Genomic DNA, 56,294 nt, shown 5'->3' with positions numbered 1-56,294 from the left:
TGTACTGTGTGCAGTAAATTGAAGCAAACCACATAAGCACGGTGACCATACAGTCAATTCATTGTCAAAACCGAGACACTTTCCAGTAGAAGGAGGACTGTGTTTCGTAAGGACACCAGGACAGCAGGCGTGCACCTCGGCTGTCTGGGCAAAGTGGGATGATTGTCCCTCTGTGTACAAGGCATTGCCAAGGCCTACCACCAGCCTGTCATCAAATTTAAGTTGGAATGAAGGTTATTTCTTCTCTTCCGGCTACTTTTCTTCCTCGTGACAGAAGAGAAGAAAATGCCTTTGGTGTTTCCTAGGGTATGAAGATGACCGCCATTGGACACTGCTCATGTCCTCAACCTCAACTTCTGCATTCAGCTAACAGGGACTTTGGTGCCAGGAATCAACAGCGTGAAAAAGTACGGTATCTGTATTTGGTTTCTACGTTCCTCATATCCGTTCTTGACTTCAGTCTGATTTCTCTCACGCCTGGCTGATTGCATCCGGGCCTGGACCTGTAACCCCAGGTTACTTCGGACAGATGCTGAGTGGTGTCTTCCCGGTGCCTTAGAACTCGCATTCCCTTGAAGCAGATACCTAGAAGCAAAGTTTCCTCTCTTGCTTCATTCCTCTTTCATCCCCACCTGTGAAGTGCCTCCCCCACATAATCACTTAGAGGAGTGGATGTATTGGGAACAATGACAGGAGCTGGGTGTGGTGGGAGCAATCACACTAGCTGCATGGAGTGGTGCAAAGACCACAAGTTGGATCAGAGGACATGAGCTCCGAGCACCTAGCACAGAGCCTGATGTGCAGTAGATGCTCAGTAAATGCGAGCCAACTTCCGATCAGACCATCACAGTGAACACTGGCAGTACAGGGAAGGCCTCTCTGCCACCCTTGGGTCAGTGTTGCTCCGTGCCCAGGTGCCCCTGACTCTCACCGACAACAGCAGATGCTTATACCATTGGGAACAAGTGATAGCTCTTCCAGATGGAAAGGCTTTCAGCTACACATCCTTCCAAACTTAAACATAATTCTTTTGAGTCCCTGGAGCCCAAATAGGAAAGAAAGGGTTGTACTCCCCCAGACACGAAGGAGTAAGGTGCTCCCCTAGCCCTGGACTTGGGAGTTGAAGGGTCCTGGGTTTGAACTCCCACCCTCCCCAGCACTTGATACCTTAAAGTCACTGAACACCTGGAGCTTTACTGTAAACTAGGGATAATGAGAACTACCTACTACCTGAGGAGTTGCTGCAGCAACAAAGTAATACGGATGTTAAGTCCCATGCACATTACTGGTCTTCTCTATGTGGAAATTCTTATTAAGTAGGATTATCTAAAAAAAAAAACAAACAGTAACAGGTGAGTGGGGGAGATAGTTCTATGACTGGGAGCCCCCAGAAGGAAGACTCTACAATCATAAATCTTGAAAAACTAACAAGAAGAAGGAACTCACTAACACTATACTTGTGACCTATCTCAACTATAATTTATACAAGAAATTCCCTTATAGCAGGGCAAGAAAGTACATGTCAAATCAATGACTGGGCTTGATTATTCGATGTTGGTTGCTTAAAATGCCGGTTGAGAAACATTCTGATGCCAAGTCTGAACTCAGTAGGAAAGTGTACTGTGACCGGTCATTTCCGACGCCTGCTCTGGGCACAGAAGTGGGGAGCCCAGAGTCCCCTCTCTCTGTTTCTCACCAACCATGGATAAGACTGCCCTTAATGCAAACAAGAATCTGGAAGTCTACAGCAGCCACCAGGCTTGGGGTGTCTTAGGGGAATGGACGGAAGGCACCCATACTCCAAAGGCTGAAACAAAAAGAAAGGCGTGGGAGCTCGTGGGAAATCCTTGATAGCATGTTAGGCAAATATCAGTGATTTCCTAGTTCTTCTCAGAAGGCCCTGGAAGAGTCAAGAGAAAAATTGGGGTACCAAGAAGTTCACAGAACCAAGTTAAAGAGCAGGAGGAAAGGGAAAACATAAAAGAGTCCAAGGTAAAATTAGAGCAAATGCCCAACCTTGTCCTTGGGGACATTAGTTTGAGAAGCACAAGTTTATAGCCCTTGAGCCAAAATGACCAAGAACAAAAAAGCTTGAATGTCCTTACAGTTACTGTCCCTTCCATACCCAGTGGCCTTTCTCTAACTGCTGAATGACATTTCAATACACCTATTCTGAGAACTCTAGTCTTGAGAAGAATTGAGTAAGACAAAGAGCAGGCTGGCTCTTACTTAAGGATAGAGTACAAAAGATGACCTTTATAAGGGTCAAGGAGACTATAAACAGAAAATCCCTGTTCCTAGAGCTCCTCCCCCATTCCTCCAACTCAACAAGAAAGAGAAGCCTCTGAAGCAGAAAAAATAGTCTCAACGCAGACCTGGGTTAGTAAAAATAATCTTGAAGAACTCAAAGAGTTAGGGAAAATCTAAAGGTCAACAAATTTTATCTTAAGAAAAAGTGTTGAAATAGGCTTTTCTTCTTCTCCTGCTGAGTCTGTCGTGAAGCAGATTTCTCTGAGTGTGAGGACAGTCACCTGGGGGCTGCCATGTTGCTTGCACCCTCCAGGTCCGTCATTAGCGGGAGTGTGGGGCAGCTCTGTCCCTAGCCCACCCGGGACAGGCTATTCCTTTTTCTCCTCTCCCTACAGTTTCCGCTGACACAGCAGAAGGGAAAGCATCTGTGAGTTTTCCAAACTTCTGGGGAAACACAACTGGCCCAACTTGAAAACATATAGGTTCAATACTCAATTTTTTCCTGTATTATTTGGGGGGAAATGTCTATTTCAAAACTCTTTTTTTTTCTGATTATAAAATGAATACACCCATTTTGGAAAGTTCAGAGGGGCATTCTTAGGGTTTCCTTGCCAGTTTTTCACCAGGAGCAGAACTGGCAGGGCTTGGGATGGGGAAGGAAAGGGCGAGTGAGCACAAGGGTGGGCGGGCCCTGGGGCGATGGAAAGGGGATGTCTGCGTGCGAGGTGTCACCCTAGTGCACGGTGACTGTTGACGTGGTAACACTAATTGTTGGACTGGGGATCATCTGACGAAGAGTAGGCTTCTCTGTTGTGCAGGTAGCCAGGTCTTTCACCAACTGTAACCACTATTTCTCACCGTTTGAGAAACATTGTCTTTCCAAGTCTAGTTTCCTCCTTGGTACAGTGGGGAGACCTCTGTTCGTACAGATACATTGTGTAAAGTTCCCTGGAAACTAGAGATGAAACAATTATGCCAAAGCCTCCGTACTCTACAGACTGTGTGCCATTAGCCCTTAGACGGGACTCTACCCGTCTGCCTCACTGCTGCACCAAGGTAGACAGTGGTCATCTGACTTAGTGTGATGGGGACACAGAAGGAGACGTGCAGGGCGCATCCGCGAAGGTCACCTCTCTTTCCTGATCACTGAGCTGTTCCCTGGGATTCTCTGTGCAGCCCTGGGAGGATGTGGTCAAGGGCAAGAATTGTCAGTGTTGCAGGCACCTCGGGAACACAGTGGGTATACTGACCAGGAGACGAGGCGGTGTTTTACAGGAAGACGACCTTGGCAGTTCGTGGCTACTAGGATAGAGACTCCTCTTCAGTTACCCCAGTTACTGCCTTTCGTAAATGTCTGAGTTGAGGTTGATCCTATGTGCGAGCAAAGGAATCAACCAGAAGGTGTTCAGGGCTCCGGGAACTGACAGAGGGGTAGGTGACCTTCAGTGCGGAGACAGGGAAGCCTGGTTGTTTCTCTTCACTCCCCGGCCATGTGGGTTTGAATCCATTTCTCCCAGTTTTTCTTCCTCTGGGTTTTTCTACCTTAGTACTATTGACATTTCGGGCTGGAAGATTCTCTGTTGGGGTGGGAGGGTGAGCTTTTCTGTCTACTACAGGATGTTAGGTAAGATCCTTGGCCTTTACCCACTAGATGCCAGTAGCAACCCCACTCCCAGCTGTGACAACTCGAAATTTCTTCACACATTGCTAAATATCTCCTGAGGGGCAAAATCACCCTCTGCTGTGCCCTGTTGAGAATGACTGAGTCACCCTGAAGGAGGAAGGACTAACCAGAAGGCTTGAACAGGGTTTCCGGTAGGTGGAGAGATGGTTTCAGGCACGGCCTTCCTTCGGAGATCAAACTCACTCGCCATCAAAGCCCAGCTAAAACATGACTCACCTTTCCTTAAATGGGTTGTCTTGGGCTCCAGTCAAGTCCCTTCACCCTGGATCTGACCCCAAATCTCTGTGTGATGCTTTCTTGTCTTCCTTCGTTCTAGGAAAGCTTTCTGCATCTGGTCTTTATCTCCCGGTCAACTCCATTCTCAGCCATTGTGTTCATTTTTTTCCTTAAAAGGTTTTATTTATTTCTTTTTAGAGAGAGAGGAAGGGAGGGAGAGGAGAGGGAGAGAAACATCAGTGTGAGAAAGAAATGTCTATCAGTTGCCTCTCCCATGCGGCCCAACCTGGGACTGAACCCACAGCCCAGGCATGTGCCCTGACTGGGAACTGAAATTGGTGGCCTTTTGCTTTGCGAAACAATGCCCAACCCACTGAGCCACATCGGTCAGGTCTGTGTTAGTTTCTTTTTTCTGCTGCAACTGATGACCGACAACTCAGTGGTTTAAAAGAACACAAATGTGTTCACATAAAATTCTGGAGGTCAGCATCTTGACATGGGTCTTGCCAGCCTCAAGTCAAGGTGTGTGCAAAGCGGTGTTCTTTCTGGAGGGTCCAGGGGTGAATCCCTTCCCCCGTCCTTTCTGGACTCTAGAGGCAGCCCGCGTTCCTATGCACACGGCTCCCTGCCTCGCTCTTCACGGCAGGCAGCAACGCATCTCTCTGGTTGCTATTTCTCATTCCATCTCCGTCCCTCTCCCTGACCACAGCTGGGAAAGGCTCTCCACTCTTAAGAACAAATGTGATTAGATTGGGCTCACCTGGCATAATCCATGGAGTCTCCACATCTTAAAGTCCTTTGCTTAATCACATCTGCAAAGTCCCTTTTGCCACATCGGTTTTGTCACAGTCCTAGTGGTCAGGCTTTGGGGGACGGGGCCCACTGTTCTGCCTACCCCACTATGAACACTGCCTGCTCCCTGTCAGCACCAGCAGACTCTGAGCCTCTGTTTCTGGCGGGGGAGGGCAGGTTAGGAGCTCAGTGTTTCTGGAAGGCAGCATCATTAGGTCGCTATCAGCCTCAGCACCACACCCGCAGTGCAGCACCACACCCGCAGTGCAGCACCCGTGGTCATGCCGCCCAGCGTCACGCACTTAGTCCGCCTTCCTTCAGTTGCCTGTAGATGAGCTTTGCCACTTCCACCGCCCCCGATCCCTTTCCTCTGGTGCCCAGAAATACGAAACGGTGGGCCTGACTCCCTAGGAGGAGGGTCTGAAGCTGGGCCGACCCACCTTATGCCTCCTTGCTCCACCACCCGGAAGGGAACGGCCTGATGGCTCGGACCAGCTGGTGTCTCCTCCTGCAGACCAGCGGCACGTGTGCCAGCCCACCTGCTGCCTGCACACCTGTGTCTCCCCCACGCTCCATCCGTTCTCCCCTCACTGCAGGACACCTGGGGCCATAGACTGGCTCACGAAAAATGTGAAAAACGATGAGCAAACACACCCATTAACTCACAGGATCCTCACAATGACCCTGTGAAATAGTTGCCACAGCCCTTTCTTACGGGCGAGAAAACTGAGGCCCAGAGGTGTTCAGAAACGTGCCCAGGGAGTGGATGGCGATGGGATTCGCACTCAGGTGAGCTGGCTCTGAGCCTGTGCCTGGTCCGCTAGGCTCCTGTGCCCCTCCCAACAGGAGACTATTACACTCTCTGGGGAAATACAGTGCTTTCTCCTGCCTAGATGCATTAGCACTTTTCGGGAGCACAAAGGAGGGCTTTGTCCAAAGCAGGGGAATGCACCCGAATGAGTGAGACGTTCAGACTGGGCCCAATGCAAAACGTTTGTTCTGGTTCTGCTCTTTACTGGCCGGGTGGTTCCAGGCAACTAATGAACCATCTCTGGGCCTCAATTTCCTCATCTACAGAAGGGGGTGGCAGTAACAAAGCCATAGGCACAGGTTGCGGTGAGGATCAGAGGACAGAGGGACGTGAAATAATCTGATAGAAGGCACTATGACTGTTTGAGTGCGGGCTTTCAGGCTTGTTGCGAATGAACTTGGGAGAGAGACTCTGCTGGCCCTCACACGGCACCATTAGGTGGCACCTATTCCTTCAGTCGAAGTCTTTTCATTCATTGCCACTGACTAGATGAGGACTGTGTCACCTCTCGCTCAAACCTATACAGCAGACTCCTTCCAGGCACCCTGCCTCTGTCCCTGCCCCTGACCTATCTAGTTGCCCCCAGATTAGACTTATTGAGTCACAATCTTCCTGTGATTTCCAAGTCACAACCTTCGACGGCCCCACTTTTCATGGTTGGATCTGCAGGGGGCCACAGACGAGCCAAGCACGCAGACATGTCCAGCTGGGCCCTCTGTGGTTCATCTGAAAGGGAACTGGACACTTAGCTCCAGCTGATTGTCTGCATGTGGCTGGATCTTCCCATGTATAAAGAGAAGCTGGGAATCTGGCTTGTATGTGAAATGTCCATATTTTTTAAAGTTGACTCAAATTAAAAAGAAACTCACCGTACAGGTGTGCACACTAGCCATCTGCAGGATGAATGGAACCAGCCAGTGTTTGGCCTTTGGTGTGCAAACTAAATCAACATCAGGGCTTTGCACGCTAGGCTCAGAGTGACTCGACAATGACCTCCCTTTCCAGTCTTCTCTCCCGCTGGGCCAGCCGAGGGCAGCCCTGGCTCCCAGCGCACCCGAGGCGCCGCCCTGTCTCCGCGCCCTGGCTCTGCGGGCTCTGGAATGCCGCCCTTTCTCCCAGCTCCTCCAGCTCCACTTGGAAAGTGACTTTTTTCCTCCTGGAAGCCTTCCCTGATCTACCCCAGCCAATGAATAATTAAATAATGGCATACGATCTACATCCTCTGGGCCTCCAGTGCACTCTGGAAGGTTTTTACAGGAAATTAAAAAAACCCACCTGTAATTTCACCTCTGCTGTGTTTTCTGCCATATGCTGGCGTACACACACATCAGAAGGCTTCAGAGAAAAGTTGTGATAGTAAATTATAAGCAACTTGTGTGCAGAGACCCTGACACAGAGCCTCCCCGCCCCCACCACTAAAGCCCCAGGATCCGCTTTGTAGGTGCTGGATAAATGAATGTTAAGGCTTCTCGAAGGCTTCGGCTTTATGTGACTAAGATGAGTTCACCCTGGCTAGGCTGAACTCAAACCCAGGAGGCGGTGGCTGATTGGCTCACCTGGCCTGCACTGAATCCTTACGTTTGCTACAAACAGAGCAAAACCCCTGTTCTCGCAGCAGCCCCTCCATACGGCTCCACTCCTACCATCACATGGCCAGTGCCCTTGGTCACTGAGTGAACAACGAACCCACACCCCCTGGCCCTGGGGTGGAGTGGAGCCGGGTGCCGGCACTGCTGATGGGGGAGGAGACGCCAGCATCCTCTGGGTGACGGGAAAACTGCCCCGAGGGGGCAGCTCCTGGGTTTGGTGAATTCAAGTTAGTATTTATCTTACTACCATCTTAAAATGTGAGATCCCAGAGGAGCCTCAGAGACATTAAAATCCAAGGAGGAAACTGAGGCCCAAGGCCAGGCAGGGTGTGCCCTAGGCAGGGTCCAGGACATGCACCTGCACTTCGACTTTTTTCCACTGAGCTATGGATCGTCCACTTCTGTTTGAAGTGCTCCAGTAAAAAGGGGAGATAGGACGGGGACACATTTTTTCATAAACTCCATTCATCTTTTTTTAAAGATATCTATCTATTTATTTATTTATTTATAGACAGAGGGGAAGGGAGGAAGAAAGAGAGGGAGAGAAACATCCACGTGTGGCTGCCTCTCGCGTGTCCCGCAATGGGGACCCAGCCCACAGCCCAGGCGTGTGCCCTCGCTGGGAATTAAACCAGCGACCTTCTGATTGGCAGACCAGTGCTCTATCCACTGAGCCACACCAGCCAAGGCTCGTAAACCCCATCCTTGTAGCTGTGCAAAAACGGGCTTCTGATTGATCTTGCACGTGGCATGGGAGTGTGACGTCTGCTGCTCCTCCAGCCGCCCGCCCCCAGCTCGGTGCAGCTTCCTCAGGAAGGCAGGCGAGCGGCGTGCATCCACACATTTCAAACCCCTAGCCAAGTATTTGTCACGGGAGCCCTCACCAGTGTGGCTCAGTTGGGTGGGCCTGGTCCGGCAAAGAGAAAATTTGTAGGTTCAATTCCTGGTCAGGGCACATGCCTGAGTGGCAGGTTCAGTCCCCAGCTGGGGCTCGTGCAAGACAAAACCCATTGATGTTTCTCTCTCGCATCGACGTTCCTCACCCTCTCTTTCTCTCTCCCTTTCTCCCTCTCTAAAAATAAATAAATAAATAAAATCATTTGAAAATACTCGCCACAGGACAGGACAAAATGAGAAAACTTTCACAGGTAATTCGCTGTCACGCTTTACAATCTGGCACGGCTTGCCATCAGTCCCTGGGAACATGCAAGTGAGGAAGAGCCACCATTTCAGTCCACAAGTTCTTTTTTTACAGTTGCAATTTTCCAAAACAAGAGACTACACTGTTTCCTTCTCATGCCCACCCCGGGACCTCTGCTGCCACGTAAGTCGGTCTAGGGACAGCTCTGCGGCTGCTAAGGTCATCATCTCCATTTTACGGACGAAGAAGCTGAAGGCTCAGGGCAACGCAGAACCACTCATCTATCAATCTGCAGTCAAGTCAGTGCGCTGGGCCCCGTTCCGGGCTCTGGAGATACAGCAGTGAGCAGGACAGGCACGGTCCTTGCCCTCGAGTTCCCTCTAGCCTGGCAAGAAAGAGACCATTGGTAGTTATAGGAAGCTGGAGGGGAACAGAAGATGGCACCCCAAAATACGACCCTTTGGCATAAGGATGGGTTTCGGCTGAATGCAACTGAGAAGCAGTAGACTGCAGAAAAAGCTCTCTTGCTTCCCCCTGTTTGCCTAAAAGTTGGGCACATATTTCCCTTTGTGAGGTGTCCCCTGACCTCTCTCGTACCAGGAAGGGGAGGACTCCAGACTCGCCTGTCCAGAGCTGGCACTGAGAGGGGTCTGTTCTAACGAACGTTCCTACTACAACCCTATCACTCGTGAGTTCCCCGTATGTCTGCCTTCTCGCACTTACCACCCCCAAAAGCTCAGAACCCTTTTCCTGCACCTTGTCACGTCTGTGTAAGTTGATTCTCTTTTGCATAAGCCCGTGGGTCTGACCATCTCTTTGGGGGGGTTTCATTTCCTTTCTGTGAGGTCCTTCATAGGCATATGGAATAAACCTTTTTATCCTGCCGATCTGTCTTTGGCAGCTGAATTTCCAGGGTGCCAGTCATAGAACCCGAGGGCATAAAGAAATTTCCCTCTCCTACAAGGACTCCTGACACTTAGTCCTGAGCCCTACCTGTCCACGGGGCCGATGCCACACGCTCGGGTGGGTGGTGAATGAGATCCCCCGTCAGTTGCTCAGTCCTCCATCCTTGCCTGCTCCCTTTACCCAAACCTGACCTCAGCACCACTCTGGCTGCTTCCCTAAAACAGGCTTTATTTTGAGAGGGGAGGCTGGAGGCCTCCTCGATCTCGATGGCCAGCATTTGGAGGTTTCTCGGCAGCAGCTTTCAGGGTCAGTAGCCCAAAATGAGCTGCGTGGCTCCTGTGATGATGTTTCCAACCAAAGGAAACCAGACCCCAAAGGGAGACACAGCTTCAAAGAGGCTTTTGCTTACAGGACAATTACTTAGTCATGCAAACAATGCCCAGCTTGATGGCTTCTGGTAAATGCCAAGCATTTCTTAAGGACGTTATCGTTTGAAGTCAGCCTTGTGACTGCTGCACGCTTGGCATCCAAGCCCAGAATTCTTCACCTCCACCCAGAATGTCATGTCTCTGTCCTGTGGTTAAGCTCTGGCGCCTTTTGTTATCACAGAACCAATAAAACGCAGCAGGAGAAACCACAGTTCTCTGATGGAACGAGAGATGGAGACAGAAAGAACTGAAATGCAAAGACACGCGTGCGTCCGTGTGTGTGCGAACTTTGGAGTCACCACGGGAGACCGAGCCCTGCTGGGCCCTGACGGTGGAAGCTCCGTAAATGTCACAGGATGTCATGAGGACCTAGTCACAGCCCCTAAGTCCCTAGGTACTGAGCGACAGGTATAATAACCCAGGTGCTCCATGCGGTTGCTTGCTTTAGCAATTTGTCCTGAAGTCTGTCCCACCTGCTGTGGGGCCGTCCCTCCCCCTTCTGCTTCTGGAGCTGGGGAGCCCTGGAGGTGGGGCCACTCTGTGAGAGTGGACTTGAACACTTCCCCGGCTGGGGTACAGGCATGCTCAGATATGGCCGAGAGACTCGAGGAGGGTGGGGAGGGTTGGAGCAAGTGAGGCTATGGGGAGGGACAGTGAAGATCCTTGTGGACAAATCACCGTGACTGCTGAGGAGCATGGTGGAAAACCCAGGCTCAGCACCAAGACCCGGGTCCCGGGACCTGTTGGCGGAGGGCAGCACACCCCGCCCACACCACTCACCACCCTTGCGGCCAGCCCAGAGTGCATCCCTGCCGGGTGACGCCCTGGGAGGAGCCGCGTGCGAGAGGTGGGTGGGGAGCCGGCAGGCTGCCCTGTTGCGATACACCTGGTAAAGTTAGCTCTCTCGGAGCTGAGCGCTGGAGCAGACGGCGAGGGTGGCTGGCAGTCACCCGGTGCTCCCTCTGCACACTAAACATGTCGGAGGTCAAGGCAGGTTACATCACTGTGCTGCGTGGGCACTCACAGGCCAGGGGAGGGTGGCAGAGATGTGGACAGAGGCCCTGGCGGCATCACAACAGACTGGCAGAAGCAGGCCAATGTGAGCGAGCGGAACAGCAGCCAGGGAGGGGTGCGAATAGCGGTCCTCTGTGAGCCGCCCCCTCGCACTCCCCCCAGAGGGTCACAGAAATCAGAACAGGGCCACAAAGCAGGTGGAGCGACTTCAGGACAAACTGCCAAAGTGACTGACTGTCCCTGACACCTAAACAGGGATGTTAAGACATCCCTGGGCTATGCCTGTCACATAGTGCTTGGGGACTCTTGGGGATTTGTGGGGAAAGGAATGCCACCCAAGACCGCGCTTCTGGTGGGACCATGCGGGCTGCTGCGAGCTGAGAGCAGTCAGATCCTTCATACCTAGGTGGCAGGTTTTTGGGGGTTAGAAAAAGAGAAAAAGAGAAACATTACTACATCAAGTAGATGTATAAGTAGAGAGAGGCATCCTAATTTCAGAAATATTAGAAAATGGTAAAAACACATACATACTTTTTCATAGAATTGAGGTGATTGTCATGTAAACGTGGTGACATTTATATTCATCGGCCAGAGAAGGGTGCTTGTTTAGGTTACAGGAGGGTATCAGATAAATGGAGACACTGCCACACCTGTTTTAGGACGCTGGTTACAATTCGTTTTGTTCTGAGTCTCACGGTGGACTCTCTCAGGGGCCTTCGGCAAAGCCCCTTGGCTCCCAAGACTGAACATTCCCATTCAGAAATATAGTGAATTTATAGTGAATTTTAGCTTGTTATTTAAAAGAATCATATGGCGTATTATTTTCAGAATTTAAAAAGTTCTTTTTAAAAAATAGTTATTTATTTTTTGAGAGAGGGGAAGGGAAGGAGAAAGAGAGGGAGAGAAACATCCATTGGCTGCCTCTGGAACATGCCTGGACCAGGGACCCAATGTGCAACCCACGAATGTGCCCTGACCAGAATCAAACTGGTGACCTTTCGGTTCATAGGCTGACACTGAACTATGCTGGCCAGAGCTAAAAAAAAATCTTCAAGGAATAAATGTTCATCCCCTAATTTATATTTAAATACTTGAAACATTTTTGGTGAGGATTAGGTTGGCTTACTGTTTTTATTTCGAATGGGTTATACAGGGACTGAAGGGTGTTTCCATCTTTCCTTTTGTGATGTTTCCTGAGAGATGGGGAGTGATTATTTCCCTTCTTGAGCCTTTCCCTCCAAGACTTTCATGGCAACTGTTGGGAGTGACCCCCTCCTCTACCCCTGAGCAATTTCTCCTGCTTCCTGAGGTTTGGCGCATCGTTGAGCTGTGAGACAGACAGAAAATGCTATTGTGTTTGACAGCGCAGGCTCAGGAGCAGAACTCCCTGAGTTCAAATCCTGGCTCTGCCCAGTAATAAGCTAAATGTCCCAGGACAGTTAACCTTTCTCTGAGCCACAGTGTCGTCGCTAGTAAAATGAGAGTGATGATAATAGCATTGACTTCATAGTCTTGTGTCTTCAATGGGTAAACAAACAAATGGCTCCCAACATAGAATCCAGTGCATAGTAGGTGCTCAATAAATGTGAACTACTAGCTACAAAACCAGCAGGACCGCCCTGATGTAATACAATTAGAGGAGTATCCAGACAGCACATACCGGTCCTAGAATATCTCTCCATCATCCTGGCAAAGTAGATTTCCAACCATTCAAGTCACCCCTGGGCCAGATCGTTGTCTCACAGGGGTCCCTGCTAGAGGGCAGGCTTTAAATCTTTGAGGGTAACTTATTCAGACCCTGGGGCTGAAAACCAGACAGAGGGGGGAGTTCTTGCACAAGCGATGCCTCGAGAGAAGGTTCCTGAGTAAGAGAGAGAAGACACGCCCAGTTTGGGTCCAGGGGACTGGACACATGCACGCACACGGCAGTACTGAGTAACGGCTTTGTTGCTGCTGCACTTGCCTTCCTTTTGAGGTGTAATTGACATGTAACATTGTGTAAATCAATCCTAAAGGTAACACACCTTACAATGTCTTGATTTCATACATGTAAATACCACAATGTGATTACCACTGTAACATTAGCTAACATGTTTATCATGTCCCATGATTACCATTTTCTTTTTTTTTTTAGAAATTATAGTTTATTTTTATTTTTACTTTATTGATTATGCCATTACCGTTGTTCTATTCCCCCTTCATTCCCCTCCACCCTGCACCTCCCCACCCCCACCATTTCCCCCCTTTAGTTTATGACCATGTGTCTCAAGTTCTTTAGATTCTATATTTCCCATACTATTCTTGCCCTCCCCCCTATCTATTTTCTACCTACCATCTATGCTACTTATTTTCTTTACCTTCTCCCCTCTTCTCCTTCTCCCACTCCCCTGTTGCTAACCCTCCATGTGATCTTCATTTCTATGGTTCTGCTCCTGATCTAGCTGTCCTTTTAGTTTGTTTTTGTTTTAGGTATGGTTGTTCATAACTGTGAGTTTGCTGTCCTTTCACTGTTCATCTTTTTTATCTTCTTTTTCTTAGATAAGTCCCTTTAACATTTCATATAATAAGGGCTTGGTGATGATGAACTCCTTAAATTTGATCTTATCCGAGAAGCACTTTATCTGTCCTTCCATAGATCAATCTTGGTTGTAGGTCTTTGGATTTCATGACTTGGAATACTTCTTTCCAGCCCCTTCTTGCCTGTAAGGTCTCTTTTGAGAAATCTGCTGACAGTCTGATGGGAACTCCTTTGTAGGTGACTGTCCCCTTAGCTCTTGCTGCTTCTAGGATTCTCTCCTTCATTTTAATCTTGGCTAATGTAATGATGATGTGCCTCAGTGTACCATTTTCTTTTGTGTGGTGAGGACATTTAAGATCTAGTCTCTTAGCAACTCTCAGGTATAGAGTGCGATATTGGGAAGTACAATACGATGCTGTGTGTGCATTACAGACTCAGAACTCAGTCACCCTCCCAGTGCGAATCACACATGCGGTGACCAACATCTCCCCAGCTCCTCCCCCCGCCCCACGAGGGCGCCTGCTCATAGACAACAGTAAGGTTCTCACTCTTAACCAACCCTAACTCAGTACCGCCTCCTGGGTACCCTTGTGAGTTAATAACGTCTCAGAACTCAATTTTCTTTTTTGTAAAATGAAGACAACACCACTTTCTGTATCATTGTTTTGAGCATGAAATAAAGTGACATACAGAAAGCATTTGGGACAATGTCTGGCATGTTCTGTGTTCTCAATAAAAAATACCAGGAAATTTACCATATTTTGCCATGTATAATGGCCATCCATGGTTTTGTGCACATTAGACCCAGTATTAGTATACCCATGTATAATGCACACCCTTATTTTTCCCTCAAAAATTTGGGCAAAAAAGTACACATTATACGTGGCAACATAGGGCAACCTTCTCTCCCAACCTTCGTGAACAACTTCCAGCATCTCAGAATGGAGTTCCAACAGCTTGTGAACTGTGGACTTCACTTCCTCAAAGGGATGCTCTCCATCTCCCTTAGAACCAGAGCAAAACCCAAGGAGTGGAAACAGGACGGCCCGTGAAAGGTCTGCCACGGACACAGAACGAGCCTCAGCTGACAGGGCACTGACTCCAAGTTACTTCTTCTCTCAGAAAAGAGGGCAGCGTCCTGTCCCCGTCCGTGCACAAGCAAACCGTGTGCTGGCGTGAAGTCACACGGAAGGTGCGAGAAGGAACAAGAACTCCCAGTCCTTCACATCTCACCTTGCGTCAGCCAGAACACTGCGTTTCCAGATTATTGTCTGATTATCATATTTTACTTTATACTAAAGGAAACACAAGTTCTCATGACAGACAAAAACTATCCCTGAGGTTTAGCAGAGGTTGCTTAGAGTTCCAAAATAGTATTTTTCCCGGCAGGGTAAAAGGGAGCTAGAAAAGGAAACATGTGGGCCACGTTTGTTCTCCTCTCGTCCGGGAAGAACTGTTCTGGAGGTGGCCTTTATGTAAATATTTGCATGAAAGAACAAATCACGAAATCACCCGGGATCAGAGACCTTCCGGTCAGAAGCTGGACAAGTATTCGTTGTTTTGAATGTAAGGACGAAAGTTTGGCAATTGGCTCCGGTTTTAAAGTTCATGTTCTCCTTTTCCCTTGGTCACCATGGGCGATCATTTCCCTCCACTCCATCTCCCAACACTCCCCTCACCCCACTGGTGAATGGCCGCCCTCTCTCACTCGTCCTCTGAGCCCGGAGGGACCCGTGGGCTGCCAGGACTCACGGCCACCTGCCAACCCTGGCCTGATGTCCAGGCCCAGCTTCACTTTAACTTTTAACTGCGCCTTCACAACTGTTACATTCCGTGCTTGAGCTTTATAGGTCTTTTGGAATTTGTGTGGTTAATTTTCTTTTTTAAAAAAAGATTTTATTTCTTTTTAGACAGAGGAGAAGGGAAGGAGAAAGGGAAGGAGAGAAACACATGTGAAAGAAACATTGATCGGCTGCCTTCCACACACCCCCACTGGGGACCTGGCCCACAACTTGGGCATGTGCCCTGACCAAGAATCGAACCTGCGACTTTCCAGTTTGCAGGCTGGCGCTCAATCCACTGAGCTGCGGTTACCACAGGAAGAGCTAGAGCTGCGGTTATCACAGCTGGAAACCAATGAACACTGAACACATGATTGAGTCCATGGAAGTAGGTCACTGCAGGGCCACAGAGGGGGCAAGGGTTATTTCTCTTTATGTGCGGGCCCACATTTCCAGCATCAAGAGCAGATACATCCCAAGCAGGCAGTCTTTGCTTTGGGGTGCCTTCAGAGCTTGGCCCCCGAAAAGCAAGCATGAGAAGGGTTTTATTCTGGGGAACAAGTACCCTAGCAGAAGCTTTAGTTCTCCTAGAATGGATGATTTCATGTCTTCCGAGACAATTCTTGGGTTTTGTTTTTTTATTCCCTAGGTTCTGTGTTTGGATGAATGCCTGCCGAGAGGGCCTTACTGGTAGAGAGGATCCGTGGGACCTCTGAGTGTTGGTACTATCTACAGTGCCCCTCCCCTCATTCCTACCCTTCAGCTCACTGACGTGACACCTCCCACCCCCAGTCTCGCTTCCGCCATCTCACCTCTGAGCCTCCTCGGTGGGAGTCAGTATGCATCCCACCCGCTTCCCGCTGCCCAGAAATTTGCCACTATCCCTGATGTACTCATGATCTCCCGAATGTTCTCTTGGCTCATGAGTTAATTATATTTTTGTACTTTATTACTGACATTTAATAAGATCTCAGGAAGAGGTGGCAAAAGCATAAATATGTTCTGCCACCTTGAACTAAAAGATTTATGATGTTCCGACTTTGGACATTTTATTCTTACAACCTGTTCACTGAAGTCAGAATAATCGTCTCCACTGTTGGTTTTGATTAGCGTTTGGTATTTCTTTACATTTGGGGCATGCTATTGGTTACACACACTGAGCTTTGCTAGGAGCCTTGCACTGAGTCAAGTGCTAAACTGGATATGTCTGGGTTTCACACAGGGATCATGTCATAAAACATACACTCCAGTGCTCTAGTAACTAGGAATATCCGTGTTCCCACTTTTTGTTGTCTTTTATGCTTTTCTATCTGTATCTTATCTTGACCTTCATAGACCTGGATCCCTTCAGTCAGGTGTGATGTCTGGTAACATTCCCTGCACCCAGGCGTGGTTCCTGGGACCAGCCGAGGCTCGGGGAATGCGGCCGAGCCGGTTCACGTGTACCAGTAGGTGCCCGTGAAAACTGGTTGTGTACAACACCCCGCAAAGAGAAATCCCAAAAAGAGAACCAGAAAAAGGGGAAGAGGCGATTATTATGTTTAATGAAGAAGTTGAATATTTTATTAGACTATTACTTATTTTCCTACGAAACCATTGCTTCACTGTATAAAAATAGCATCAGCAAACACAGAGTATTACAAAATGAAGGTAGTACTGTTTGTCACCTGACATTGTTCAACAAATAAAGACATCTCCACCACCAGTTATTTCCAATGGAAAGACTATTAAGTATTTTGACCCAAATCCAGAGATGAATGTAAGCAAGTTATATAAGGCTAATGACAATATTATCCTTAAATTATATAATCTTATAACTAGCTGATACCACAGATAATTTCAAGAATTCTGAATATTATAACTGTAGCCTAGCCTAAAAATTATAGGGTATTGGGGAAAAGATGTATTTTGTGTTCATCTGCCGTCAGTAGAAAGTTAACTATTTTCTCCCAGTACCATTGTTCTAAGTAGTTTCTTTTTCCATCGGTACTGCTAAAAGTTGCTATTTTAAATCTTCTCTCCACCACTAATTTAAAAGAACTATGCTAGATTGTTTCATACTACTTTATTTAGGGGGGTTCCATTTCCGCTCCTCGGTAGATTCGATGTATTTCTCACGCGCTCCTTCACTTCTTAGAGCGTCCAGCTCCTGCAGGGTCACTCAGTATCATCTTGGTCACCAACCAGCGTCACAACGAGATTTGCTGACAAGTCCTGGTTTTTCTGCAAGAGCTCCATGAATCAGTTATCTCTCCGACAGAGGAGGATGGGGTTCACTAGCAGCTTTCAGACTTTCCAAAGCACCAAATTTGTCTTGTTTGTTCAGGTGGGTCCTAACTTCAGGCAGACTGCAGTAGACAACATGTCCCGAAGCTTCCAGCACAGAATCGCCGATTCCTGCTGTTCCGGTGCCTCTTTATGCTGCTTTGTCAGTTTCCCACCAAGAGCCGATGGAGGCTGGTGTACAGGGACCAGAAGGTGCCACCTCAAGGCCCCAGTGCCATAGCCATGTTCACAGTGACGATTATTTTCAAAAAAATAAACAAACGAGAGCATCTCTCAGAACTGAAAGATCTGATGATCCGTAAAAAACATCAAGAAGTGTCCTGTATAATGAATAAAAAATAAAAAGACCCACACCAACACTCATTGTCATCATATTTCAATTAACCAGAGTAATGAAAATATCCTAAAAACACCTAAAAAGAAAGAGTAGGCCATAGTTATGGGACTAAAAAGCAAAATGACGTTCAGACTTCTCAACAGTAATGCTGGAGGCTAGAAGACAATAGAGCAGTATTTTGAGAAAAATAGGAGTTACTATAAAGAAAAAGAGTTTCACTGCTTGGACAGTGTTTGAGAATAGACTGTTGTTGGTTATATAGGGAATTAAGCAATGCAATGAGACAATTATCAACTCCAGGAGAAACTAACTGTTGTCTAAAAAAAGGAAATATAATTATAGTATACCAAATAGCCCAGCTATAAGCAATTCATAAAAGCAGTAATTCTCGGTACAAATTTAACCAAAGACTATGATAAAACTTTCTAAAATAATCTAATATTCACATTCAAAACTAAAATGAAGCTTAACCCTGATTACCTCACACCATATACAAAAATTAATTCGAAAGGGAACACTCACCAAAATGTAAGAACTGAAAATATAAAAACTTCTAGAAGAAAATATAAGGGAAAATCTTTGTAGCCACGGAATAAAGAGGATACAAAAACTGGGAAACAGTCTTTACAAAACATACATCTGAGTTTAGGCTTTCATCCAGAAGTCGTATGTACACTTGCCCAGTTACCCTGCCCCCCACCATCTGCCTCTGGACCCCATAAATCTGATCCCAGATTCTAGAATTTGGGTTTCCTCTTTCAGATTCCTCATGTAAGTGAATCTTTCTTTGTCTGATTTATGTCATTCAGCACAATGCCTTCACGGTCCATCCATGCTGTCACCAATGGTAGGATTTCCTTCTTTTTTATGGCTAAATAGTGTTCCATTGTTTATCTACACACACGATGACTTCTTCATCCACTCACCCGTCGTGGGCACGTTTCCATGTCTGGGCTATTGTAAATAATGGTGCGGCAGTCGTGGGGGTGCTGGCAATCCCTGTGGCACAGTGATGCTGTTTGCTTCAGACATAAACCCAGCAGTGGGACTGCCGGGTCATAGGGTAGTGCTTCTGTGAATTTTTTTGAGAGACCTCCATACTGTTCTCCATGATGAATGCACCAAATCACATTTCTACTAACGATAGAAGGGTCAGGAGAAATAGATCTACTTCGTTAGTAGAAGGGTTCAGAGACAGATCATCTTAAGGGACAGAGATTCAGAAGCATTTCATTGTTGTAGTGCTCCAAACCCACATACCTCATTTCTTCATCAAAATTCCACTTGCTGTTCTTGCCCGGCAGCGAGTACTGGTGGTGCGGGTAAGAGGTGTAGGTAAAGAGAAAGGGGTCTTCCTGCGGTGGGTGGCCCGTGCTGGAAGGGTAGTAGCTGTTAAGATCAACATGCACCTTCTCTTCATAAAGATCAGCCCCTGGATTTTGCCATGATGGATGAGAGCTCGTTTTGGCTGCAGGGGGTTCCACTGGCATCTGCTGGGAAAGGGGTTCTAAAGAGCTCTGGGAAGGGGAGAAGTCGTAAGACCAGCTGGTCTGAGGAAAAGGGTAACTGGGGCAACTGCTGTCGTTGAAAGGATTTCTCCCCAAAGCAGCGTTTTTATTCCACATCTGCAGATCACTGTAGTCAGGGAGGACTCCAGAGACAGAAGGCTGAAGCGGGTCTCCACCGCTGTAGATCCGGCTGCTGGGCACTTTGCACTTCTCATAGAGCTCAGTGGGGCACATGGGAGCAGCGGGGTCTGCCAGGTCAGTGGTTGCCCCCAAACTGTAACTCTTAAACAAGCCGTCATTCGGTGACTTCTGCAGGGGGGTGTTAGCCATTAAATGTCCACTGTCACTAGCAGGCAACTGGACGCCTTCCTGGAAAGACCAAGCTAAAGGTAAATTCCCCCAACTCTGTGTTTCTGCTGGAACAGACTGGAAAGGAAAGTGAAGAGTTCATGTTGGTAAGTTAGGCCAGTTGACACACCCACCCCAGGCGCCCGCGAGTTCCTCCGTACTCACGGGTGCGTCTCCAGAGTCCCCTCGCTCCGTGCAGAAGCCTGGACACAGAGAGCAGCGCCCACCAGACCACCCAGGGCCTGGCCAGTGAAGGCCACTCAATTGCATTCTAACCTCACTAACCCGGGGGGAGCTGAATCGCCCTCGGTTCCGACATGAGTGCATGTAAACGTTTCCCCCTCGGAGGACAACCTGACATCCTAAAGGCCTCTGTGAGAAACTCAGAAGTGCTGTTTAAGGAAAGCAAACCTACAGCTTCGAAGCCTTATCTCAGACTCAGTACAACTCCCAGGGGATCTCTCTCTCACATTTCCCTCCTTGACCTTTCTATTTTTTAGTGCTATGTGGAGGCCAAGACACCAGGGTTGTTATTTTTATTTTCTCAAGGCTTTTCTATAAACTCCTTTTGCTGAATCATAAATAGGACTTCTATAAATATATTTCTACAAGTGGAGGAAGTATATTGTTTCCCAGTTAGTTATGGAGACAGAATCTAGTGGAGAATTAAGTAATCCTCTTGTTTAGGTAAAACTATTGACTAGTAAGCGGATGAGGGGTGGGGAGAGGCCATGACCAGGGAAGAGCCAGTGAGAAGTGCCCTTCAGCTCGTCCGGTGGCTGGGAGAAGGGATGGGGGGGCAGTTATTTGAACTTGGGGCTTACATTTTCTGACGAGATACAAGTTATATATTTTTTAAAATGCAAAGTACATTTAGAGCCTCCGGGGGGGGGACTGGCTCCATTTCTGCCCCCCCGGAAAGAAAGGTGGAGCACTGAACGGTAGAAGAACACAGGACTTACTGTCACGATCTGGCAGATAAACTAGAGAGTACAATGGAACCCGCACGAGGCATGGACTTCATATCACGCCCTCTCAACCCCCACCCTGAACTGATGACCTGTTTGCAGAAACTGCCTTGTTATTTCATCTTGGTAAAGAGTGCTAAGGAAATACAGGTGACCCCTGAAGAGTGTGGGTTTGAACTGTGCTGGCCCACTTACTTGTGGATTTTTTTTCAATAAATACCTGCTCTGTTTTTGATCTGAAGTCGGAAGTCCATGGCTGCAGAGGGCCACCTGCCTGCAAGGGTCTACTCCAGTTTATACAGGGGATCGGAGCACCTGTGCATTTCAGGACCCACGAGGGGTCCTAGATCCAGTCCCCTATGGGGACAACCAAGGGACAACTTAAGTTTTGGGAGAGTCAAAAGCTACCTGCACATTTTCAACTGCTGGAGGGGTGGGGTCAGCGGCCCTAACCCCTGCATTGTTGGAGGGTCAGCTGTGATTTGTTTTAGGGGGGAAAAAAGAAGATTGGGGGGGTGGAGCATGAGGCTAACATTTGTGGAGATCATTTTAGTTCATTTTGTTTTTATCAGAACCAAAATATAGAGTGCCAAATACAGGTTAAGTGCTAATTCTAGTGTCTTTTTCATTGTAGCAGGGAAGAAGCTCTTAAAATTACACAGAACAGCCCTGGCTGGTGTAGCTCAGTGGATTGAGCGCGGGCCTTCGAACCAGACAATTGCAGTTGGATTCCTAGTCAGGGCACATGCCTGGGTTGCAGGCCAGTACCCAGCAGGGGATGCATGAAAGGCAACCATACATTGATGTTTCTCTCCCTCTCTCCTTCCCTTTCCCTCTAAAGATAAATAAATAAAATCTTTTAAAAAAAATAAAATTACACAGAAGGTATAACTGAGAGCATGCTACAAAGATGGTAGACATTAAGAGGAAAACCTTGGGTTCCGTTTCTGTGGCAGACGCCTGCTTAGAGGTGGGCCTGACGGGAAATGACTCCTGGCTCTCGTTTGTAGGTAGCGAGTGGTGAGTTGCAGGATGTTTTGAACACACGTGGGGAAAGGCTACCTTTGCCTCTGGGTCCCTGTTCAGCTTCAGGGTGGAGGAAGATGGAGTGTGCACTTTCTTCATTGTTCTTCTTGCCTCGGCTTCCAATTTGGTTTCAGGTTTTGGATGATCATGTTCTCCCTTTGACTTAAAAGAGACAGGGCATTAAAATAAATAACCGGGTGGTGCTTTTGGTGTGTAAAATTTTACCCTCAGGGTGGCTAAGCCTTTTAAGTGCCTCCCACGACCACCCTGAGCTTTCTGGCCTGCTCTTGTTTATGCTGCTCATGTCTCACCCGTGTGGCAAAGCCATATTCATAGGGACACCAAGCGATGCCTACTGCACACGATTTCATTTAACCTGCAGCACAGCCCTGAATGCACACACCGTCGTTCTCGTCCCCGGTTTACAGAGTGGGATATTGAGGCACGGAGAGAGTATGGCACCGGGGTCACTCCCCCTGGTACGTGGGTGAGCTGGGATTCCAAATGTGCTGGAGCCGGCCACGCTGAGAGCCACTCGTTCGAGATGTGGGGAATCCTGTGAGCAGGTTGTTAAAACAGCCCACAGCTTGAAATCAGGCACGACGGGAAGAGTGTTAGCACTGGAACTGGTGAGCCCTACAAACCAGGACATTTTCTCTCTGGAGGGTGGGGTGATCAGCAGCAACCGGTTCAAACCCAGGCAGTTTATCTTATCCGCTGGGACAGGCTGCTCTTCACCACTGTGCGCAGCACCCCCCACGTCTACTTCTAAGTCCCCAGATGTCACAAAAAAACTGAGGCTCAGGGGAGCAAAGTGTTTCTGTTCACAGAGCCCTGCAGAAGTCAGAGCTGGAATTTACTCTGGGGTTTGTTGGAGGCTGCCACGTGAGGCAGGGCTGCAAACCCGCTGTGTGATCAGATCACTAACCCTCAGGGGCCCGAGCCAGAGGCAGTCAGCCACCCTGGAGGGCTCTGCACTCGGCACCTCTGTCGGGGCGTGGGGTGAGCACACTTGCTCGCCCAGAGTGCGCCTCGTGGCTGGGGCCGGGTCTCCTTCACTGGGGCATCGCCGGTGTGAGACTCCTCCTTGTACTCTGTAAACTTTTCTTGAATTAAAGAGAAATGCATGTTATCCCTCTAACTCAAATCCAACCTGGAAAAATATGAAGCGTCCATCGTGCCTCCAGAAGTTGGTGACTGGGAAGCCCCCGTGGCCTCGGCAAGCAAGTAGCTTCAGAGGGCTGTCGCAGTTGGGGCAGCGTTTCCCTACAAAAGAGCAGAGGATGGTGACCTCTCCCGGCTGAGCCACGCCAGCTGACTCCTGAGTGTGCGCAGCCCGGGCGGTGGCAGCCTGGGCTCCTGGATGGAGAGCACACCTGGGCATAGGCTGATGCACTGCCAACCACTGGGCGTTACCCCTGGCCCTTGGAAGCCCGGCCACCATAACGGCCCAGGTCAGTCTCATGTGAGGACAGAGGAAACGGCCTACAGAATGGGGTATTTCACAGGTCAGGGGGGAGTGCCTCTGAGCAGAAAATCCTTCCCTAGTTATTTATTGGTACTTGAAATTCTTTGCAGAGAAGAAGAAAAAGTTCTTTTATTTCATGATTAGAAGTCAGGGGCAAGGGCCCAAGCCACGTGGGACAGAGAACACAGCTACCGGATCTCCACTGAAGTGTAAATGACTGATGTTAGGTCCTGCCCTGAGAGAAAATCCCGGGGACAGGTTACAAGGACAGAGCATGATGTAACTGGAGATCTGAAGTGTGCACGTCATGGGGAAAGTTGAATGGACTTCACAGTCTGACATGATAAAAAACCAAAATGAGCACACATTTCAGCGTGCAATGATGGCATCCACCTCCACGTCATGGAATGAGCCTGACCCTAAGTTTGGTCCCAGTGCTCCCACTGAAAACACTGCCCGAGGTCACTCAGGGACCTGTTCCCCGAGAGGTCAGGGGGCGAGCGTAAAAATCAACTTTCTCCTAAACTTTACAAGGGTGCACCAATGAATTAGTGTTAGTCCTGTAAGTGAGGCATCTTCCTTTTAACAGAGGCCTTGAGTCAGGTCCCCTAACCCAAGGGAGCACTTTTAATGTGGGTGGTCTGGCCACGGCAGACCTGTGGGGCAGTTCCCCCACGGGGGTTGAGGGGAGTGGTTGGTTCTCCTTAATGTGTTCTACACAGGAACACCTTGGTCTCCACCACACTCCAGTGTGAAGGTTGGGCCCTTGGGATGTGCTGGGAAGTAGCGGCCCATCGGGGCGGGAGCCTTGGAATGAAGCCAGCTTCGTCTCCAAGGCCAGCGAGCCCTACTCACTCTGCTGCTTCTGCCGGGCTTTGTCACAGATGGCAGGTCTCAGGTAGATCTTGCGGCCCTCCCTGGTGGAGCAGTCCCGGCTGCACACCACCACGCCCAGGCAGGACTTCTTGAGGATGCGTGAGTTGTGGTTGTTGGTGTTGCGCATGGCCCAGCTGCTCAGGTGCCTCTGCGCGTTCCTGTCCTCTGCGCTGTAGATGAACTTCTCGTAGGAATCCGGCCATTCTTGGAACCAGTCAGTCTTTTTCACATCCTTAGGGAATCACAAAGAGTATTATTATATTTGAAGCTACAAGACACAACTCTCCATCACTGCGGAGCCAACAGACACGGTTTTTTTCGGCGCTCAGGAGCTAGGTGAGAGGCCTTCACAAAGACCGACGTGGGTCCAGTTCGGGTGGGGAGACCTGAGAACTCAGCACAGCAGCAGGACACGACTGCTGTGCCTACTGAACCTCTGCTCCCCAGACCACAGTGAGCTGGGGTTCAGCCCCCTAAGTCCCACAAGATGGCTGCTTCTCTAACCTTTGGTGATGAGTTGGGACCATTCTCACCAAGAATTTTTGAGGGTGAAGTAAGATTACTGTCCCCTGACACAGTGTGGAAATCCTTTGGGCAGGACAGTGAGATGCTGTCTCCTATCACAGTGTGGTTTCCTTATTAAGAACAATAGGGTTTATGCAAAGTCACCAGCAGTGGGAAGGCTGGAAAGTCCTGGTGCAAGAGGACTGGGAGAACTCCTTCCTGCCCTGGGGAGATTCTCTTCCCTCTTCTCTACTCCCATAGCCATGTCCCTCAAACAGGGAGGAGAGGAAGGAAGAGTTGACTGTGACCGGAAGTGCCTCTTCTTGTCCAGGACTGGCCCTAGTCCCTGTGCGTGAACGTCCAGCTACACTAAGGCACGCAGTCACTTAGAGCCCAAGTTATTTGGCTTTCTCTGCGTGCATGGGACAGGGATAACAAGACCCAAGTATCTCAAGAGTAGTTCTGACCATGCAATATTAGTCACTGATATGTGGCTCACACTCCATACGCCCCGTTTTGGTTCAGAGATGCTCCATTTGACAGATCCCACCTGGTTCTTAGAGAATTAGGGAGCAATCTCAGGCATCAGACTGGGGCTGTGTCATCCACACAGCTTCCAGAGACCTGTCATGGCATAAGAACATTGTTCATTAAGAAGATTCCAGAAGATCAGACTAGAAGATTCTAGGCAGCCCAGAAGGAGCGATCAGGGTACTACTGGTGTTGACTGAGATAAAAATTCAAGTGTAGAACATGCCAAAGAACTTTGTAACCTGAGACTCTGGGCAAGTTATTTTTGTCTCTTAAGCCTCAGTTTGTTCTTCTCTGAAACAGGAACATTGATAAAACACACTTCCCACAGTACTGCAAAGAGCAGGTCTGTAAGCCTCATAGGATGGCTGCGGTTTGAATGAAATGTCAAGGGAGCTAAGGCAGGTCTGAGGGAACAGGAGAGGTTTTACGTACATGAGAGGTCAGTGGTTAAGAAAGTGGGTCTGCAAACTGGGGCCCATGGGCCAAATCAAACCAACTGTCTGTTTGTGTAAGTAAAGTGCTATTGGAACATAACCATGTCCCTTCATTGATTGTTGTCCACGAATACTTTACACCACCACGGCAGAGCTGAGCAGTGATGGCACAGACTGGGTTGCCCACAAAGCCTAAGTATTTACTATGTGGCCCTTTACAGAGCGTTTGCCAATGCCTGGCTAACAGCAAGGCCGGCGGGGGCAGATGCCCCAGTGTGAGTCTTAACACAGTTCCTGCCGTTAACAGGAGCACCTACCCCACAGCGGGGTTATGAGGACAGAATCTGTTAACATACACAAAATGTTTAACACAGTGTTTGGCATGTAGCAAGTTCCACATTGACGTCAGCTGTTATTCTACTAGACGGACCTAGGGCCACACACAGCAAGCCAATGTGTTGCAGGAGCCACCAGCTTTCAGGAGAAGAAAGGCCCGCATAGCGGTCACTTCATGCTTTAAACCTCGCCAAGCCAAATGCAAGACAGGAGTCCAAGCACCTACCAAACAAAGCGTGATTGGTGCAATGCCAGTTGCACCCACCTTCACAGGGCACGGACAACAGCTGGCCCTTCGCTCAAGTGCCTGCAGTGCGATGGGAAGTGCTGCTGGCCCAGAAGAGAGGGGTGAAAGGACAGAGTCACAGAGCGTGGCCCCTGGAGGAGCAGTCCCCTCCCGGCAGCTACATTAGAGTTCCAGGAAAGAGGCACAGTCAGGCCCAGATGCTGAACAGACTTTGTGCTTCTTCCAAACCTTCCTCTCTCCTCCATGTCTCGGGAATTCTGAGCCGGATAAAATCCAACGCCCCAGCGTGAGATGAATAGCTCAGGCAGCCCCATCTCCTGCTTTCTCCACCCACCTTCTCTCCTCTGCCTTCTGATCCAAGCTCCAAACAAGGCTCTCTTTTTATCTTCACAGAAATGCCATAGAAAGCATAACGCTCTATCCTCCGAAATAGTAAAAATGCAGGTTGAAATGTGTATCTTTGTCTAACGGTTTGGGCTATACAATCTACCGGTGGGTTTTAATTACTCAGACGCAAAGCACAGTTGTCAGGGTGGCAGAGGCAGGCCAAGGTAGACTTGGATCAGCTGAGGTTTTCATGTTTGGGAGGCGAGAGCAACAACGCCTTTCGCTTGGTCAAGGGCATCAACCCCAGGAGCCAGGAGGAGGGGAAGGTGTTAACGAAAGCAACTCAGAGGCTGCTGGTAAAGTAGCCGCCCTACTCCTGGAGGGGAAAAAAGAGCTCCACTGTCTGTGTGTCTGTCTGTCTGTCTCTCTTTTCCATTTTCTCTCAGTTTAATGTATATTCTGACCTTTCTGCAGGCTTCCTTTTGGGCCCATGGATTATTTAGAGATACATTGTTCAGTAGATACTAAACACACTCTGTGTTTTTAGTTATTTTAACATTCTTGAGGTTTGTGTTAGGGGTCACAATATGTTTTATGCTCTACAGTCTTTTAGACGTTTTTTTTCAGCAGCCCCTGCACTTGCACCCCAGGTTTCCAGCACCATCACTAATGCAACAATTCTGACGAAGTATGGACTTGAGAAAATTACTAGGAGTAAAATATTCCAGCTATTCTCTTGGCTATTTATGCCCAGTCTTTTGACCTGGGTGCTCTGTGGAATCCTTGACCTGTGACATTGAAATTAAGGAAAACCCAGGTCACAATAACTCAAAGGCACCTAGGTGAAGGACCACGACTTCTGAGAGCCTTTTAAATTTCAGGCACAGGAGTGGGTAAAACGTAAATGAAAGAACAATCATTTCTTAATTGTGTTTAGCAAATCCCCACAAAATATTTTCTTTCCTTTTCTGTTTTCTCCAGGTCTTTTGTTTATTTTAATTTCTAACTTTTCATGAGTAACTCTTTGTTTTTCCTCTTGGTTAAGAAGCTTATAATTTAAGGGGAATATTCTTAAGTTTTCCAACATGTGAATCCAACCAATTTATATTTTATGACCTCATTGGTAATATCACTGGGAGCTTAATTAATGTTTCTATGACTTCTGTGTGTAATTTTTTACTGAAACTTAATCTGCTAATGCACTCAAAAGCTTTGAAATTCTATGCAATCAGAGATCAACCTTCATCCTCCCATCATTCTAATTTACTCAGCTACTTAAAGTTTTAATGGGGTGCCTTGAGAATTAAATATATTCTATTATATAAAACAAACAAATTAAAGTAAAAATTCTGAAATAAGGCATCAAAAAATCTACATTAGCATGTTTTAGATTAAAATTGGTTTTCATTTTGAATATAGCCTAGTTTCATATAAAGCAATTTCCCACCAGGTTTTCTTTAATTATAATAGCTTAGTCATTCCTCATAAATAAATGTCTCCAAATAAAACAAGGATAGCAAACAGATACATCTTAAAGCAAATCAGAGGCAAAAAGAATTGGATGTTACTTATGGAACACAGAAAAACAATTCAACCAACATTTGGGTTTCCATACAACTTTTCAAGAACTTACCTCTTCTGAGAGAACTGAAAACCAAACTCCAAGTGTTATTGAAAAGAGAAATTCAATTCAACAAAAATGATTTTGAATTAAATCAATAATTCCTGCTGCGGCTAAACCTGCCATTTCCTTCCTTTGTTAAGGGGTCAAGACAAGGACGAAAAGTTCCTAACTTGCTCAGTTCAGATCACAGGAAAGTGAGCCAGTTACCCAGCTTTCACACTCTCTGTCACCCACTTCTCTCTTCTGATCTCCCTTCCACTTCCCACCCCACCCCACTAAGCAAGGGCCCTGCCGACTGGTGCTCAGAAGAGAGCTCTGAGTCTCCTGGGGCAGTAAGGGTCCCGTCCGCATCACACCAGAGGCACAGGGCAGCAGCAGATTTCTGCCCCGAGTCAGAGGGGACCCAATGACCACGGAAGCCCATACAGGTGGCTCTGCCCCAGGAAGTTTAAAGAAATCAAGAAAACTGGACAAAGAGGACAAAATCATGGGGGTCTGCATCAGACTGACATAGCATGACCCAATCGTGCGGCCAGATAATAACTGACAAGAGATCCAGAATCTGATACCTGTTAGCTCTCTAACACCAAAACACAAAGATTATACTACAACTGGCTCATTCTGATCACATTTCGTCGCATGAATTCACAGAAAGAGCTAAAAAAGTCACCTTTGCTAATCTTTTTTTGTTCACCCCCCTACAAAAGCTAAAGAAACTTTTCTGGCTAAAATCATGATCTAGGAATTGACTGGAGATGTAACCTCTTCATAATTGACGCACGGGGTTTTGGGTTGGTCTGCATTTCTATTTAACCTATGTATTCCTTTATTTTTTCCCCTATCAAATATGTACCTCAGCTGTGTGAGTTAATGATTCGGTATGGCTTTGGCCTTGGGCTTACGCTGAAAACTGCTCATGCTTAGGAACACAGTGATTCAGAGTGTTTGTCTGCTATGGTGGTGTCGGAACCCCTGTCATTTTGCTCAGAAAAACTGGCCGGTGTTCAGAATGGAGTGGGTACTCTCACCTTCTTTCTGAAGTGGGACTATTTAGGAGTAAAAGGAACTGATTCTCTTCTCAATTTTCAATCAGAAAAAAAGAAAACAATTCTTAGCGATTCAAGGCTCTGAAGTATTACAATCAGGACTAATGACACTTTCTGGGACCACATGGTAAACATTTTTAATGAAAGTAAAACTAAACCAACACCAAACATTTGCTGCTTGCACCCAGAAAACCCTAAAGCAATTACATCTGAACTTTCAAAATGCAAAATTGGTGTATTAGGTTGGCCTGGGGTAAACAGACTTTTCTCAATGATGGTTTTGAGTAATTTAAGGGCCTGCAGTTCTGGGCTGGCTCCCCAAGGACTGGATTAAGGAGAGATGGATATCGAAATAACCTCAAGCGAGAGGAGTGACCAGAACAAGTGAAAAGAAGGTTTGTAAAGACATCTATGCAGCTATGAGAAGGAGGAAACATACATGAAACAAACTGAGCAGGGACGATTTATAGAAGCCCCTTTCAACCCAAATCTGACCATACTGCTTTCCAGCCCAATAAGCCTAATGGCTTCCCACTGCCTGCGAGATAACCCGGTCCTCTTAGCACACCCTGCTCCTGAACCCCTTTCCCCATCCACAGCCTCCCAAATCTCCTTGTCGGACGCTGTGCACAAAGCTCCCTCAAATGCAGACTTTGAATAGCTCCAGACTCTGGTGCCCTGCTCTGCCTACACTGTCTTGATTGCTTTCTTCACCTGCCGTAATCCTCCCACATCTTACAATGCACTTCTCTGGAGAAGGCCCTTTGCCAGGGGCTCTGCCTTGTTTCCCGTGCCCAGGTCATGCTGAATTACACACTTCCTCTTCCCAGCACCTCGAGCGTTTTCCTGCATGGCCCCAATTCTCTACTTGGGCACTTAACCTTGCTCCCTTTGCCCAGATCAAGTTAGCACTGCTCTTCCATGGGACCCCTGTATCCCTGAGCCTGCTACAATGTCTGGCACATTCTAGTCACTCAGAAAAGATCTGATGTCCTGGTAAGGACACCACCACTCACTATTGTCAAAAATTAACCTGTAAATCTTGATGTATCTGCGACCCGTACAGGGGTATGGTGTTTCTGGGACCTGAAGAGAATCAGGATTCATTCAGGTGACCATCCTGAAACACGTGAATGTTTTAAGTGTTTCATTGTGAAACACTAGAAGCATGTGAGTGGGTTAATAGGAAAGGAATTTGGTTTACAAGTTGCAGGAATTTTCCCACAGGATGCAGAGATAGTGATCCTGGCAAGTATATAAAATTATGAAAAGTAAACAAGAAATCCTTTGTGTGGGTGAGACAGAGAATAAAATTGGGGAAATTTATAATAATTACAAATCATTGCATTTGATTCTTTAAACAACATTTTTTTCAAATGTCCAAACAGGTGGTGTGAGGAAGAGTAATTGCCTAAGGGACTCCAGAAAAAAGGGTCCATGGTCAAAAACAAGTTAGGGCAAGGCTGCCTAACACGGCTTCCTCTTGGGAGACCCACCAACGCACAGTTGGGTTGGGAAGGCTCTGGCTCTGCTGGAACGTCGCTGAACCTAGAGTTTCTCCTTTCCTTTCTTCACAGCGCCCCTTGCGATTGCTCGTGACTTTCACTGCACTGAAAACATTTTGGGAAAGGCTGCTCTATATGGCAAAGAGCTTTAGGCAGGTGTATAGGAATTACTACTTTCACTTCACCGAGGAGGTCCCTAAGACTTCAGAAGATCAATTGGTGTAGAGTCACACGGATTATAAACAATGAAGCCATTTGTTAATAAATTCCATATTTGTCATCTGCTGTTTAATATATACCAGGCGCTGTGGTGGGTCTGGGCCGACAGTTCTAGAACCCTAGACTATTAGAATACAAGGGCCCATGAGAGACACCTGAGTGCAAGCACCTCGTTTCCAGAGGAAAGGGGTGTCAGAAAAGGTGACCAACTCCTGCCGAGGCTCTACAGATAAAAACCAGCAGAATTGGAATTAATTCAGCGCCAGGGCTCTGTTTCCACACCCCCTGCTTCTCAGAGTTTGCCGCCTGCTTCCAGATTGGTGCACAAAACATAAAACTGAGGACGTGTGGACATCCTCCCAAGACCTTTTATTTTTCACCTCAGACTGGTTCTCAGTACAATTTCAGAGCCAGTGTAAACCCAGCTGAGGGTGGTGTCGTCTCTGCTTAGAAAATTTTAAAGGATATCTGCACTTAAAAAGAGATTTTATTTATTTATTTTTAGAGAGGGGAAGGGAGGAAGGAAGGGAGGGAGAGAAGCATCAATGTGTGATTCCTTTCTCTGGGGTGTGACATTTGAAAATCATTTGTAGGCCTGTTTACTTCAATTCTTGATTTTGAGGATGCCCAGCTTATGTTTGGGAGTTACCATCATGAAATTAGGAACGAGCAGAAATACAGGTCCTTGAGCCAGGAGTAATTAAAATTTACCATAAAATGTCCCCTAAAACAGCTACAACAATCATAAACCCATGAAGAGCAACTACGAAGACAAATCCCTAAAATAGAAATTTAATCATCCTTAAATGAATGGAAAGCAGGACACACTTAGGATCCATCACTTTTCCAAGAGAGAATGTAAGGGGGATTTGAAGAGAAACAAGAGAGCCCAGACCAGCACGGCACAGTGGGTTCAGCATCACACCACAAACCGAAAGGTCTCTGGTTTGGTCACAGGCCTGGGTTGCAGGCAAGGTCCCCAGTTGGTGGTGTGTGTGAGGCAGCGGATGCTTCTCTCGCACACCCGTTTTTCTCTCCTTTTCTTTCTCCTTCCCTTCCCCACTCTCTAAAAATAAATGAATAAAATCTTTTAAAACAAGGAAAAATTTTTAAAAGGTTTAAACATAACGAAAAACAAAAGAAAGAGCACAATTTGGAATGATCTGGAAGCCTTCCTCAGAGTGAAAATCTGGGGTGGTTATAAATCAAGACTGCGGGCTCTCCATCCCCTCTCCACTGCTTGGGACAATTCAAATTACTTGTTCCCCAGAATCGGGCAGACTGGCCCAAATTTTTCAGTACTTGGTAGTGGTGGTCTCCAGTCTTAGCTTTCTCAGTCTCCCCTTTCAAACAACTTCCAGCAAAGCATCCTTCAGATATCAGAGAGGGAGGTCAAGGAAGTCAGTTTTAAACAATTAATGTTTTCCACCAAATTAGCAGTTAAAAAGTCAATTGCCAGAAATGAAGGACAAGAAAACACCAGACGAAAGCCGTCCCACAGCTGGAAAAACAGCTGGAAAGCAGCCCAGTGTGTGCGCGCTGTTTATGACATCCAGCAGAGCATGCTGTGTCCCACACGAGCTCTGTCATTTGGACCTTCCAGATACAGATTCCATTCAAAGCCATTTCTACAGCAAATACAGTTGTACGGGAGCATGTGCATTATGAAGAGTTAATCTACGGGCAAACACATGATCACGGATTTTATTCTTTCAGCTAGTCAGGTGGGTGCAACCTGAGCCTAGCCAACACCGAAGGAGCAGGGAAGTGGCATTTTCTGTGTCTCGGTCTAGAACAAGGGTGGGGTGGAGGGGTGGGGGCAAGGTCTGCTAAGGAGACTCACTCAAATCACAGGTTTTTGCATCTTTAAAAATTCCTCGCTGGGATGTCTAGCTGCAGCTCTGGAGGAGAGGAGTTACCCAGTTGGGACCCCCACCAATTTCCTTCCAAGTCTTAGCAAGTTAATAGTTAAGGCTTCATCGGCAAAAACAGGGTGGGGCAAAAGTAGGTTTATAGTTGTGAGTACATGGAAACAGAGTTTATTCTTGTATTATTACTTATTAATTATTGCATTATTTTCTCTTTTTCGATCCTTTTAAAATATTTTCTTTATTTTTAGAGATAGGAAGGGAGGGAGGGAAACATCTATGTGTGGTTGGCACTCGTGTGCCCTCTACCAGGGACCTGGCCCATGGCCCAGGCATGTGCCCTGACTGGGAATTGAACTGGCGACCCTTTGGTTCTCATGCCAGCACTCAAACTACTGAGCCACACCCGCCAGGGCTAATCATTATATTGTTTTCCATACAAACAACTGTAAACATACTTTAGCCCCACCCTACCCTGTAATGAAGGTACATTCTTATAGCAAGTACATACCTGTGGAAGTTTTATATCATTAATATCCCAGCTTAATATCCCTTTGTCCTCAGAATCAAATTCCTGAGGTTCCATGATAAAGTCAGGTCACCCACCAATTTCCGTCTATTCAACTCCCCTCAGCAGTGCTGAAGAATTTTGCTCTTGATATGATTGGATGAGTCCACTCAGAGAGCAGTTACGCCAGGAGACTGTTTTCTGATTCTAAAAAATAAATGATAATAATACTGACCATTAAAGAGATAAAAAATCAGGGCTTGTCTAACTCAAAAAAATTTTATCGACATTTTTGCAATCACCAACACACAAACAGAAGTAAAGTGTATAAGCTGGTAGGGATCTTGCTGAAGGAAAGCCTGACCATTGGGAATCAGAAGTTCGGTGATCACTGCGAGAACCTCTGGGTCCAGGCTGCCTTCCTCCTTGCTGAACCCGGCTGGTGAAGGCCTTAGTGCAAGTGGCTGTCACCTGCAGCCAGTGGTTAGGACCTTTCCCCCATACATATATCTGTATTGGAGAGGGAAAGCTGGCTTGGCATTCTTTCCATGGAAATGCCTTCGTAAATTAGCTATGATGTGGATGAAGTTACAGGAAGGGAACATCACAACCAGATGTGTCTTTACGGCATTTTTAAAATCTAAGTCGCTAATTAATTTTGGTCTCCTCGATAAATCCAGTATAATTTTGTATCTTCACATATTATCAAATGATATGCTCACATGAGATTCCTCTAAAACCTCAGCATTATTGACATTTTGGACATGATGATCCTTTGTTGTGGGGGGTGATCTGCATTTGTAGGATCTCATGCCGTAGGTCAGCAGCATCTTTGGTCTCTGCTCTTTAGGTGCTAGTCGAAAACCAGCCCTCTTTGCTGTGACAACCAAACATGTCTGGAGACATGGCCAAGGTTTTCCTGGGGTGGGGGGAGGGATTGTATGAGAACTATAGCTCTAACATAGTGTTTCTGGTCATTCAACCTGAAGCACTCTTCAAGACTTTCTGACTTCATTTTTGGCAGTAGCCCTTTCCTGTCCCCCACGAGAAAATTCTCTCTCACTTTACTTCGATTAAATTGTATTATGTAAACCCCGGATATTCAAAATCTTGTGCAAATTGCATTTCTTCCCCCTCCACCCCCAGAAATACTGCTCTAGTTTCTGACTATAATTAAAGGAGATTTACAAATTAAGAAATAAAGTTGGTTTGAATTGTTCTTTTGAGAAAAAAGCTAATCATTTTGCAGATAAAATGGGCTTGGTAGTAGAATGTGAAGCGACACAGGTTTACAGGCAAAGCTGACCCCTGAACAACGTGAAGGTTAAAGCTGCCGGCACCGCATGCAGTCAAAACTCAGAGTATCATTTAAGTCGGCTCTCTGCGCACATGCATTCCTCTCCCGGATCAAAAATACTGCCTCATTACCGTGTCCTGTTGCTCTCGTAAGAACAAGGGACATGATGATGTTAATGTAGAACTACTCAATAGTAAACTCAAACTACCAGTTAGATTAACAGTGCCATGTGCTCTCTTCCTCAGCTGTGTGACTTTATATAACCCCAACATTTGTCAGTCACCGAGCGTGTGGATATAGAAGATGGCTGACATGCACAGAGAGACGAAGTCTGGCCGTGAAATAACAGGCTAACCAGAGGTGCAGACCTCCTCACCCCACTGACCCACATTCACCTCTCCCCTGTGGTTCGCGGACTCAAAGAACATGAAGTCCCCACCGCCCACTTTGAACCCTGACACACGGAATTAAATTCCCACAACTTTGAAATCAAATTCTTATGTTGGGAAAACAAACATCAAGTTAATTAAGGAATGATGCTGCCGACTGACTTTAGAAAACTTTGGGAACAAGTGTATTTGACACAAATACCAAGTGAAAATGTGATCTCAACAGTTGTATGTAGTTACCTCTTTGAACATTAACAAAAGTCACTCAAGTGGTCTAGAATCTGTTATAGCTAATTGGGATAGGTTAACATTTTTCTCTAAAAATCAAAACAAACCAAAAAACACTTAAAGAAGATGATTTACAATTTCTAAAATAAAAAACATTATTTTAAGCTTAGTTAACATAGACATCACTCTTTTGTTTTTAAATTAAGGAGAGAAGAATCAAATATCTTGCTGCAGAATAATTACATTGTTTTTTAATTTTTTCTGATATAAATTTTGGCCAAATAAATGAACATTAATATTTCCCTGAAGGATAACAACACATAGAAAAGAAGGAAAGAGTGTGTTTGTAGCCTGGAAGACATAAATAAACTCGGCTTTCCTCCAGGATTAAAAATCTAAATTTGTCAAGACTTTCTTATTTTAAAGCAACTCAGACCAAAGTGCATTCAATTTTCATCATTTCTACCAAAAAAAGCAAACAAACAAACTCCAGCTAAAACAAATGGAAACCTGTAAGAACGGGGTGGCCCTTACCACATCCCTTAGGTTTGCTGCTCCTCAGGATTTCTGGCTTCCTTACCTTGTGACTTCTTATGGAGATGTAGACAATGCTGTGTTATAAAAACCTCATCTCCGGTTCAAGTCCCAGCAGGTTCTGGTCATTTTCTAGGCAGAAGTTGCTGTTCCCTAATCCAGGTCAAGGTACATTATGCTAATGAGCTCTGGCAATAGTCCAATCAAAATCTAGATGCTCCCGGCTCAGGGTAGGCAAGACCAAGGGGGGAGCCACTTAACCAACCCAATTCTCAGAATGCCAGCAATGTGATGAATATTCTATGGTGTTCCTCTGAACTTTCCCCTCCTGTATGCGAATAGGGCATTTGAACTAAAACGGACATTGAGAACCTCCAGAGGAAGCACAGATGTTTGCCTTCTGGTAATGTCACAAGTTAGGCCCAAGGCAGAATTTATAGTACATCCTAATTCTCCCACCATTTAGCTCTGCCTGTGTGCAACCACACACACACACACTCACACACTCACTCACTCACAGAGGACAGTCGTGGCTCTGATGGAATTTATTGGAGCAGATATCAGGTAGCAAACGGCTTGTAAACCAGAAGCACCCAAACGCTCCCCTATCCCTAACAATGAGTGTTCCAACCCCCCTCCCCCAGTATAATTCTCCCTTCCAGAGAAGTCCTCAGTTCAGTTAGTCTGGGCACAGCCCAGACCAGTTCAGTTCATCTGCTATTTTCCAGGCAGTCTGCTAGGCTCTGGAGACACAGGGACGATTAAAGCCATTAAGAAGTTCATTCTAAAAGGGCAAAAAAAAAAAAAAAAAAGAAGAAGTTCAGTCCAGTCTAGGCTGAATGGCTCAGGTGGTTGGACTGCCTGCCTGCCAGTCCAACAAAAGGTTGTAGGTGTGGTCCCTGACTGGGGTGCGTGTGGGAGTCAGCCGATCAATGTTGCTATCTTGCTTCGAAGTTTCCTTCTCTCTCTCCCTTCCTCTCTCTCCCAAATCAATAAATATGTCCTCAGGTGAGTATTTAGGAAAAAAAGAAGTTTAGTCTACCAGTTAGGGACTGGAAATATCATGGGGGACATTTTGTAAAGTATCTAATTGTCTAATCAATATGCTGTATATCTGAAAGTAACATAAAATAATATTGAAGTTAACTGTAATTGAAAAAAATTAAAAATTAATTAAGGAGTTCAGTCTAGGGGAAAAGATGAGACAAGATACTAAATAAGCCCAAGATAACTTGATGCATAGAACAGAGGCAGCCTAGAAGGAATGTAGAAGGGAAAATTGTTAATCTGGAGGCCAGAGGATCAGGCGAAACTTCTTTCACAAAAACGATGCCTGGTCAGCCCTTTAAAGGACAAACAGACATTTGTCAAGGCATCAGGGAGTGGAAGTGTGTTCCAGTGTGTGGCAACATCGTGGGAAAAGGTAAAGAGGTATGGAAAGTGTGGTGTGCACAGCAGCACACAAAGTCGCACCCGCCAGGAAGGTGCGGACCATCCAAGAAGAGATAGGCTGCAGAGGAAAGAATGAGCGGGCCAGGAGGCAGAATACTTGGGAGGCTTCCCAGGCTGTGCTGGGCAGTCCCCGAGAGACCTTCAGCAATGCTGAGAAAATTCCCCACCCGTCTTTCAGACCGTAAGTGAACTTTATGTTTAGCAACCTCGCTCTTTCCTGTCCTGTGCAAGGAACTCCTGTCTCACCGTACACCGATTAAATATCTAGACATCTCTAGAATATCTTCTTCCACCCGTACATCTAAACCCTACCCCTCCTGTAGGAAGTCCCCAAACGCCACCTCCTTATGGGACCCTCCCAGACTATTCTACAACACATGATTTCTCACTTCTGCATTGTTCCAGAACTCTTCACTCTGGAATATATGCTGTCTTACATCAGTCAGAACTAACATTTTTTTCCTGACTATAAAATAAGTTTACGATATTTTTAAAAAAGTCATGATCTTGCCCTGGCTGCTGTGGCTCCGTGGACCAGCCTGCAAATCAAAGGGTCGCCTGTTGGATTCCCAGGGCACATGCCTGGGTTGTGGGCCAGGTCCCCAGTCAGAGGCGCTCAAGAGGCAGCCACACACTGCTTGCTGTTTCTCTTCCTCTCTTTCCCCTCTCTAAAAATCAATCAATACATCTTAAAAAATAAAATTAAATTAAAAAGTCATGGCTTTCCCACTACTAACATTTTGGATATGTCCTCCTAGAATTTTGTTTTCCCCTACATATACCACCGAACAGAGGTATTACTTTGCATAACTATAATATGATGGTTCATGTTATTGCTTTTAACTGTTTATAAGTTTTATTCTTGGCTCCCCAGCTAAGCTGATAGTTCCCTCACAGCAAAGTCTGTGACCTTCCACGATCCTTTTCCTCACGGAAGGACCTGCTGGGGTCCCAGCTGCAACCTCACAACTATTCTTGTCCCGCGATCTACTCTGACACGGGAGGGAACTGAGGACTTCTGTCCCCAGTCTGACTGAGCAGATATTCCAACTGATAACAGCACCTCTGGTGCTAGGTAATTTAAGGCCCTAACATCTTATGCATTTTCTTCAAATTAGATCTCTGTTATTGTAATTAATAACAACACTAATCCCAGCAGCTTTCCTCAATTGAACACTTACAGTGTGGCAAGTGCCGTGATAAACACTTGATCCTTATGGCATCCCTATGAGGTAAACACTATTCTCATTATACCCCCTTTTCAAGGCTCAGAGAAATGATGTCTCACAGCATGTAGGTGGCAGAGCTGAGGCAGAACTCAGAGAGGAACATGGCGGCCACCGTCCTGCACGAACTGCCCGGTGCAGTTCCGGAGCCGGAGCTTTTCCCACTGCCCCTGTGAGAACCGGAGCTCCACATCACTTTTTCCGGTCTCTGCCTCCTTCCTGAAGACAGAAATGCTGCCCCCAAAGCCAGGTGGCTGGAGGCCTTTTTGCTTGGTGTCTGACCTCAACTACTGAGGCCTGGATTTCTCAATATCTCTGCTCTTAACATTCCCCGTCACTCTGGGAGCTGCCTATTGAGATCATTCTGGCTTCTTTCATCAGTAGTGATGCTTCAGGCATTTTAGGAAACATACTTCTTCTGTATGCAGGACTGTCCCAACCACTGCATTCCCCGGCAATAAATGTCAACAACACACCCAAGACACAAGGTCAGCCATGGCCTCCTACCCCCACTGTTCCACGTGTCCAGAGAGGGCCCTGGACACAGTGGTGTTGAGATCCCTAGTTGGCGGTTCAGGTGAGAAAGTCCTTGGACATCATGGGCTCCTTACAAAATCCTGTGTAATTTAAAATTATTTACTTTAACTGTGAGACTTGAAATCTGTGTTACCAACGGAAACTATGACTGACACATGTACTGGACATATAATGTCAGAATCACACCATGAACCCAAGGGCCAACCCCCTAAAAAAGGAAAAATGAACTCTCAAATTCACAGGAGTAGATCGTTTCCAATTTCCTAGAAATATTTTGCTATCTTTTTTTTTTTTTTTTTTGCTAAAAAGCAAGAAATTGCGTGCTCTGCAGGCTGATAAGTAACAATGTGGATAAAATCAGAATTGAGAAAAAGATCGTTTCTCAAGGAATTTTGCAAATTAGGAAATCAACACCAATTTTTTTAAATTTAAGAACTACACATCAAATAAAGCTGAATTATGATCTCGCCATTCCCATCGGGTGAGAGATACCCCCCATTTTTAATAAAAAATAAAAATTTTAATGATTATTTTAATACAAATATAGTTTATGGTCACTTTTCATTAAAATATTAAAATGTGAAGAGTTACTACTATTACTTTAGATGAATTAATAAACATTTCTAAAACTTTCAGCCCTAATTTCTATTATGGTAAATGTTCATAGACATAATAACCACAGAAACGAAAGCCGATGAAGGTTCTCGTGACTTTTCGAGAGTGAAAACTGGCCCCGAGACCCAAAGTTTGCGCACCTCTGCAATACAGCACCAAGTCCAGGACGCCTGGTCCTCAGCGGAAGGCGGTTTCTGGCGATCCTGCCCTCTCGGGGGGTGAGCCGCTCCGTCTCCAGCCTTCAGGGACTCATCCCCCAGGACTAGAAAGACAGTGGGGATCGAAGGAAGGGAAGGGGATACAGAAAAAAGATACTTTCAGTAACTCTGCACATGTCCAATGCTCCTAAGACAAAATACCCTTAGAGGAGGGAGGTCCTGCCCACAGCAAGGCTTTCTGGCACCCAGGACTGATTCCTGTGGACCCAGCACCCACCACTTTGGCGGCCCGAGTGTTCCTGCGGGCTCGGCAGCCAGCAGAGCCACCCAGCGAAGGTGGAGGCGCCGGAGAGCCCCTTCAGAGATGCGTGACCAGCACAGCCGAGGTGTCCTCCGCCGTGGGCTCTGCAGGCTTCAGCAGCTCCCAGTCAGCGAAGAGGGCAGAGCAGGAGAGGAAGAAAATGGTGACATCCGCGGGACCGGGAGAAACTCAGTGGCGAGCAAGTCTGAGACGCCCCCTAAAGAACACACGACCAGTGATAACGGGCTGGGCGGAGATCCCGCCAGGTGAGTCCAAGGGCCAGGTAATTAGAGCCTAAATGCTTCAGGCCACTGCTGTTTAAACTCCGGAGCTGGGCGAAGTCACAGACTGTAAATATCTGGTATGATTATAAATATTAAAGAATACTGAGGAAAATGGGAACAGTTGTTCTTTTATGATGGGATCATTAATAATGTTTATTTCCTTTTAAATTTATCCATAATTTTCTAAAGTTTCCATAAGAAGGATGCATCCTTTTTAGCATGCGATACTTTTTTTAAAGGTCAGTGATATAAAGTAAAAGCTACTTTATAGCAGCAGTACAAACTTTTGACTCTCAGGATAAGTTTTCATGTTCTTGGAAAATAATGAGAGTCCCAAAGAACTTTTGTGTGGTTGGTTGATATTTACCATATTAGAAATTAAAACTGAAAAATGTTAAACTATTCCCTTAAATTAATAGCAATAACCCATTACATTTTTAACATAACATTTATGGAAAATCATTGTATCATCAAAACAAAAATGAGAAGAGTCTCATTTGTTTAGCAATTTTGCAAATCTCTTTAATAATCTAACCTAACAGAAAACATGCGGCAATCTTCCACCTGCTTCCACATTCAATCTGTTACCATACCACACGCACACAAGCTCTGGGACCCCCACTGCCCACTGTGAGAGATCTACTGGAAAGGGAGGCAAACGATGTCTGGGGTACCCCCCCAGAATTCCCTGGACCACACTCAGAAAACCATTTTCTTTACATTTTACAAAATGTATTCCCAAACAAATCTCATTTGATTCTCACAAAAAACACTGTGACTTGGGCATGTTTTTAAACAGACGAGGCATCTGACATTCAGGGAGGTGAACCAGTTCATCCCACATCACATGCTCAGATTCCTGCCTTTAGACTCTGAATCCAGGACTGGAATCCAGGTAACCACCGCGGCTACTCTGTAAAAGCTTTTGAACCACCTACCTTTTCTCAGATAAGTAACAGCCTGGAACACTCCAAGAATTTTTACTCGACAATTATAATGGTTAGTATTTTAACTCTTGAATTTGGTAGAGGGACGGAGATCCTGAGAAGTTACATAAAGCAGAGCATGACATAGCAGAAAGGAACATAGGTCTTAGGAGGCAGAAGCCCTGAGTTCTGATGGACCCCCCTTGTCTACTTATTGTGGGACTTGAGAGTTTTCTTTGCCTCTCTGGGCACCTGGAATGCCTCATGAACGGAATGATATCTCGCCTGCCCCAAGGTATGGGCCGGGCCAGATGATTGCCCAAGGTCCCTGCTAGTGGGAAGGCAGTCACGTACCAGAACAGCCCGGTCGTTCAGAAGGCTGGAAATCCGATTCAGACTAAGTGGGCTTTCCTTTTGGAAATAGAGCTCCTATGATTCTTTCTTTTTTTTTTTTTTTTACATAACATTTGGAACTTGTATTTATTGATACCCATTTCCACTGTCTTTTTAAATATTGCCTTCAAACTGTGCTCAGAAAAGTGAGCCTTGAGAACAACTTTTTATTCTCAGCTCAACATTGCAGTACCACGACTGTCCCCCCACAGTGGACAGGACCCTGCTGTTGGGCAGTAGGCACGCACAACTTCAAAGGACTGTGCGCGCCTGGTTTTATTCCTGGTGTGCTACCGGATTTACACACGTACAATGCACGTAAGCTGCTTTATTTCCCTCATTTTTTTTATTGTGGTGAAATCTACAAAACGTAAAATTTACCATTTTCACTGTTTTAAGCATACAATCCAGTGGCACTAAGTATGTTCACATTGCTGTGCGACCATCACCACCGTCCACCCCCAAGATGCCCTGCCTGTTCAGTGATTCCTCTTTCCTCCTGGCCCTGGCAGCCCCCTCTCTGCTTTGTGTTCCACGTAAGTGGCATTACACAGCATTTGTCCTTTGTGAGGGGCTTATTCCACTCAGCATGCTGTTCTCCAGGGTCACCCGTGTTGAAGCAGGTGTCCGCATTTCCTCTCTTTTTTTAGGAGGAACAGTGTTCCATTGCACGTATGAACCACATTTTGTTTATCCATTCATGTGCCTGTGGACCTTTGGGTTGTCTCCACTGCATGTAAGCTTTTCAAACCTTCAGTTAAAGATTAGAGAAACTCTACACAGGCAAAGAAAAAAGCAAAACGGAGCTAATGGCAGTAGACATGAATCCGAGAAGTATGCACTTATTTATTCCACAATTGAGAAGCAAATTCCAGTGTTAGAGAAAGCCAGATTTCTCTACATTGTAAGATCAGGGAATATACTACATTTAACTCCATATTCCATATAACATGATAAAATTTCTGGATCATTCCATTCACTTGGCTTTGAATATGCCAGTGTAGTGTACAATTAATGAAATAATTTGATGTGAATGACCACATTTGATTCTATAGCAACCTTATGAAACAGAACAAATATTTGTGCAGTTTTACAAATGAAGAAGCTAAGAATCTCAGCCATCAGCTCGTCACGAGGCAAAATGGGATTGGGGGCACTACCAGGTCTTACAACGCCAACTCCAGCACTGGCCCTCTGCCCACACCGGTTGTCATAGACGTGAGTGAGCATTTAAGTCACTTCCTACTTGCAGTTGCCCCATGCGGCACAGAAATAAATGCTCGGTAACATCAAGGTCCTGATGACTTTAAGTGACAGTTTTCCAGGACAGTGAATATTATTTTCAATATGAACATGTGTCCATGTACGATTAGGCCTGCAAACACATACATTTGGGTAAGAGTGAAATGATCCCAAGTTCTCTCAGAGAAGCGGTGACAGCGAGAGGACCTCAGCAAAAGTGACTGGGTAAGGTAGGGACGTGCAGGTTGGGTAGGAGGAGCTTCGCTCTCTGATCCCCATCTTAGTTTAGGCAAAGGAAGTATAATTACATGTGTGATGGTTGGCCCAAGCAGGGCCACTTACAGCAAAGTTATGAAACGGTCAGAGTAAGTGCCCCGTGAGTGCTCTGGCCTGTTTTGGTGTCTTCTCTGCACGCCCTCAGACGGTGGCTTTCCCGGGTCCCTCAGCCTAGGGACTCCATCCGCTCAAACCGTCCCGTAGGCCCAGCTCTGCCCAGCACCATCTGAGCTCCCTTCCCAGACAATGCCTCATTCTCTGCATATTTCTCCTCCGTCTCCCATCAAAACGTGCCCGTTTATAACTTCTAGTTAAATACGGCCGATTGCCCATAGATATGTATTCCCCCTTCTTCCCCAAACCCACTAGACTAATTGTAAAGAAATTTAAAATGGTGTTAGGGCAAACATTTCCTTAAAAACAGAGACAGAGAAGCCCTGGCTGGTGTAGCTCAGTGGATTGAGCGGGGGCCTGCAAACCAGAGGATTGAGGTTCAATTCCCAGTCAGGGCGCATTCCTCGGTTGCAGGCCAGTTCCCAGCAGGGGATGCGCAAGAGGCAACCATACACTGATACTTTTCTCCCTCTCTCCTTCCCTTCCCCTCTAAAGATAAATAAATAAATTTTAAAAAAACGAGACAGAGACAAGGAGGACATAGATTTCAAGGAATTTGTGGAAAACAAAGTAGGCATCGGGGAACCAATTTATGAAGGGAAGAATGTTCCCACGTAGGCGGAGGTGGCTACTGAAAGCCAGCCGGCTCGCAGACTCAGGCCTGGAGTCCCCAGGGACCAGGTGAGGCCGGGCTCCAGTGAGGCCGAGGCACTGGTGGCACATCTGAGTGCTGAGCAGCTGGGTCCTTCTCCCACCCACTCCTCGGACAAGGGTCCTCCCAGCTAACAGGACAGCTGATAGTCGTGCTTGTGAGAAAGGGAATAACCAACACTTTGGATCTGGAGCAATTTGGAATCTGGGGACATAAAGAACAAGGCAAGGTTGGGATGAATGGCAAGCTGAAATTAGCATGACTGATAAAAATCTACGAGTCAACTGTGGAGACCTTGGCCCTTTTCCGCACCCTACCCTCAGAAGGTCAGCAATGAGGTTTATGCTTGGACATCACTCTGTAGAAAATAGATGACCTTTCTTTTCTGAAAAAATGAAAGGCTTTAGAAAAAAAAGAAGTGCAAATAGTTTGGGATTCCATAAGAAAAAGAACATCTCAATGATTGATCCCCTAAAATAGAATTTACCAGTCAAGACCTTAACCTACACATGTAGAGTTTCAAATCAGCTTTTTAAAAAAAGTGAACTGCCCTGGCTGGTGTGGCTCAGTAGATTGAGCGCTGGCCTGCAAACCAAAGGGTCATCGATTTGATTCCCAGTCAGGGCACATGCCTGGGTTGTGGGCCAGGTTCCCAGTTGAGGGGCATGTGAGAGGCAACCACACATTGATGCTTCTCTCCCTCTCTTCATCCCTCCCTTCCTCTCTCTCTAAAAATAAATAAATAAGTAAATCTTTAAAAAAAGTGATCTTACTCGTAAACATGAAAAAATAGTTAAAGATGACTACACAGTTGGAAAAGCCCTCAACATGAAAGACAGAGAGAGATTTAAAAACCAACCAACAAATTCACCAAGCCTTGGCGGAAGGAGAGTGCAGGACGGGACTTTAACTACGCCATTAAAGTCCCTGAGGGTGGAATAACCAAGATGCCACAGAAAAAAGAGTTACATTAAAAAGGAAAAAAGGGGCTCTGGGAGATTATAACAGTCAAAATAAAAAATGTATAAAAGGTAGAAAGTTGAGCCCTGACCTGTGTGGCTCAGGTGGTTGGGCTTTGTTTCACGAAGTAAAAGGCCATTGGTTGGATTCCCAGTCAGGGTACAAGCCTGGGTTGCCAGTTTGGTCCCCGGTCAGGATGCATAGAAGAAGCAACAGACTGACATTTCTCTCTCACATCAACGTTTCTCTCTCTCTCTCCTTCTCCTTCCCTTCCTCTGTCTCTAAAAGTAAATAAATAAAATCTTTTTTAAGTAGGAAATTGAAATCAGGAAAACCTACCAACGAGAAAGTTAAACCAAAAGTCAAAGAGAATGAAGACAGAAAATGGAAGATCAGACTAGAAAGTTCACTCAACTACAATTAAAAGCTGCCAGAAAGAGAACTAACTGGAAGTGGAAAAGAGAAAAATCACAAAATGGCACAAGAAATTTTCCCAGAATTGAAAGACGTGAGACTGCAGACTGAGAGTTCTACTGAGTGTTCAACATTGTAGATGGAACAAGTTCTGTCCTTAACAGACCACTGAAAGTTCAGGACAGCAGGAGTCAAGAGAAACAAATAAAAAGAAATAAAAGAGCTGATTACATGCAAAGATGGGACATCAGAATGTTGCTGAATTGCTCAAAAGTACCAACTCCAGAAAACCAGAAGCTGATGGCCTAATGCTTCCAAAATTTCAGGAGAGAAGCATCTCAGAGCAGAATTCTAGGTGAGTCACATTAGTCAAATGTGAGGGAAGAATATTTTAAAACATGCAGGGACTTTAAAACGTCACTTCCGGTGTCCTGGCAGCCTCAGAGGGTCTGCTCCACCAAAATAAGGGCAATTGAATGAGAAAGAAGAACTCGGGGCTGATGGTGCGTGGAAGTTCCAGCAGGGCAGGTGAGCAGAAGGCCACGTTCACAAACAGAGGATTCTGGGAGAGAGACTGTGATGGTTGAATTGTGTGTGTGTGTGTGTGTGTGTGTGTGTGTGTGTGTGAACTTGGCTAGGCAAAGACCCCTAGATATTTGGTCAAACACCAGTCAAGGTGTGTCTGTGCTGTTATTTTTTAGGTGAGATTGACATTGAAATCAGTGGGCTTTGAGGAAAGCAAACCACCCTCCGTAACACAGGCGAGCCTCTGTGAAGGCCTCAGGAGAAAAGACACTGATGTGCCCTGAGGAACAGAAACTTGTGTGTCCAGACTGCTTTCCATTTTGAGCTGCAAAAGCCAACTCCTGGGACTCCAGCCTGCCAGCCTACCCTGCAGATTTTGATTTGCCGGTCCCCACGACCATGTGATCCAGCTCCTTCAGATGAAATCTCTCTTTCTGTGTATACATCCACATCTTATGAGTTCTGTTTCTCTGGAGCATGCTAACTAATACAGGGCTCTACAGGGAAAATCGAGAAGGAATGCTTTTGCAAGTATGAAAAATATTATTGATCAGCGTGTGGCAGATTCAGTAAAGTACATTAATTATGAGTACACAGAAAACTAGACAAGTGAAAAAAGGGGCAGTTAGTCATTCCACGAAAAACAAAGACATGTACCTCAGCAATGGGCAATATTTGCCAAAGTGCTGCAAATGCCTGCCAATGACTAAGCCACAAATATTTATATAATTATCTGGGGAGAGGGAAATGCACTAGTAATATCTAAAACAAAGAAACAAAAAATACAATAGAAGCATATCATTTAGAAACAAAGATAAATGTTGAGAGCAATTGACCAGGTCATTGTCTTTCTGGCTGTGTCACTGTTTTCACCGCTAACCCAGAGGGGACAGCAAGAAATTAGTTGCAGACGTGGGCCTAGCATATTTGCAGTAGCAGCCACTGACCAGAAGGTGGCAGCCTTGCCTTATCTTTTGCCTGGTTGCTGTTGGGGGAGCAAGGGCGGGGGTAGGGGTGGGGTAGTGGCAGTGAGGCGGGGCTGGGGACGGAGCAGTGCGCATGGCAGTGCAAGCAAGGCCACATCATTTTTATCACATTGCTGCTGTGATTACAGTCAGCAGTCAACAAATACTTGTTTGAACAAGTCAACTCATTAAGATCGCTCATATGAATACACCAACACCTTTGCAAGGTACCGCAGCCCCGAGCCATTCCACTCTGTTAACCCTATTCCGGGTCCCTTGCAGCAAAAGGGGCTGGGGAAAACACCATGCTGACTGCTCTCACTTTAAACTCATGTCCATAAATGTTAAGGGCGCAGGCCTTTAGTTATCCTGTTTTCCCCCAGTGCTTTCACTCTCGCACCCTCTCCTCCATACCTATTTTACACTTTTAACTCTGCGGAGCTCCCATGCCCCACTGTGCTAACGGGCTTGCTTCCCACTTCACTGAGAAAATGAAGCAGCCAGTTTGGAACTGCCTCGCTGCGCCCCCAACATCCACACCCTGGTGGGTGGCACTGCTGATGTTACTGGAGCGGAAGTGTCCTGGGTCCTGAGGGCAGGCCCGCCCGTGAGCCCCAGGGACTTGCTCTCATCACCACGGGTACAGGACTCCGGCAATTTTCCATCTTCCCTCATACCATTCATTGTCCTCTCACTGCTCTGCTGTTCTCATTAACACATGAACCTGCTATTATCTGTCCCATCACTATTTATAATCCTCCTTCACCCCAATTACCTGCCGTCTGTGGCCTCCTCTCTCTCCTTCCTTTTCCAGTTGAATTGCTGAAGTTTTTCATGCTCACTGATGCTTGCTGTCTCCAAAGCCTGTCCTGCCATTCTCGGTGAAACCCACCGCTATCCAACTTCTGCTCGGGCCTTCTTCCCAAAGAAGCTCCTCTTGCCCTCCACCATCCCCTAAATCCAAGGGTCAGCTCTCTGTCCTCACCTTAACCTCATCTACAGAAACACCTGACACAGTTGATTTATTGCTTCTCCTAGAAACACATTTGTAATGACCATCTGGCTTCACATCCTCCCTCCTTAGTTCTTCGCTGATTCTACCTTTCCCCCACGATCTCTTATTCTTAAACTCAGTCCCTGAGTTTTTTTCTAAACACGAGCTTCCTCCCTTACTGAGCTCCTCCAGTCTCCTGTCTTTACATACTACTTAGATATTACGAGTCCCAAACATGCACCTCCAGCTCAGACTTCTCAAAGCACCGCACTCCACCCTGTCTGCTCGGCACCCACCGGGGACACCGAGTGGACACCCAGGCGGACATCCTGACCCCCTGCTCTGCCCACAGTCTTCCCGGAGGCAGTCTGACACTCCCAGTTTCTTCGGCAAAAATCATTGCAGGCATTTTTAAATTTTTATTTTTATTTTTAATTTTAGAGAGAGAGGAAGGGAGGGAGAAGAAGAGGGAGAGACACGTGACTGGCTGCCTTTTGTATGGGGGACCAAATGTGCAATCCTGGCATGTGCTCTCACCAGGAAGGAACCGGTGAACTTGGGTTTGCAGGACCACACCCAGCCCACTGAGCTACGCTGGCCGGGATGCAGACATTTTTGGCTCCTTCCTTTCTCTCACGTTCCATGTCTAATTCTGTAGGAAATCTTGTAGACTCTGTGTTCAAAGTATGCCCAGGCTCCAGCCACACCTCACCATCTGTACTCTACCCACCATCTCTGCCCGAATGATAGCAATAACCTCCTGACTGGTCTCCCTGCTTTCAGCGCAAACTCTCACAATTTAATCTCAATACAGCAGCCGCAACGATCTTTTTTTAAAAAGCCAGCTCATGTAACTCCTCAACGCTCAACTCTCCAAGGTTCCCCATTTCAATTAGAGTAACAGCCAGAGTCCTTAGAAAGATATACAACACTCTAGACCAACAGCAGCTCATAGAGATAAATGGGAGCCATCTGAGACATTTAAATTTCCTGGTAGCTGTCATTTAAAAAGTAAAAAGAAAAACGTGAAATAAATTTTAGTTGCATATTTTACTTCATACAGTACCTCTAAACTACTACCATTTCAATATGGAATCCATGTGAAAACGAAGAAATTTTACATCCTGTTTACATTCAAAGTCTGTGAAACGTGTGTCATTTAGTCATGCTGCGCATCTCTATTTGGACTAGTCATGTGTCAGGAGCTTGATGGCCGCTTGAGGTTGGAGGCTGTTGTGCAGCTGGAGCTCACATCTGTGATTGGCCTCCTGCCTGGGCACCCCACCCGCTCCTGACTCACAGTCCGTCCCATCGACAGGCTTTGTGCCCCAGGACCTTTGCACAGCCTGTTCCCTCTGCCCAACCCCATAACCTCATAGATACCTTTTTCACCTCCTCCTCTTTGCTTACATGGCCATCCCACTTAAACTAAAACCACCACATTTCTCATTTTGACATTCCCAATTCCTTTTGCCAGCTTGAAGTCTTCCCCCTGAGCACTTATCACCTCTGAAAGACTATACTTTCATTATGTATTCTCTACTTTCTCACCTGAGATGATAAGCTCCACAAGAGCAGGGGCCTATTTTGGTCTGTGATGTGTTTCCAGCATTTACCACGCTGCTCAGTACATAGTAGTCCCTCAGTAAGTGCTTCTTGACTGAATGAATTAGTGAGAACATACATCTGTCTTCCCACAAGGGTGTTCAGGTCAGGACTTGGAACCAGTGTCTCAAAGAGTGCAACAGCAGTCTTTGTAGTGATTGAAATGGGGGCTATTTCATCTGTTGGCAATCATTGCAAGAAAAGGGATGGCTAAGTTCAAGGCTGCAAGCATTTGCTGAGTGTCCACTGCGTGGATGGCTGCGGGGAGCTGTAACGCAACAATCAGTCTAAGGACATGGCTCCATGTGTATGAGGCAGGTCTGGATTCCGCCAGGCAGGTCCAGAGCCCAGAGGCAGTGCCAAGGTGGGGGGGGTGTGCAGAGAGGATGAGGGAGAATTGATAGAGACCTGGAAATTGACTACATTTTGATGCAGAAGAAATAATACGGGTTTTGACATCAGATTGCGGGGTTTAAAGTTCTATTCTGCTCTTTACCTGCTGCTGTTTAGCCTTTTGCATGTTTTTTTTAAGATCTTGCCGATCCAGAAGAATATTTTTCCAGATAATGTATATTAAACTGTCTCACTGTCAGTTGACATATAATAGAAAGTAAATAATTTTTTTTTAGCTTCACTTGGAAAATTTTCCCCAGGTTCCAGGATTTCCAAAAATTTTAAAGTCTGTCCTCATCACCACACATTTCAATTTTCAAGATGCTTCTAAAAATCTGCTCCTCGAGCAGCAACTATCCCCCCGTGAGAAAACCCACTGGTCCTCAGGGTTACACGCTATCTCATTTAATTTTTGCAAGAGGCTGGAGGTGTTGGCCAAAATTAGTCTTATTTAGAGGAGGAAACTGAGACTCAGAAATGCTAATGAACTTGCCCCAGGCCACACATCCAGTTAAATGGCCAAAGGTAGCCCAGGAGATTCCACCAGTTTTCTTTTGTTGTTCTGTATTCATTTAGTCATTCAGTATTTATTTATTTAATATTTTATTTATTTATTTTTAGTGAGAGGGGGAGGGAGGGAGAGAGAGAGGGAGAGAAACATCAACGCGTGGTTGCCTCTTGCCTGCCCCCTACACTGAGGGCCCGGCTCACAACCCAGGCTTGTGCCCTGACTGGGAATCGAGCTGGCGACCCTTTGGTTCGCAGGCCCAGCTCAATCCACTGAGCTACACCAGCCAGGGGTCATTCAGTATTTATTGGTCTCTTATCTGTGCCGGGAGCTCTGCTGGGGGTTGACCACACAGGTGTGCACAAACCCCTACTCTCTCTCCTAGAGCTTAGTCTCTGGAGTTAGGTCGGGGGTTTGTAACCAATCTCCCACCTCCTTTCACTACAACTTCGCTATCCAGGCCCCAGTAAGGATCTATGTAGGTACAGTAGGTTTGTCGCTTCTCTAATGACTCTGCAGTATTTTCCAGAACTTGTTACATCATAGATATGCAAATCACCTAGTCGTCTGCCATTTTTGATTGGATAACAAGACAGAGTTTACTTTTCATGAAGCAGTGGCCACATATCGCAGACAGCATCTTTGCAGGGTGGGCTATCATTTTAAAACCTGGCAACTCTAGAGCCCCCTTTAGGTTTCCTTTGCCTTCCGATTTGTTTCCAAATCCCAGCTACAACCTGTCCGTATTCGCGATGGGAAGGGCAGTAATGTAGCGTACAGAAGAGATGCGGAGACATGCACTAGCAGACAGCGTTTGCTTGCTCCCTCCCTCCTCTAAGGGGCCTGAACTTCTCCAGTCACCCCGCCTTCCCGGCCTGGAGGCCCCTCCTCACCCCACCAACCTCACGGGGCCAACCACAGGCGTCCCGTGCGTGTTTTAAGGGCTCACCCTTCCTCTTTATTCAGGTTGATTTTACTCACTTGTTTCAGGCAGCCTTAACGTATTTTCTAAATTACTTTCATTTCAAAAGTAACAAGAAGATTATGAAAGCTTAAAAAAAAACTAACTGCAATTTACTCAATTGCAGTTTATATGATATAACATAATGCATTTAAATATGCATTATGAAGTATTTAATATGAAGTATTTAAAATGTCTTCATACTCAGGTGTGTCAAATGGGATGAGATTTACTGATTTCACAGGGGAGGGGAGGTATATTAAACCTCTGCTCCTAAATTTCTTAACACTCTGGGGCCTCTCTGATCTGGTTCTAAATGAATTTTCTACGTCACTCTGTACTGGAACATTCTTGATTCATCTTTATTTCATGTCCCTGCACAGCGCTGGACCCCTGGATACTTGGTTAACATGCAGTTATTTCAGTCAAGCTGTGGCATTATAAATATGCTGTAGACATGTATAATATTTCTGAATGGTCAATTCCTTGCATTCCTTACTTCCATGATCTTGGAAAGATCACAGTCTTCCACCAGTGCCACTGACTTATCTCAATGGTTGAACACTCAACTTTGTCGTGACCAGTATCTGCAACTGCTCATAATCCAAGGTCAAGGATTCAGTCTCTCTGGCCCTTCCTGGTAGCCCTCTCCAACCCTCTGACCCAGTGGGGCTCCAGTTAGAAAACTCCCTCGACTGCGTTGTGAAGCTCTCTCTCCCTCCTAGTCATGGGGCATGCTTATTAGGAAAAGCCCTGTGCTGTTTATCTGAAGTTCAGATTTAACTGGGCCTCCTGTGTAGTTATTTGCCAGATCTCACACCCTACAACCATCATAATCACTCTCTCATATAAACTCTCGACTCCTTTGGCCTCCTCCTGCCTGAAACTCCCTGGCCCAGTGTGTTCAAGGCCCACTTTCCAACAACTCTGCAACCCCGTCCATCCGTGCCGCTGACTGCCCTTGCGGCCGACTGCCGCCGGAGAACAGCACAGCCCCACCCCTGAGCAGAGCTCACTTCAAACTGACGTCTGTATCTCAGCAGCGGTCTTCATGCTGTATGGAGGATGGTTCTGCTTGTGCACTCCTAGTCAGAGCATGCTCTGTATTTCACGCCTTGGCTCTCTCTTCAAATCTTCTACACCTTCCCTTCTACACATCCTCAACCTCATGGGCCTGCTTCACTGACAGAATCCAAGCGCTCAGGTTCCTTTCACCACATATATCCAACTTATTTGTATCCATCAAGGCTAACTTCAGGTAAATTGTTAACTGAATTTGGGATCAGCAAACTAGGCCTGTGAGGCAAATCTACCCAAATGTATGAGCAATGGACTGCTCACCTCTGCTCAGCCTGCCACTTAAGGAGGGTTTTTACTTTTTAGACGAGGTTGGGGGGCAGGGAATAAAACACACATTTTTTTTGCAACATGTAAAAATTATATAAAATAAAAATTGCAGTGGGCCTAAATGAAGTGTTACTGCATCACAGCCATGCCCGTTCACCTAGGCGTGGTCTGTGGTGGTCTTAGCGTCTCAGCAGGATGGTTGTGGCAGAAACCTTCATATCTGCTCTCAGTTCTTTACAGAAAAAGTTCGCTGACCCCTCATCTACCGGGGCTCCAGTCCTAAGTCACTTAATCCATTTCCTCTCCCCTAGTCAATCAAGAACATGGCCCTACTCATTCTACCCAATTCTGCACCAGCAGCTTCTCCCTGCTACTCAGTTACTCCTACTAGTATATCGAACAGCTATTTCTCCAGTCTCAAACTAACACTTCTTCCTCGTTCTCTTCCCTCTGTCCCCACCAGTTACTGCTGTCATTTGCAGCGAAACCCCCCAAGAGTTGAGGGCCGGGTTCTTCCCCAAATTTCTCTGAACCGACCCCCATCCCTCTATAGAAACTGCTTGAGTCCACTACCTAGGGCCCCATCAAGCTAAAAGCATCCGCCAGTTCTCCTCCTCATCTTACCTGCTCCATAGGCTGCAGGTGACACAGTGGATCTCTCTCAGCCTCTAAGCTCTTTCTTCACTTGTCTTCTGAGACACCACACCCCCTGGATTTTTCTCCTACCTGCTGGATGCTTCCTCATAGCCTCTTCTGGTTCCTCTTTTTCTCCTCTTATCACAGGAGGGCCCCAGGACCTCCTCTCTTATTCCTGCTCTCTCCCTCAGTGCAGTAGCCTGAAATCCCTTCTTCTGTGATTCCCAGATTTATAGCCCAGCCCAGGCCTCTCTCCTGAGCTCCCTGCCGCATTACCCAGCTGCCTCCCTGGCATCACATGGGAGCATCTAACAGACACTGCAGAACCAATCTTCCTGTCCAAACACTGGTCCCAAGCTGAAGTTCAGGTTCCTCTCACACCCAACCTATCTGCCCTCTGTCCGTGGCTGGCAGCTGCATCCTTCCTTTCAGGCCTAAGTCCCTGTAACCATTCCTGACCACTCTTTTCTCTCACATTCCTCCTAGAGCGCGTCCTGAAATTCTGTTGGCTCTGTTCACAATTAGCCAGCAACTGACCATTTCCCGCTGACCTTACCTCACTTCATCTTCTCTCACCTGGATTACTGCCGTTCCCTCCGACAGTTCTCCCCACTTCCTCCCTCATCTGATATTCTCTCCACCTAACAGTCAGAGAAACCCTTTTAGATGGAAGTCAGAGCAAAAGCCAAAGTCTGTTTGTGGCCTACGAGGCTCTCCTTGACCTGGCTTGCTGCTTCCCCACCCCTCACCTCTCTGACCCATCTCCTGTCGCCTCCCCCCAGTTCACTCGGTACAACACAGACCTGCAGCCTGCTTCTGGGACAAGGCAGGCCCGTGCCCACTTTGCACTGGCTGTTCCCTCTACCTGGAACGCTTTTCCCTACGTAGCTGCCTGGCTAACCTCTGTCACCTTTAAATCTGAGCTGTCTCCTTTTCATTGTGACCTTGACCCCTGACCCCTCAGCTCTGTTCTGCTGTGTGACATTGCTCTATTTGTCTCTAATGTCTCATGCCCACAGTGCAGGTTACTAGAATGTTAGCTCCACAGGACAATATGTTTTTGTCTGTTTTGTTCACTTTGGTCATTGAGTTCCAAGTATTTGAAACTAAAAAGTGCTCAATAAAATATCTGTTGAATGAACACATTGAATGTCTGCTTACTAGATGAATTCGCCTTCATTTTTTGTTTTACATAGTTTTTCAATAACCTTGAGAGTTATGCGTTATCTCCATCTTACCTTGTTAAACTAATTGAACAAGGAAAACATTAGACCGAAGAGGCTTTAATGCTTTGCTGGCCTAGCCGAGCGAACCAAAGACCAAGCCTGTAATGCTTGAAGGTTAAGAAATCAAAACCTAAAGATAAACAATCACAAACATCTAACTGGGCTTCAGGCTGTCGCCAGGAAACTGATTCACTTTTCGTGCTTAGCACCTTCTCTGTGGGAGCCTTTCACTTGGCTCCTGCCAGCAGACCGCTCCTGACTGCTTACATTTGGAGCTCCATGATTTAATTTGATTTTTGCTCAAATAAACTCTTCAAATTTTTAGTATGTCCCGGTTTACCTTTTAACAACCTGTACTGACACAACCCTTAAAAAGTGTAAGTAACTTGCACAAATCGCAGGTTGTTTAGTTAAAAGGAGAAACGAGAATCTCGGTCTTTTTTCAGACCCACAAATAGTGTGTGTGGGGGGTTGTTTGTTTGTTTTTCCCCTACGTGGCTGCCCCAGTGCTCCTGTGGGTGAGAACGGGAGGAATGACCAATTGACTCGCGCCAAGGACGCACTCTCGGAGTTCACGAGTACAGCAAACTTCTGTACGTCAAAGCGGAACTTCCCAAAATGATAGCAAAGAAAGAGGAGTTTTCCACCTGTTCGCTCACTTAAAATACCACTAGCCCTGGCTAGTTCAGTCGGTGAGAGCATCGTCCCCCAGACGCCAAGGTTGTGGATTGAATCCCAGGTCAGGGCACATCCAAGAAGCAAGCAATGAGTACCTAAATAATGGAACAACTAATCTTTCTTTCTTTCTCTCTCCCTCTCTTTTTTCCTTCCTCTCTCTCTAAAAAAAAAAAAAATCAATAAATAAATATTTAAAAACTTTAAATAACATGCATTTAAAATTATTTAACTAGCTAAAAATCATTATCAGATCAATGAAGGGCCCTCGCTGGGCGGCTCAGTTGGCTGGAGCATCGTCCCCCACCAGGCTGCAGCTTCCGTCCCCGCTCAGGGCGCGCACCTCATGGGCTGGGGATTCGGGCAGCGATCAGGAGGCAACCCACTGAGGTTTCTCTCTCACATCGAGGTCTCTCTCCACCCCCCACCCCATCCCTAAAACCAATAAACATATCCTCGGATGAGGATTGGAAAAAATACATGAAGAAGTAAACATATAACAAAGCACTTACTTTGATCCGATTTAACGGTTTCCTTGATGCTGTTGTGGTGGAACAGAATCGCGATGAACTTGGTGAGGCCTGATTGGAGGTTTGGGGCACCGGAAAGTGATGTAGAATTTAAAAAAGAGAGGAGGAAGATGGAAAAAATAGAGGGAAAATGTTACCTAAATAATTTGGACAGACGATACTCCCTAGATCAGTAGAGGTTGATGATCTTAGAGCCTTTCTTTGCTTTGAAAGCATCTGAACAGTATTCAGCACGCACTGCCTTTCGCCTTCAGGAGAACAAGCACTATCTCCAGACTAAGATTGTCTTTACCTCCGAGAGAACACCAGAACAAAACCAAGAAAAAAAGCTACTACCTCTCATTCCCGGGCTTTTCAACTCAAAACTCAAGCTCCTCCCACTTCCGCAGCTGGAAAGCCCTCAGATTTGCATCAGAAGCTTTGGAGGAGGGACATTGGGAACCCCGGTAAATTGAAAACCGAACTATAGCGAAGGCACACTCCTGCCTCCAGTTGTTGGTCTGGCGGCCTTTGGCCCGAAGATTTGTAAAGAGAGGGAAGAGGGACAGTTTTATGTCACCATGAATTACCATTTAAAATGCATATTAAAACTGAAGAATGTCTACAAGTTAATAATTAAACACAAGAGGCATCAATCTCACGATATTTGTATTATGCATTTTTAAAAGTCGTATGCCGCGGTCAACCAAGTAAGCCTGGCCATTGCACTAACAATGCTACGTTCAAAGGGTAGCTGGGCCGCTCTTCTGGGCCTAGCGATCCCTCCGAAGCTTGGTCGTTGCAGAAAGAACCTGAGGCAGCGCACAACCCAACGCGAGGAGAGGGTGTGGGC

The 56,294-nt window shown here is 46.5% G+C and overlaps 1 protein-coding gene across 1 annotated transcript; it reads right to left on the bottom strand.

The window, feature by feature from the left end:
• Positions 1-18,346: 18,346 nt before the first annotated feature.
• Positions 18,347-33,177, bottom strand: GCM1 (glial cells missing transcription factor 1). Its single transcript, XM_037159574.2, has 5 exons — positions 33,103-33,177; positions 23,927-24,179; positions 22,757-22,869; positions 21,640-21,765; positions 18,347-19,687 (listed from the first exon to the last, which is right to left on the bottom strand). The coding sequence occupies exons 1-5, from the start codon at positions 33,175-33,177 to the stop codon at positions 18,953-18,955; spliced, it is 1,302 nt and encodes a 433-aa protein (XP_037015469.2). The 3' UTR covers positions 18,347-18,952.
• Positions 33,178-56,294: the final 23,117 nt, after the last annotated feature.

The sequence above is a fragment of the Artibeus jamaicensis genome, unplaced genomic scaffold (assembly GCF_021234435.1).
Source record: "Artibeus jamaicensis isolate MK-2021 breed Jamaican fruit bat unplaced genomic scaffold, CSHL_Jam_final contig_484, whole genome shotgun sequence".
Classification (NCBI taxonomy): domain Eukaryota; kingdom Metazoa; phylum Chordata; class Mammalia; order Chiroptera; family Phyllostomidae; genus Artibeus; species Artibeus jamaicensis.
Note: the sequence above shows the minus strand (reverse complement) of the source record. Positions and strands in the feature narration are given on the sequence as shown.

Excerpts from the sequence above, each read along its gene's own strand:
- GCM1 (XM_037159574.2), bottom strand. The coding sequence starts at position 33,177 with ATGGAACCTCAGGAATTTGATTCTGAGGACAAAGGGATATTAAGCTGG. Across the intron at positions 21,766-22,756 it reads GACGCTTCATATTTTTCCAG|TCAAAGGGAGAACATGATCA; the intron begins GTTGGATTTGAG and ends GTCTCTTTTAAG. Across the intron at positions 19,688-21,639 it reads ACAGGGACCCAGAGGCAAAG|TCTGTTCCAGCAGAAACACA; the intron begins GTAGCCTTTCCC and ends TTTCCTTTCCAG.